Consider the following 72,089-nt stretch of genomic DNA (forward strand, 5'->3'; position numbering starts at 1 on the left):
AAAATAAAACTGTAAATTGTACATCTAAGAGCTAAAATTAGATACCTACTCTCTCCCCCACCTTCTCCTACCTTCATTTCTTATTTTTAAATCTTTCCAAGTGGAGTCTTGAGAATGTTATTAACATAATAAATAGATCTTGCTAAAATCACCGTCAATGCACCCAAATATATCACTATTTGTCTGATAAACAACCTATCACATTTTCACATTAAAATTAATTTAAAGATGTTTAAATAAAGCTCTCATTGATTAAATAGGTATTTATTTTCTTATAGTACAGTTTTTGGTTTTTAGGTTTATTAATAAACATAGTAAGCAAAAGTAGAAACAAATATACATTATGATCTTTTCAGGTATCAAAATGGTTATATTCTCTAGATTTTGTTTTGTCTGTGATTGAGTGGGTTGAAAAACAATAATATCACAGGTTTGGCAAGTGACTATAAATTATTGAATGCTGTAAATATTTGGGTTATGTTTCTAAGTCATGGACTTCTTTTATCCTTAAAATTAGGAATAGGAGCTCCTTCTTGAGACAAAACAATATATATGATTTTCCTTTCAAACTACTATCACTGTGGTTGATATCAAAATGTGAGACTGTGGGTATGGTTTATAAGTGAAGGACTGTTGTAGAAATTTAATTTAATGTTTCATAAATTAATTATATTAGAAAACATTATCATTATGCTTAACCATAACCACAAAATGAATATTTGGGAAAGTCAATGTTTTGTAAAGTTCAGTGTTCTTAATAAGTATTCCTTGGTCTAGAAAAACACATTTACCAGATTTCTTCATTTTATTTCCCTAGATTTTCTTGGAAATATTCTATGGTTTTGTCAACAGTCCATTGATCCGCAGTGAAGTCACCACATAGTGTTTACCATTCTTGTTCTAGAAGATGGCTCTAATTTCTCCCATCAACCATCACTTCTTCCACCCCTTTGACCAACACCTCAGGTTAAGGTGCTCATTCTGATTAACTAAATGTTTTCTTTTCTCTCCTGAAATAGCTTTCCCTTCACTGACATTTGGGAGGGCATTATACAGAGAATTCAAGAAGACGTGGGCAATGTTTAACACACAGCCTACCTCCATCCCCCACAACACAGCCTACTCTATATTATGCAATTTACTTTATTTATTTAAATTTTTTTATTTTACTGTAATACAAGTAGATATTAATAAAGAAAATATAAAAGCCATTCTATGAAAAAACAAATTTTCAGAAACAATGATTAGAGAATAACAATGATAAATACACTGTGCATCATGATCCAAAAAGAATGTATTTTCATTTGCTAATCTCTCAGCTCATTTCCTAATAATACTATACTTCTTTTTTTTTTTTTTGCTTAAAACATTTTAAGTATTAGCAAAGTATCTCGTGTTCTGTATAACTTTGAACAATTTCTCCCCATTTCACAATATATTTTATTCTTTTTGGCCCTTATTTTCACTTTCAGTTTCTAACACCAGAGAGACAATGTGATATTTTCATGTGTGTTCAATTTATTTCACTTAGGACTATGATCTCTAGGTGCATCCATTTACCTAGAAATGTCTCAAGCTTATCCTTTATGGCTGAATAGTACCTCATTATGTGGAAAAATGGAACACATTTTTTTATCCATTCATCTGTTGATAGGCATTTGAGTTGTTTCGTAGATGTAGCTATTACAAATTGTCCAGCTATAAACATGGGTGCACATAAATCATTGTGTATGATATTTTTAATTCTTTCAGAAGATACTCAAAAGAGTAACAGCTGGGTCAGATGGGACCTCTAATCCTAGTTTGTTGAGGAATCTCCACACTCATTTCCGTATTTCTTCAGTTTTTCACAATTTCTTCCTTGCTCTTCCAGCCCTGCACCTTCCCTAGGAGCAATCCCCAGCTAGGCCACAGGATGTTAAGAGATATGGCCCAGTTCCCCAACACCCCACCAACAACCAGCCAAGCCCAGAAGCAGAGCCTTCCAGCTGGCCTGTCGACTGGCCACAAATACAAAGCTGGCCTAGTCAGGATCAAACAGCCTCATTTAGACCAACAGAAAAGCCCATGTGACACAGAGACTTGTGAAAAATAATTAATTGATATTGTTTTAAAGATTTAAGTCTTGGAGTGGTTTGTTCCTCATAGTAGATAAGGATACAGCACATATTGCAGTCACTTAGATAGGAGCGGTGCTACTTCAGTGTGAAAATGGGGTGCTGTCTTCTGGGAGTGCCAAGGCAATCTCATGCACTTTTAACTGTAAAGACGGTCCTTAAAAGCAAAAAAATAGAAAGTTTGCCTCTGTGACAAATTTCAGCTTTGCAGTCTATTGCAATGGCATTGCCCATAACCATTTGTCATGCCATTTTATTTTTAAAGCTCAAATTAATTGTGAACATGAAACAAATCATAGTGTTAAGACATACATTAGAAACAAATTACAATCTCAAAATGGATAATTTACAGCATGGGAAATTAATTGAGTAAACCTAAAGTGCATAAAAATAATTGGAAAAACTGAGGAATGAATTGCCAAAGACAATGTTACTCAACTAAAGAGGAAAAGAATGCATATTGACCAAAAACCAGAGTCAAAACAATCAATAATCTTAATAAAACCACAAGATATAGGTGAAATGAAAATTTGGTGAGGGCTTTGTATTATTGCGATGGGTATATTACACAATAAATCAACTCTGTTCTTTAAGTAGCATCAAAATAGAAACTATAACATTGGAGTCAAAAAAATTTAAAGATTAAAAACTATGTTTTAGTAGGTATTACACATGAAAGTAGCTACATATATGTATGTACTTTAATATGTGTTTGATACATTATTTATTAGTCTATTCTATTCCTTCCAGATTACTTAAGCCTTTTATGAAATTTATATGTAAAATTTCAAAACATTATTTGTGATCTAGAAATAATAGGAGAATAAAACAAGCGATAATACAGTTTTTATACCAAATGAAATTTTATTCTGAAGTTTATATTTTAATACCTATTTTAAAAATGGGAGAGATTTGAATTCAATATTTGGAACAGATATTATGAGATATTGAAACGTGTGTGATAACCAAAGTATATGTTTCGAACAACCGTCTACATGTTAAAGCTTCCAGGTCACCAAATTTCCATTTTAGTGTTGTATATACAGTTTGTTGTGAATATCCTCAAAAAGAAGCTTCAGCAAGAATAAAACATCTTCAGCATCTTAATTTATAAACAGCCTTCAATTCTGTCTGAAATCAATACTATAAAATTTAAAGTGGATTCCTTCAGTTTGGCACTAAGTTTCTATGAATCCAACTTGTTTCCAAAGAATGAATTCATTCCCAGAGCCCCCTTTGTCAAGAAATGGAAGCTCTCCAGGGGAGTTATGTCAACAATTCATATTTCATCCATGTCTCCTCTGGAGTTGTCCTCAAAGCAGACCCTAATGCTGGAATTTATATTCAAATAGTCTGAGATTGATCTAGGAAGCAAAAGTGAATGAATGAGGAAAATGATCGTGAAAGGCTGGAAAACATTCCACACATATATACCAGGTCACTTTTTATCATAATTGGTAACTAGAAACCAAACATTCTGCAGACACTGTTAGGAACCTTAAAAATTATGGAGTCCAAAGCATTTTTAAAAGCATAAAATCTCATAGACTCCCTGGGCCTCCCTGGCAAAAACTTGGAGAACTCTAAGTAAAATATTACTTGAAGTCAATAGTTAAGGGATTGGAATGACTTGTCCAGACAATAGCATTTAAAAAGTGATTCATACATGCTAATAAACTATGTGTTCATTTATTCATTCACTTATGCTCAACCATTTCTAAGGCTGATTATATACTTCAGGACATTTATCAAACTGGTTTTTTTTGTTGTTGTTTTCTTTTTTGTTTGTTTGTTTGTTTGTTTGTTTGTTGAGTCAGGGTCTCACTCTGTAGTTAAGACTGACCTGGAACTCACTATGTAGCCCAGGCTGGTCTCAAACTCACAGTGATGCTCCTGCCTCAGCCTCCAGAGTTCTGAGATTACAGGCATGAGCCACCACGCCCGGCTATCAAACTCTTTGATGACCAACCCAAACTTATTATAGACTTGTTACCAGCAATTATCTTACACCTTAACAAAATATATATTAATGTGATTCTTGAATTTATGCTGCCATTCAAATATTGTTCAGTGTATATCTTTTTGTCTTTGAGTTGCTAAAAACTCTGATATTAAATCAATTTAGGGGAGAAAGGATAATCTATATACCTAAGCTGAGAGGCTCTGGATGTGCTTACATCTGTCTGCACGCCAAGAGCATGCTTGTTCTGTGAAAGGATTACCAAAGAGTGCAGTTAAGGGAACATCACAGGCAGAAGTGTACAGGTAGAGGATAATAATGGACTATAACTGATAGGAAAGATGAACAACCACAGGGAAAATAACATCTAGCAGAGACATATGACCCTCTCCTGCCATTTAACATTCTGTTCAGTGCCAACTTTGGCTGCTGCCTCCTGCCCCGTATCACTGCTGTCAAAACAGGAAATTTTGTCGTTTCAAGTGAATATTTTTTCCAATATGCAAAGGAATATACTGACAATATAAAGATTTCTAAACACGCAAAGAGCGATTCCTTTGTTTTAGAATCTGAAACAGGATTTGGTGAGGAAATGTGTAAATGTCCAGTGAACTTTATCTCTGAGATGATCCTAAACACCATATTTGATCATTCAGCTATCAAGTCAGCTGCGTTACGTCCTCCTTTACAAAATCAGTAAGTTAAACCTATTTAAATGATCTACTGAAACATTGTGGCGAGTAGTTGCCTCTGGAGAGACTGTTCATTTAACATAGGACTGTAAAACTTTAAAACCAATCTATGCCTCTCCCTGACATATATACCTTTAACACTCGTTTCTCTTTTCGGCTAAGGCTCTTTCTTCAATTTAATCCTCCTTCGGTCTTTTTTAGACAGAGTGCTAGGCCATCTTTTGCTGTTAAATCATGAAAAATGATAGAATATCTATCCTCTTTCAAGGGTCGTTGTCAAATTACACCCTCCAACAGGTAATACACCACTTGCCTCGGTAATTTCAACTATTTGTATGCATTTCAGGTTAGCCAGCTGCCCTTCCAAGCTGTAAATTGCCTATTTTGAGAGCATAATTTGATTTTTAATGTTTGTCTTAACAGCCTCATTTGTTTTGTCTTTTGATTTGTTTCACATTTTTGTAATTAATTTTAAGCTGACAAATGTCTCTCCTAAAAGGAAGGTGGAGAGTGAAAACCCTTTAGAGTTACATCAGTTTGATACCGATATAAATTTTTGTCTAGTACTATAGTCCTTAAGCAAACTTGTCAAGCTCCCTTTCTTTCCTTTGGAAAGGCATCGTCAGTTCTTCTACAGGAGATGTGCTACTCTGAATGTCAAACGTACATTGTACACTCCACTCCCACATTTAAAGCACATGAAAAACCAAAAGTGGCCCCAAGAGATACATTCAAAACACAAGCAATATTTTTCAAGGTATTGGTCTAAAACTAAAGACTAAAATGTGTTTTGGCATTATATAAATATATTTTCCTCAGATATCCTTTGGTACCTACTTTGATATTTACCCTACTGATAAAACTGTATGGAAAAAATAAATCTCTTATTCTTTGCCCTATCCAGTGCAAAATTTTGTTCCAGTTACTTGGAAGTCACAAACATTTCTGTTATCAAATCTGTGGCTTGGAATGTTCTCAGGGATATTCTGAGTTGATTTTATAGGGTCCTAGAAGTCTCTTCTATTTGTTTAATTTTGAGAAAGAACATAGCAAGTCAGAAAGGACCCAAAAGTTATACATGTGAAAGTACAGAAAGGAAATAGTAGTTGATAAAAAGGATGAATTAAGGAACTCTCAAGAGCAGAAGTTGGAAAGAAAATTACAGAATAAAGCTTTCCCTGTCTTGTGAAATACGTGAGGGAAAACTCTCCAAATCAGATAATTATTCCCTAATGGAACCAAATTGCCTGACATCGGAAATGTTTGATGCCTGCCCCATTTTTGTAAGAACCAGAGTATCTATTGCCTTTTAACCAGACGGAAGGTAAATGAAGATTTAAATTATTTATTTTTAAAAAAACAAAATATCAATTTAATGTGAAGAATACTTGAAAGAAAGATGCAGAATTCCATCCAGCTTGCATACGGAAAAATAGTATAAATCATAAAGAATGATGTCTAAATGTCATCAGTGTTCAAAGGTGGAACACGTTTTAGATTTCAAGTAGTACTTTGAAGTATTACACTTTACAGGTGGACTAGAAGAACAATTGAATGATTGATTCTCAGTCTAAAAAACATAATCCAATTCTTTGAATTGTTTGTGAGGTATTTAACATTTCAATTTATCAAATTCAATCATGGTAAAGAAAAAGTAGTTGTATTTGAGGAGTTGAGTAAATTTAAGATATTTTAAGATCTAGTTTTTATTTCCACAACTATTTGAGAAAACTGGAGTCAGTTATAGGACAATAATTTACAGAAATTTCATATATCTTTCCCCAAGTTTTCCAAAATGTTATATTTAAAAAAACTATAACACAATATCATAAACAGCATATCGATAGAGATATGATCAACATACAGACACTTGAATCATTGCAAGGACTCTTCATGTTGCCTTGCTATACGTACCTCCATTCGATTTCCACTCCACTCCAGCTGTAATCTCTGGTAACCATTAACTTGGTTTCTATTTTTATAATTTTATCACTTTAAGAATGTTATATGAAGGAATCATAAGGTGTGTGGCCTTTTGGGACTAGCTTTCTTCACTTTACATAACTCCTTGGAGGTTTATGCACGTCATGGTATATACCAACAGCAGGTTCTTTTTCCTCACTGAGTAGTATTCCAGGGAGTAGATATACCATGATTTGCTTAACCATTCAGCCTTTGAAGGAGTGCTCGATTGTTTTCAAATTTGCTCTTATGAATTGCTATTATAAACATTAATTATTATCAACAGGTTATATATAAATCTAAGTTTAAATTTTTCAGCAATAAATGTCTACTAGTGCAACTGCTAGATTTTAAAGTACAATAATTTTAGTTTTTAAAGAAACTACCAAAAAACAAAAAAAACAAATGAAACTACCAAACCATTGTCTAGAGTGGTTGTATGTATTACATTTACTATATTCATGCAATGATTTATTATATTTGTTTTATATATAATTATTACAGTTATATAGCTTGAATTTGTGTACTGATGCATTCCACCTTACTCTTTCAAAATTGTTACAGCTACTTATCATATAAATTTACTTTATCATGTAAATTTTAGAATAATATTATCTGTAAGTCAGAATGATCTAGTTTTCTGCATGGTTGCTAGTGTTCAATAGTGTTAAAATTTTTACTTGAGACTTTGTGTGCATGTATGTGTGTGTCCGTGTGTGTGTGTGTGTGTGTGTGTGTGTTTCTGTGTGTCTGTGTGTGGTGCTGGGGATTGAACCTAGATCCTTCACTCTAAGCTACTCCCAGGTTAATTTTTTATTTTTTTATTTTGTGACCAGGTCTCATTACATCAGTTAGTTATCCAGGCTGAGCTCACACTTGCAGTTATTCTGTCTCCATCTCCTAGAGTGCTGGGATTACAGTTGTGCTATCATGGGAAATATGAAATACTATTATCTCCCACCCTGTTAAATGTATGATACTCCAAGTTCTTGTTCTCTAGAAATTGAAGAATGAGTCCTAGGAATGAGAGAAGTTAAAAGTAGGATGATATTTATTGATAGGAAAGCTCCTGAGGGGCAGGAGGGGTCCCTAGTGAGTAGCCCAGGACCCCACTTTACAAAGAAAGTTTATAGGGTGAAACCCACATGGGTACAACATGGGTCACAGCCATGAACATCCAGTAAGGTTATAAGTGTAGTCACTTAGGTAATGACTAAGTCCAACTGACTGGTCCACTTGAGAAGCAAGTCACATAGCAAGTGTGGGTAGAAAGAGCAAGGATTCTCCTAAGAGGCGGTGGGGTCCAGAGGTCTCTGGTCACCCCCAGGGTGGTCAATGCCTATCCATACTTCACTAAGCCCAGTTTTTTTAAGAAGCATGTGGATCTGGTCGTCTTGTCTTCATCTTGAGGCCTGGTTTTCAGCAAACTTGCAATTTCAGTGTGTTTCACCTTTGTCGTGGCCCTCTCGAGGATCCAGGCCTATTTGACCACCTGTAATATTTTTATCTCGCTCATCTATCTATAGTAGTGTGACTCCTGGCTTGAGAAGTTTTAAGAGGCAAGTAAGGATATCTGCTTGTGTTATAAATTTGCATTCCCCTAATAGCTAATGATGTTGCATATATTTTATGGGCTTATTTTTCAACAGTATATTTCCTTCAGGGAAATATTTGTTGTTTATAATACACTTGGTTTATGGTATTTGGGTATAGCAGTGCAAATGGGCTAAGACACATGGTAAACTTGTAAGAATGTTTTCAAAGACTGAATAATTGTTACTTTCACTTTACCCTCTACTTTGTTTACATTAATTCTATTTACATTGATGTAGATATTTGACGTGATTCACTTCAGATGCGCTGATTTATTTTTTGCCTCAGTAATGGAAGAGGTAGTGTGCCCTAAGGGGACCATGGGAGACAAGTCCAGTGTGATGAGAACTTTTCCTCCTGCTTTTTTAACCTTGATTTACTGTAACCCTTAGAGCAAATGGGCCTGAAAACAACAACTAAACTAACAAAACTAACAGACACTACAACAAAAATTTCTGCCTGCCTTATAAATATTGCCTGACAATTCTCAGGTGGTCCCTGTTAAGAGAATAGCATAGGTAGTTCTCTTAGATGATGAATGCTTGTAAAACAGCATCTTGATTCTTAGAAAAAGAAACACTTCTCATCCAAAGTATGTCATTGATATAAGCATACTTTGTGAATTTATGCAGCATGGGATGAGTAACTTAAGAAAGTCATTCATGTTGATAAAAAGACATCTTAACCAGGGAAAAGGGAAAATCACTGGCCTGGTCCATAAAGCTAATGCTTATCTATAATATATAAAAATATTTAAGCATGTCTTACAAGGTATGGTCTCCCTCGATGTGTTTAATTCTCCTACTGATGTCAGTCCGAATCCCCTGCTCCTGCTACATCATCTCTACATCTTCACTATAAATTCTCATTCCTAACTGAAGCAGCTGAGTACATGCTCAAATAGCCAGCTCTCCATTTCTCCCTTTCACATTCATTCCTACCTACTCTGCCATCAAGGGAGCACAATGCTTGTCTTGAGAGTGGTGTTTGTCCCTAATGTCCTTGTAACAAACAGTTCCTGGAAAGTGATAGTGGGGAAATGTTTGTGAAATTGAACTAAATTGGTGTCCACAGAAGATCTGAGAGGATATCAAGAGTGTGTCAAAAGGACTAACTTGAGCAAAATAAACTAACCTTCTCTCATGCCAAAATCTGTTTCTTCGTTTTAGTTTTTTCTCCTTACCAAAATGTTTAGAGAAACAACTCAGATGTCTACAAATAATTACATATCTGCAAAATTTTGAAATCTTTTATTAGAAGAGAAATTAAGCAAAAGCACAAAACAGGCAGAATTTTCAAACACGCTACTCTAAAATCTGTGCTATTTCGACACATATATATTTAGTAAATCATTAAATTCCAGTATTTTAAGCAGCAAGAAAGTATATCATGATTAAAAGCAGCAATCCTTTAAAGGATGAGATGCTCCAATTTAGGGCTCATTTATTAGCCAAAGTATATCAGAGTCTTTACCATATGATCTTGTGGGTTTGCAGTGTCTGGATGTTATGAAAGCATGAAAATAGTGCAGTGTAAATTTTTGCTGTAGTCAGAATTTCCTATGGGTGAGAAGAAAATTCATTTTTGGTCCAAATGGTTTCATTTTCACTCTTTGACTTTGTGTTTGGAAAATATTTTAACTCTTTTTACCAGTGATTGGAGTATACTTATCACTAACATTGTACTGAATTAATCATGTCTCGGGGAAAAATGAATTGTATATCCAATTGTCCTGAGAATTTCATACATATTTCACTGTGTGTGTGTGTGTGTGTGTGTGTGTGTGTGTGTGTGTGTGGCTATAATGTGAGAAATCCCATCTATATCAGCTTATTTTTAAATAGGAACACCAAAGTACCTGTTTCTGGTTGAAATTTTGGATTTCTGAGAACATGATTTCCCTTCAGACTAACCAACACAGAGCTGCCTGACATCATGTCCTGACTCCTGAGTCTTTTCCCACCTCATTCACCTGACAACTTTCTCCACAACAGACATCTTATCAGACGTGACTGATTGCTGTAATCTGTACTCTGGGCAGCCATTAAGCAAATTACCTGAATCATTGCAAGGATTAGTCTCATTAACACATGATTAGCATCAAATTAAAATAATGAGTGTTTAACTTCTGATGTCTTCCAGTTGTTTGAACAGCTTGATCAGCCACACCAGGCTGGCAGAGAGGTGGGGGTGTCAAAGAGCCTCAGAAAAGAAGTGAGGCTGCTCTCTGTGAGCCATAGTGCTGCTCACCAGTAGACTGAAGTGAGATTAGACTTGAATTATCTGGATGAAAGATTTCTTCCAAACAGCAAAGGTGGCAGGTCCAAACAGAAGAATCTCTCTCCTAGGCATCACAGTGCCAGCCAATCATCTAGAACAAAGCTTAACATACTAATGCTGCACCACCTCACACGTCCACATTCTCAATATGCCTTTCCATCAGGCATTTAAGAAGGCACAAAAAGTAGCTTTTTCTCCTTTCTTTTCCAAACTTCATCAAACTCAAGAATAAGAGCAATCAATTTCTGAAATTGTGGTACACTGAAGATCTGAACACAGATCCTCCATACTTCCCATATATTTTCCTTGAAAATCATGACTAACCAGTTACTCAGACTAGAAAACAATGAAGAGGATCACCTACATGTAGACGCTAAACTCACATCGAAGATTTGATGGTGGACCCCAGAGCAAAATCACTTTTGTTCGACCTATAGAAGATATGGTTTTGAGTAGGCAGACAACTTAGACTAGCTCTTCAACTCCAAACCAATGGCAAATTGCTTGTCAGGTAGAAGATAAAGACAATCACACACTGACATGGTCATTAGGCTTCCTGACTAAACAACAAAATCAAATAAGCAACATGCTCCTGTGATAAATCCCTCTATCATCCCCCAGGAGGTGTAAGATATTATGAAAGAAACAAACTAAGGCCAGAAGAAATTGTGAAAATACAAATTCCAATTGCTAATTTTTATGAACATATGCAGTTCAGTGTTGTAGAAAGAGGAAAAAATTATTCCTCTACCAATATTAGGTTTTCTATCTATATCTATAAATTAGACTGGCTAAAGACATATTGACAAGACAATGGAGGGGTTGAAGGGAAGGGAATGGGGAAAAAATAAGAACCAGGATAGATTATGCAAACATACAAATTTCCAATGATGAATGTCATTACATTGTATACCTATATTGTGTACCAATAAAATTAATTTTTAAAAAAAGACAAATTGACAAGAGAAAAACTATTAGAACTTTCCTCTATGTCCTTTGTTCAAAATAATCCATGCCCAAAAAGGCATATTTTGGAGTGGCAGATTCTAAGTAAACTTTCATTTTCAGTTACCTAGGGATAACAAATGACCATGGTAATATGCCATAGCCACAGGAAGTTATCTTCAGATATACCAGATTCAGAAGCAATGTCATTCAAATTTCTCTGTTAAAAATGATTTGAATAATTAAGCTAATAAAAAATAAATAACTCAGGAAATAGAGTTATACTTTAAAATTTCAAACATAGTACATATAAGTATATGCTATCAGACTAATTATAAACTGGATCTAAAATATAAGAGCAAAACTACAATGTAAGAGATGAATACAAACATGAAATCATGCTAAAAATATAATCTGAGCTGAGGAATATAAATAACATTAGTTATTGTTTAACCTGTTTATTGATGGTGGGAAAAAATTGATTCAACGAACTTTTAAATTTAAAATTTAGGAAACTTTACTTTCTGTATATTTACCAATCTGCTAAAAGAAAAAAAATAATTCATATAATCTATATAATAAGCAAAAAATCTGAGATAATTAAATAAAACAAAAACTTTTGACAAGATAAAAAGTAAGGATAAAACCATCAGGCCACAGCCCACCCACCCAAGCAGCCCCACGCACTGACCTAAGAGGGACTCAGGATCAGCACCCTGTACACAGTTGATGCCATCCCAGCTCTCAGGGTCTCCACAGCCTAGGGAAACCTAGTCGACATCTGACAGACCAACTAGATGAAAGAAGAGATCAACTCCCAGGAGGAAAATTTCACTTCAGGACTGAAGTATTACCCTCCCACCAGAACCAGGTGAGAATGGGCCTTGGGAAAGAGGCTTCAAGAGGGTGGGAACTAAACAGAGATCTCCTGGGATTTTCTGGAGGCAGGGCATCAGACCAGGAAGATCAGGGTGTCTGAATTCTGTTGTGAGAGGCAAGATTGCCAAGGTACAATCACCATAAGGGGGCCAGACAGAAGAAGAAGGCGTTTAGACTGGTGTTGTGCTTGAGCTCAGGTACTGTGCCTATGTCTAGAAGAAATTAGTAGTCTGAAGTATTGTATATCAATGCATGGTTTGCCTAATTTTTTTCAGAGTAAGGGCTATTTGTAAGTGGTTCCTAGGGTTTGTCAATATCCAGTGGACATTTGGTGACATTGTTGTCACTCACTTTGCTATAGTAGCCAAAGTAACATAGTAGTGGTTGACAATCAGCCTTTGTTCTATGTCAATATCTGCATTTTCTGGGAATTATAATTAAAAAATATAATATGAACAAGATAATAAGATACACATACACACAGAATCATGGGAAAGCAAGGCAACAGAAGACTCCAAGGTCTCCCAACTTTCCTTAGATAGATCAAGGGGGTTTAAATGCAGTGATGCCTTAATTGTTGAATGGCTCCAACCTTGAATATTCCCCTACTTGAAGAGCAAAGTTCAAAACAATCTCAGTGTTCATAACTTTGCTTGATAGTTGAGCTGAAAATCTGACTTGAAAAATAATCTGCATGGATGAGAATGAGTTATGTACCATATCTCAGCACAAAGGGCTAATACTTCAGTCTAAAAACCACTTTCACCTGGACTACATATGGTGCTTGTGCTATTACATTAAAATATTCATCATCATGCTCTTTTTGCACATTACTTGCGTATATTATCATAACTATGTCTCCAAAGAAAGTTCGTGATACCAGCAGTAAAGCTAAGAAGAAAACTGTGATAACCCTGATATAGTTAAAGAAAGAAATCATTATGAAATTTGCTAAAGTCCTGGAAAAATGAATTTATAATTGCAATTTTGGGGCTTTAGAACCAATTATTTGGTTTTCTGATATTTCTTATGGGAAAAAAACAATATGTTCAGTTCTGACTTTCTGGTATTTGAACATGAATTTGGAATAAATTGAGTTTGACAGCAAAGTTACCACTGTACAGAGGAAAGCAAATAACAAGTAGCAAAAGTCTACAAAAATGTATAGAAATAAAGAAACTAGATGAGTTCAAAGAAGAAATGAACCAAAATTTCACAGAGATATCACTCAAAATGCCCAGAGTTGGGCTAGGGATGTAGCTCAGTGGCATCGTGCCTGCCTCACAAACACGAGGTATTGAATTTGATCCCCAGTACTGAAAAAAAAAATGCCCAATGTTGATTTGGCAGAAATAAGTAAAATATTGGATGAGCTGAAAAAAAAAAGTTAAAAACATGAATGACAAATTCACCAAAGATATGGAACTCTTGAAAAGCTATTAGAAATACCTGAAATAAACATTGTAAAGAATTCATAAATTGAAGAAATGATCAATGTGAAGACAGAGTGTCTGAAATTGAGAACAAAATGGTAGACTATGAAGATGTACTCGAAACCATACACACACACACACACACATACACACACAAAACACTAAAATAAGAGAAGAAGAAAAGACCATCAGCAGCAATTAGATCACAGTAAGAAGACCAACCTAAGGTTAACTGGAGTTAGAAAGAGATAGATGATCGCACAGATGGGATTAGTAATATGTTTACAGAGATCATAGCAGAAAATTTCCAAAATGTAAGAAAAGAGTTCAACACACAAGTAAGATTCCAGAATATCAAACAACTGTGATGAAAAAAGATGTTCCCCAGGGTGTATCCTTATTAAAGTGCCAGATATGCAACAAAAAAATTTTTAAAAGCTGTCAGAGAAAAATGAAAAATCACATATAAATGTAAGAATCACAGCAGACTTCTGAACATAAACTTAAAAGGCCAGAAGAGCTTAGTTACAGTGATATATTTCAAGTACTAAGAGCAAACAACTTCCAACCCAGACTAGCATATCCAGAAAAGCTGTCTTTCAAAATAGGCAAAGAAATAAGAATATTTCATGAGAACAACCATGTCAAGAAATATGAATGCTAAAGTAGCTTCAGAAAATATTCAAGCATGTCCTAGAAAGGAATAATGAAACCAATAAAGCTAAAAACCTAGATGAAATGAAAACACCAAGCAAGGGTAATGAATAAAAAAGAATAATTGTCAGGAAAAGCAAAGCGATGATAATAAATATTCAACACATCTCAGTATTATCTCTCAGTGTTAATGGCCTTAACTCTCCAATTAAAAGACATAGGTTGGCAGACTGGATTAAAAACAGAATCCAACAATCTGTTGCATTCAAGAAAATCATCTAATTCAAAAATACACTCATAAACTAATAATGAAGGATGGAAAACAATATTTCATGCTCCAGGACCCAGAAAAAAATAGAGGTGGAAATTATAATCTCAGGCATGGTAAGCATTATGCTACAACTGATTAGAAAAACAAAGAAAGTCGCTACATAATAGTTAAGGGAACAAACCAACAAGAAGAAATACTGCTATAAATGAAAAAATGAGAATCAAGACTTGTCATGTACAGGTACAAGATCCCAACAATGAATGTAACTGTACTATATCCCTAAAATGTACCAATAAACTTAATTAAAGCTGAAAAAAACATTTATATACACAATAATGGAGCACCTATCCTCACAAAACAAATACCTCTAAATATAGATGATCAAATAAATACTAACACAATCATAGTGGGAGATCTTAACATCCCACTTCCATAAAGAGATGGATTAGCTAAACAAGAAATCAATAAAGAAATATCAGCGCTGAACCACACCCATGAAAATATAGACTTAATAGATGTCTACAGAGTATTCCTCCCTACTATCACAGAGTATATCTATTTTTCTGCACCACACAGTACTTTCTCCAAAATAGATCACATACTAGTCTACAAAGCCTGCTTAAATAAATATAAATAAATCAAATTAACCCAATGTGTACTACTAGACCACTGTGTAATGAAAATGGAAATCAATAACTGAAGAAATCATAGAAAATGTAGAAGCAGAAGCACATAGAGAATTAATAACATACTCGTAAACAACATGAGCACAGAAATCAAAGAACAAATTTTAAAATTTATGGAAGCTAATGACAATGCCTATACAACTCACTGGAACCTTGAGGACATTATAAAAGCAATCCTAGGGGGCCAGGAATTTAGCTCAGTGGTTTCACCAACTGCTTCACAAGGGCAAGGTCCACTGTTTGGTCCCTGGTACAAAAAAAAATAAAATAAAATAAAATAAAAGCAACCCTAAGAGGGAAGTTCATTGCAATCAATGGTCATAATGGTCATATTCAGAAAACAGAGTGACATTAAATAAATAAATGTGTGAGAAACCTTAAGATAACTGAGAAATGACAACAATCCAACAATCCATACCTAAACCAAAATTAAGGAAGGAAATCATAAAGATTCAAGTCCAAATCAATGAAATTGAGGTTAAAAAGACAATAAAAAGAATCAAAAAATCAAAGAGTGGTTCTTTGAAAGAGTAAACAAAATAGATATATCCTTAGCCAAACTTACCAAGAGAGGGACAAAAAAAGATTCACATCAGTGCAATTAGGAATTAAAAAGGGAAAATCACAACAGACACTGTTGAAATCCAGAAGATAGGTAGAAACTACTATGAAAAATTGTGTTCCAACAAACTGGAAAATTTTGAAGAAATAGACTGTTTCCTAGAATCATACAAATTACCAAAACTAACTCAAAAAGACACAAAAATAGTGAACAACACAATGACAAGAGATGAAATTAAGACAGTAAACAAGAATCTAAAAACTAAAAAAGCCCCAAACATGATGGACTTACTGCTGAATTCTATTAAATCTTTTTTTAAAATTTAAAAATAAAACTTCAAAGATTGGAAGGTAGCTCTGTGTGAAGAACTTGGGTTCAATCCTCAATACTGCAAGAGCAGAGCAGGGTGGAGAGAGAGAGAGACAGAGAGAGAGACAGAGAGAGAGAGAGGGAGAGAGAGAGAGAGAGAGAGAGACAGAGAGAGCAAAGGGAGGAAGGAAGGGATCGAGGGAGGAAGGAAGGGAGGGAAGGAGCCAAAATGCCAACTCCTTGCTTTTTTGTTTGTTTGTTTGTTTGTTTGTTTCTTTAATTATTGATGAGCGAACCATTTTCCTGTATCTGGTAACCAAACTTTTTTAGTTCTCTTATTGTTTGTTCATATCATTTGTTTATTACTTTGGGAGGGATTTTATTATTAAATTATTATAGGTCTTTTCATATTAAACATATCATATCTTTGTCTAAAAAAAGAACGTTATATCACCTATACTTCTCAAGATCTTCAAAGAAACTGAAAGAGAGAGAGTGCTATCACATTCATTTATGGAAGCCAGCACCACAATGATTCCAAATCCAGATAAAGACACAACATTCTCTTTGATGAACATAGATATGAAAATCTTCTAATTGCTGACAAGTTATTAATGAACAGAATGCAACACATCATCAAAAAGATTATATATCATGACCAAGTAAATTTCATCCCAGAGATACAAAGATCATTCAATATATGAACCTCAATTAGCATAACACATCACATAAGCAGAAACATAAGCAATACATATGATCACAACAATAGATGCAGAGAGGGCTTTTGATGGAATCCAATACCCATTCATAATAACCCTGAGGAAAATAGGTATAGGAGAATTATACATGAATTTAATAAAAGCTATTTATGACAAACCAACATCATATTAAATAAGTTAAACTAAAAAGCATTTCCTCTAAAATTAAGAACAAGACAAGGATACCCACTTCTACTCTATAGTAATCAAAACATTAGCCAGAGCAATCAGGCAAGAAAAGGAAATAAAATGGATACATACAGGAAAAGAAGAACTTAATTTATCATTATTTGCAGATGAAAGATATTCTACATAGAAGACACAAATAATTCCAACAAAATTATTAGAATTAATAACCAAATTTAGTAAAGTACAGGATACAAAATCAACACACAAAAATTAATAGCATTTCCAGATATGGTGGCACACTCCTGTGTTCACAGCATTCAGGAAGCAAAGGAATGAAGATCACTGTGAGTTTGAGGCCAGCTCTTGCTTCTTAGTGAGTTTAAGGCCAGCCAGAACTATAAATCAAGAACCTGTCTCAAACAAACAAACAAACAAACAAAAACAAAACAAAAAATAATAGCATTTGTGTACACCAATAATGAATGGGATGAAAATAAAACTATGAAAACAATACCATTCATGGTAGCATCAACAAAAATGAAATACTTAGGTATTAATCTAACAAGGACATGAAAGACCCCCTCCAAAGAAAATTACAGTATTCCAAAAAAGGTGATTAAAGAACACAAAATTAGCAAATGGAAAGATGTCCCTTGCTCCCATATATGCAGAATCATTGTCAAATGGCCATCCTCCCAAAATTGTAAGATAGATTCAATGCAATCCCAAGCAAAATACCAACAGCATTCTTCACAGATCTAGAGAAATCAATCTGAAAATTCATTTGGAACTGTAAAAGGACTCTGAATAGTAAAAGCAATCTTGGATAACAAGAACAAAATAAGAGGCATCATATTACCTGAATTCAAGCTGTATTTCAAAACAACAGTGATAAAAATATCATATTACTGGGAAAAAAACATGATACTGTGGATGAATAAAACAGAATAATTTGATATTTAATAAAGGAGCCAGAAGCATACATTGGTGAAAAGATAGTCTTTTCAACATTTGGTGCTAGGATAAATGGATATCTGTTCACAAAACAGATCCATATCTCTCACCATGTACTAAACCAAAATCAAAATAGGTAAAGATCTAAATATTAAAAAAGACACATTGATCCCACTAAATGCAAAATAGGAAAAACACTTCAAATCATACATATAGAAAAATATAACACCAAGAATCAATAAATGGGATGATCAAATTAAAAATCTTGTGCATTGCAAAGGAATCAATTAGTATAATGAAAAGACAGCTTACAAAATAAGAAAGAAATTTGCCAGCAATTCATCAGAAAGAGGACTAATATCTAGACTATATTAAGAACTAAAAAAGAAGTTAGACCAGAAATAGACAAGTGAAATAAATAGACACTTCTCAGAGAAAGAAGTGCAAGTGGCCAGAAAATATATGAAAAAATGTTCAACGTCTGTGGCCATCAGAGAAATGCAAATTAAAACAATGCTCATATTCCGTCTTACACCAGAAAGAATGGCAATCATCAAGAAGTCAAAAAATAAGAACAAACAAAAACAAAAAAAAAATAAAAGTTGGCATGGCTATGATGAAAACTAGGATGACCATTATGGAAATCAGTATGGAGATTTCCCAAAGTACTAAAATTAGAAATTCCATATGATCCCAAGTATCCTCCTTCTAGGTATCTTCCCCAAAGAACTACAGACATCATACCACAGCAATATGTGCATAGCAATGTTTAGCAGCATAATTCATAATAGTTAAATCCTGGAAGCAGCCTGTATACCCACCAGTAACCAATTAGATAAATAAAATGTGGTATCTATGCATAATGGAATACTACTCGGCTATAAAGAGAACAAATTCACGATATTTCTAGTAAAATGGAAGCACCTGAAAAAAGATAATGTTGAGTGAAATAAATCAGACATGCAAGCTTAAATACTGTGTAGTATCTCTTCTATGAGTAAGCCAAAGTACAAAGAGCACAATAAAAGTTGGGTAGAAAGAGAAAAGGGAATAGATCTCTTGCAAATGAGGAGTCTTGGAAACCAAGGGTGAGAAGGAAGGGGTAGAGCAAGTGGAAATGAGTAGAATAAAGATATGCTGTGTAAGGGTCCTAATAACTTGAATAAATGCAAGCATTTTATATCATAAGCATGACATAAGACTAATAACATCAACAAAAATGAAAATGGAGAAAGGGAATTTATAAGAGGTGGGAGCAAGGCAGAAGTGAAGGGGAAGGGAATTAAAAGAAGAATCAAGCTGTATTTTGTCCACGTATGCACTCATTAAGATGATAGTAAGCTGCATATAAAGCAAATGTGCTCTAATGAAATTTTTTAAAAGAATAATACCATCAATCATCACAATTAGTGCTAAAAGATTTAGTGGTACAATTAAAACCCCAAACAAACAAATTTAAAGGTTATTTTCATGTTTTTATTTAATAAAGAAAAGCCAAATATGATAGGAAACTGGCAGGTAAACTTTGTGCAGAAAGAATGAACTTGGAGGGGAAGTAGAAACAAGAGTGAGTAAGATGACATAAAAATATGTAACAATTTCCCCAAGATGAATATAATTATTATATATCAAATATATATATCAATAAAATTTCAAAATGTAAAGCAAAAGTTAAGTGATACTGAAGTTGTAATAAAATTTTTCAATTGCAAAAAAAAAATCACAAATACAAAGGAAAACATAGATTGCCAATAATGCTATATAAAAAGAGTTAGGCCTGGTTACACATGGCTGTTATTCCAGCAGTATGGGAGGATGAACCAGGTGAGTTGCCAGTTCAAGTCCCTCTTGGGCAACTCAACAACCTAATGAGATCCTATCTCAAAACTTTAAAATTAAACAAAGGGCTGGACATGTAGCCCAGATCAAAGATCTTGATTTCAAAACCTACAGCAAAATGACAACAGCAATAATAATATAAATAAAATAAAATTCCAGATAAAAATTATCAAATAGGACAAAAATGAAAGTTGAACAATAAGGTAACAATATTTCAGAGCAAATTATGAAAATACGCTGTGTTTAGCAGAAATTATCAAACACATGATAAATGTTTTTATCACTGAAATTTTGAGAGTTAGGTGACTTGAATAAGCAATATTATATTCCAAAGGTAATTATACATATTGCAGATTATTTAATAAAGCTAGAAATTTAATAAATCAAGAAATTAATTTTAAAATACCAACAAAACTATCAAACCATTTTAAGATTAAAAAATGGCATACATTTAAAGAACTCTCACATTAAAAGGACACGTAATACAATTATCATGTGGAACAAACAATAAATAAAATTTAAAATATTAAATACACAAAAAAATATAAAACAAAGAGTAGTGCCTGAAAAGTAGATTAGACAGGATAGATAAAAGTTAGTAAACTTGGATAAAAATCAATAGGTGTTTTCATAAAAAAGGAAAAGATTGACAAACATTAATGGAGAGAAATCAAGTCCCTGTGAAACAGTTTCAAAGATATAATGCACAGATTAGTAGAATACCAAAAAGAGAAGAATGGAAAAATGAGCTACAGTTTTTCTGAGAAAATACTGGTAGTATTTTTTCATTTAGTGAAATGAATAAATGAACAGACTCAAGAAGCCCAAAAAATGCAATTAATAAGTTTTAAAGGGCTGGAGGTAGAGGTCAGTGGTAGAGAACATGAAGCAAGATACTAGGTTTGATTCCAGGCACTGCAAAAAAGAAAGGAAAAAATAGTTTTAAGAAAATTATGCCTAAATACCACAATTGGTGAAAACTAAAGAAAATCTTGAAGACAGATAAGCTTTTGTTCTATGCAGAGAATAATTTAAACCATTCTAAGCTTTTCCTCCATAAACAACAAATACCAGAAACAGGAGATAGTTGGTTGTGAAACTAAACAAAACAACAAACACAAAAACTACAATGAAGCCAGGCCTTCCAGCACTGTGGAAAGGTTAAAGCAGGAGGATCACAATCTCAAGCCCAGTGTGGGCTATTTAGCAACTTAGGGAGATCCTCTCTCAATAAAAAAAAATTAAAAAGGGCCCTGGGTTCAATCTACACACACACACACACACACACACACACACAAAATTTAGAATTCTATATGTAGCAAAAATATCCTTCAATAATTTAAATACTATAAAGTTATAAAAAAAAGATACAGAAAAGCATACTACAGTAAATTCTAAGAAGTTTTCAATTGAGGTGATACCAGAAGGAAATGAAATTACATCAGAAAGAAACCTGAATCTTTGAGAATAATTTAAGATCATCAGAATATATGAATACAAATGGAGATATAAAGGTTATTGAGGAATGTATGTGCTTAAAGCCCCTATATAGTTAAAGTATTTCTATATTTTATGTGAATTAACACAAAATATGCCTAAGGAGGTCATGAATATTTAAATATTTATATTGCAATCACTCAGGCAATTAATAGATATTCCAAAGAAAAATAGCTGAAAAGATAATAAGTTAAATGGAATACTGGAAAATATTCAAATACAGTATCCCAGTTAAAGCAAAAAAAAAGTTAAGAATAAGAAAGGAACAAAAAAATGACATAGAAAAGTAACAGCAGTATTCCAGTATTCTAAACTCAAAAGTAAATATACTAAATAACCACAATTAGCTTTAAAGGACTAAATATTTCAATTAAAAGACAAAAATGTTACAGTGGTTAAAACAGCAAAACAACCTTCTCTCTTCAAAGAATGGACTTTCAAATTAAGACACAGGTTTACTGAGTGCATGTAGGTGGGAAAATATATTACCTGGTAAGTATAAGAAAGCTGGTTATGTTAAGTTATACAAAAGTAACTTTAAACAAAAAAATTTCATGATAAAGACACACATTTTATGATGTAAAGGTTAATTCACTAAGAAGAAATAACAATCATAAATATCTATATAAATAATAAGAGAAAAACAAAATAAATTAAATAAAATGGAGTATTACTCAGCCATAAAGAACAAGAAAATAGATTCATTCATAGGAAAATGGATACATATTGAAGATACACTCCTAAGTGAAATAAATAAGTCACACATGTGTAAATACCAAATAGTTTCCCTGGTGTGAATAATCTGCAACAATGCATAAGATTCTAATAAGATTACCGGCATTTAGAAATGGGAAGAAAGGAGCTAAAGGTGTAGGGAAGGTGGGATGGGTAGGGGAAGAGTAAAAAGGGAAAAGAAAAAAATGTGAGAGAATGAAAAGATGAAAATAAAGTGTTTGTAGATGGGGAGGGGAGGAGGGGGTGAAGGGAGGGCAGAGGTAAGGGGAAAAAATGAGAATCAAGACTTGTCATGTAGAGGTACATGATTCCAACAATGAATGCAACTGTACTGTAATCCCTAAAATGTACCAATAAACTCAATTAAAGCTGAAAAAAAAAAAAGAAGAAAGTTTGGTAGACATGAACTAGACAAGTATGGGGAACTGCCTTACTGATTATGGTCATAGCAGGCTGTAAGCAGTGCAAGCTGTGAAGAGTTAACCTCTCAACTAGCTCATTTTAAGAAGTGAGTCTGACTGAAGTTTATGTCATTCATAGAAGTACCTCATAAGCACCACAATAGCATGAAGATTAGCATGACCTTCCTGCTAAGGCTGCAGCCATGACCAGAGAAATGGCCCATGAAGTTGTGGGGCTCAATATGAGATAACATAGAAGCTGAGGTCAGAGTAACTCTCACCCAAATTCTAGTCCTGTGACTAAAAGTTTCTAAACTACAAGGACAATGTTCATTACACCCTCATATTTTGTCTATTCTGTTCTTAATTTGAGAATGCTTTGTCTTTTCCTTTACAAGCCTTACTTGTATTAGTATCCATAGCAACTGCACAACAGTACATCCCCATTACTCCATTCTGATTACCAATAATAAGTGGCTTGGACTGGTCAGGGCCTTTGCTGGTTGCTCAGCACTGGCCATCCTGGCTCCCCACTTTTTTCTTTAATTCTGTCTTTGAGTCTTTCTTCAACCCCGTCTCATACACTGGACAGGAGACTGGAACCTACTGCAATGGTCTCCATTAGACAATTCCACAATTATAGTAAGTGTTATCTCCTCCTAGCAATTGGTAGAAATATAGCCCCCCACAAAGCATATAAGATTTAATGACTCTATTAACTATCTTGAGGTAAGTTTTACAAAACACAGTGCTCAACAACTCTAGAATACTCACTCTCTTTGAATGCACATTATTTAAAACTATATATATTTGAAAAATATAATACTATATTATATATGGAATATATAATAAATATATATGGTGTGCCTAAAAAGTCTCAGTTAATTTAAATGGATTGTAATCATACAACAGATTCACTGACCAAGAAATGAGGAAAATAAACACATTTCTAAATAACCAATGTTTAAGTTTAAACATAAATTTATAAGTTTAAAAGCCAAAGTTGAAAAAAGATCTCAAATCAGTGTCACATCTTACTAAACTAGGGGATCAAAAGCAAATTCAAACTAAGCAATTGCAAGAAATAACATAATAAATACTTGGTGGAAGAAAATGAATAGAACACGAAGAACAAGAGAAAAATGAAAGGCCCTGAAGGGTGCTTTTTCAAAATGTTAACAAATTTGACAAATCATTAACTAAACTAACAAAAAAAGACAAATGTCACTAAAATTAAAAATGAAACTATCATTAATGGCCTAACAGAAATAAAAACTTCAATGGAATACTATGAACAACTGTATGGCAACCTATTAAGTATCCTAGATGCAATGGGTACAACCTAGGGAGACATAAATTACTGAAGCTGATACAAGAAGAAATAGAACATGGCCCGGCATAGTGGCGCATGCCTATAATCCCAGCACTCGGGAGACTTGAGGCAGGAGGATCGCTGAGTTTGAGACCAGCCTGGACTACATGGTGAGTTCCAGGTCAGTCTCAAGTACATAGTGAGACCCGGTCTCAAAAAAACCAAAAAAAAAAAAAGGGTGGGGGAATAGAACAGTGAGTGAAGAGATCAAAATAGTAACCAAACATTTTTCCAGAGAAAAACCCAGCTCCCGAGGACATCATAGGTGAAGTCTATCAAATGTTTAAATTAATCTTGCACAAAGCCTCCAAACAAAATAGAAGGGAAGATTTTTCAACTAATTATCTGAGGTTAGTATTATCCAGATACCAAACCCCAAGATATCAGAAGAAACAATAAATCAGAAGGAGAGATTTCTGGAGGGACATTACATCTTTCAGAGCTCATGGAATAGGGTGCATCTTGGTTGTGGCAGTGCTTTTATAATATACATTATATCCTATCCTGTCATATCACAGTGCATTTATTAATATCAACTTTATAATATTATACACATGAATAGTGGCAGATTTTTACCTGTAAATTACCCTTCAACACAGTTTCTGAATAAACACGCACACTAAGATAATATTTCAAAACCACTAGAATGACTATTAAAAAATAATACCAGCCAGGTGTGGTGGCACATGACTGTAATCCCAGCACTCTGGAGGCTGAGGCAGGAGGATGCTGTGAGTACGAGACCAGCCTCAGCTACTCAGTGAGTTCGAGGTCAGTCTCAACTACATAGTGAGACCCTGTCAAAAAAAACCCCCAACTACTACTACTACTACTAATAATAATACCACCAATAAGAGTTATCAAAACATGGAGCAACCAAAATACTAACAGGCTATAATTAGGAATTAATTTTGAAAATGTATTGATCTTATGTACTATCGCTAAACATTAACATATCCTATGACTGAGGAACTTCATTTGTAAGCATGTGACAAATATTTGTGTACCAATACCTATCAAATAGGATTTCAATAATATTCAAGAAATGAAACTAATGCATGCATAAATCATGTATTTGTACAACTGAATATTTTCTAGTTATGAAAATAAACCACTATTTTTGGTCCCTGGTACCAAAAAAGGTAAAATAATATAAACCACTATACTCCACAATATTGGTAAATCTGAAAATATAATACTATAGCTATATTAAAGAAATAAGGCATTGAAAAGTACATACTGTAGAGTGGAACAAGGTACTGTGCCTAGATCAATGGGATGGACCCAGAAAAGTGTACTGGCATCTAAGGTTGTGTCTTATCCAGAGTCTAAAGAGAGCAATTCCTGTTCCATGGGACTCCAAGCACTGAAGAGATAGGAGAATAATTGGCTAGACACTTAAAATATGTGAGTCCTGCAGCATGTTAGAGCAGCAATTTTACATGCAGGTGCCAGAAAGCAAGAAAGCTTTGAAATAGCCCAGAATTTCTAGCTGGTTTACTGTTGAAGGTTTTTCCACGCAGTAATCCAGTACATGAAGACAAGGAGATGCGGCTGCTCTTTCAAATCCTCAAATCTCGCCAAAAGATTGCAAAGTACGCAAAGAAACAAAGAAACATGGGCAATTAAAAATAAATAAACTTCAGAAATGGATACTAAAACAAAGAGTAAAGCTATTCTTGAATAATTCTAGTTTATATTTCTTTATAGAAGAAAGCCACATAACCTTTATGTTTTTGGTGTTCTCTGGCTCTACTTCTTCAAAGAAGAAATAATCCCCTCCAGAGAGCTGGATGAATGTTAATTGTGTGACTACATGACTGGGGCAAGACCAGGCCAAGTATGAGAAGGGTGAAAACCTATATTTGTTATTATACCTTAGATTGACTTTTAGATAAAATTCATGATTTGGGTTTTTTTGAGACAGGGTCTCACTCTGTAGTTGCGACTGACCTGGAACTCACTATGTAGTCCAGGCTGGTCTCGAACTCACAGAGATCCTTTCTCCTCAGCCTTCTGAGTTCTGGAATTACAGGTGTGCACCACCACGCCAAGCATAAAATTTGTGATTTTAGGGGGGGGTTGCTTTCCTCCATGCTTGCCCTCCCTGGTATGAGTTGATTTCAATTTTTAAAAAATTTTTGGAAATATTTTAGGTAAATCACTTACTTTTTGGCAGAATCATAGCTGTAGGACACTTAGGAAGGATGTCCTCCAATTCCACTACAGTTTGGTTTTTTTTTTCAGCTTTAAGTGAGTTTATTGGTACATTTTAGGGATACAGTACAGTTACATTCATTGTTGGGATCTTGTAACTCTACATGACAAGCCTTGGTTCTCATTTTTTCCCCTTGTCAATCTGCTTGGGTTGAAAATCTACCTACCTTCTGATTTTAGATCTACCTTTTGATTTCAGATCAAGTTTTAAACCATGCAGATACAATGGCACCTTCAAATTAGGAGCTTCTTAACATAAGATTTTAAGTGAATCTCTAATGCATTTAAACAGTGATTTAGTCACCAAAATCTCGTTTAGAATAAACAATACTTTCAAGATGTATATGGTACAGTTCCCAGAAGCATATGAGGTAGACAATGGTTCAGAATTACCTATAGTTCCAATTTTAAAGAATTTACTTCTTCCTCAATACACTGTGTGTATTCGTTAGCTTCTTACCACTAGGACCAAACACCTGACATATATATGTGACTTGGAGAAAGGATTTACTTTGGTTCACAATTTCAGAGGTTTTAGTATATGGTCAGATGACTCACAGGCAGGAAGAGCATGATGAATGGACAAGGTGAAGGAAAGTAGCTAATCTTATGGCAACCAGAAGCAGAGATGCAGCAAGATAATCAGAAAAAGAAGAAGGAGTTGGAAACAAGAATGAACCCTTCCAAAGTGACCCACTTCTGAACATATGAGCCGTTGGGGGATATATCACACCATGACAGTGAGGAGAAAACATAAAATTCAAATGTATCCAAAATCATATGACAGGGCCATGTTCAACTCCTATTAAAAAATTACAAGCAACATAGATGTTGGCACTGACTCTGTAGTCTAAATGTCCTTCTACAAATTAAGGTGTTTGTATCAAAGATTGCAGTTTTTTAATTTTTTCCATAAAATTCATGTATGTTACCAAATAAATGGAAGGAATAAGAATTTAAAGAGGAAAAAAATTTATTGTATTCCATTGTTATATGTGTTTCAACAATGGAACACTAGGCATTGAAGAGTTAACTGTTATCTGTTGTAGAGAATAATTTATTTTTTCTTCAGTGAATTAAAATGAAGCTTAATTTATGCATATATGTTTTATAAAATCTCTTCAAATTAAAGTTTATATAAGTTAGCTAAGAAAATTATTTTATGTATTTTGCCTATGAGTTGTGAAAGATAAATATTCTATTTTTTTCAAAGGAGAAAGACACAAGGGCAATCTGATGAGAATAAATTACATGTAATATTACTTCTTATGTCTCACTTCTCCCTCTGTATTTGAGGGCACAATATTCAACTGATCATAAAGTAAGATTTAAATCTTCTATTAGGCTAACATTGACAATCATCCTACTTTTTACTCAGAAGCAATTCTAATTTGACTTAAGATTTACAGAAATTATGTGACTAAATTGATGGTTTGTGAATCCCCTAACATCAGAAAAAGTAGCAAAGCTCTCTTTCTAATACAATAAAAGGTGATCAAATCCAATTTGTTTTATGAACAAAATTGTAGTCCCATGGGCACATATAGGCAAATTACTTAAATAGCCACAACAATGTGCTAATAGCATAATTTAACTACTCACCAAAAAAGAACCTGAAAATCATAAGTGAAAGATTTTTAGGCATTACAGTTTGCTCTTCTATTAATTTCCATATGTACATATAAAGCAAATTTAACTGTCAGGCTATAAGTAGAATGATTCAAAAGTAGCTAAAAATAAACTAATAAATGGGCAAACCTCCCCTTCATCCTAAAAAAGGAATGGCTGAGTGGATTTTATGTGACTAGTATTATGCTAGTTTCTAGGTTTGAAATATAATCAAGAATCGAGCCTTTATGTACAGAATCACATAGAATGTGCTTAAAAGAAAGTATTAAATTTTGAAAATATTTTGCTTAGGTGTAGGGATCCAATAAACTTCTCAAATAAGTAGATGTCAATTCAAAATTTTTGAAGATGAGTTATAGCCTAGTAACAAAGTAATGAAAAAAATTTTAGATAGAAATACTTTTAACCTGAAAAGTATAACACTGGATTTCACAAACCTATCCCTTACTTTCCCACTGAAAAATAATTTAGTGTAATAGTATCTGGCTGTGCATCTCAATACCTTTGCCAAGGGATACAGAAAACAACCTTTGTGTTTAACCACTTGATATGATGAAAGGCAAAATATGTGCACCTATACAAAAGTGTCAGATTGAGATTTACACCCACATTATGCTCTACCTAACAGATTTTGTGTATGTTTCTCTGAGCATCACAGAGACTATAATATACTCACACCACTCAAGGATTTGTTAACAATTTTTCTTTTGATTTTTCTGGTACAAGTAGTGCAGTTCAGTACAATGGCACATGAAAAAAAGATTTGCTAGTTTTCAAGGAGGTCAAAGGTGAATCATCAGGTTACTCAAGCTTGGATGATGAAGATGATCCAATATGGTAAAATGCATGTTTTCATAACAGAAGAGTGGTGTGGGTGGATGATGATGATAATGATGATGATGATGATGACGACTTTGAATTGGCTATGAAAGCCAACATTCCTGTGACAGTGAAATGGAAAAAGAATTGACTGATACAGACACAGGGAATGCAGACCTCCTTGATTCAGATGATGAAGAAAACAGAAATGTGAATACATATTTGACTGGTTGAAACATTGCAAAACGGTCACCCCACCATGGAATTATTCAATGTTAGAACCTAGTCCAAAAATATAGGAAGGGTCTTGGCAGGGGTGAAATGTATTGAATAGAATGCCAGCACTGCCGCTGAATGTTAGAAAATACCACAAGATCCTGCGAAGTACACAAAGGCTGAAAGACAAGTAAAACATTCTGTATGCTCCAATAGCCATATTCAAATATTTATTTATATTAATAAATGAACTGATGAACTAGCTGAACTGAGAGCATTCATTAACTGCTGTAATTAGCAGGGATTTCTCACGGTAATCACAGGAATGTAAAAGACTTAGGGAAAAGCAATAGGCCAAATATTTCATAAAAATGTATGCCCCTTTAGATGTGAAGACTTAATATGCTTTCAATTTAAAAACATATCATGTAACTTAGCCATCAGATCTTTATTCATATAGTAATAAACTAAATGATGTTGTGAACAGACTCATTGCTCCCATCTCTCAAATTAATTGTTATGTGACATTCAACAACTGGTTGACCAGTTTCCAACTGATGTTACATTTACTAATACAGCACAAGTTGACCAGTGTGGAAACTACACAAAAGTAAAGCAAAAATTCCAAATGAAATGTTGAAATTTCAAGAGAGAATTATATAACACAATCCTTGGATTTCAGAGAGATTTACATTGGCCTTGTATATGGCAAAGAAAAAAAATGACACTACTGATGTCTAACATTACACCATGGTGGAAATACTCATTAGGAAACCCTGATAAAACAGAACCTGAAATGGAAACATTCTACAACAAAACCAAAGGCAGAGTAATTATTATTGGTGAGTTATGCAGCATCAGTGATTTTACTTGAAACACAAACATTGGCCAATGACTGTGTTTTACTTGATCCTAAACATGTGTAGCACAAATAGTTTGATAGTTTAAAAAGAAAATACCTAGGGTAAAATACTATGGAGAAATTAAGTTAACGTGTTGAGGATAAGATGTAATTATCATCATTATCAGGATTAGAAATATAGTTTAACTAGAGTCATCATTGAAAAATTTAAAAACTAATCTAATGACACACTTGACCCAAAGGAAAAAGAAAAGCAAGAGAAACAGGAAGAACTCTGAGTCAGCATTTTTGTATGAAATTTCATATTTTCTCAAGCCTATATGCAAAAAGATTATGTAATATCAACATAAGTCATTTAGAATTATTTATAATTGGTGGCTACATATAACTGCATCTCTGTAAAGGCTGAAAAATTCCTCTGTTGAATAATCCAATTGTTGATTATGTCTTATTCTCACTATCAAAATAAGCTTATTTTATAACACCCAATTTGGTAGACAGCATGATAATGAATAATTGCAAACAACTGATAACTAGTGCTTTTGAAATAAAAGGGAAGGATGGCAAAATTTACTTAGATATTGAATTACTGTGCATTTACAATGTGTGACACCATGTGGTTAAAATTACATTTAAATTTCAAAATAAATCTGTATAGTCACCCAATTTTATAAGGTTTCTCCTTATAATAACTGTAGCCTTCATTCCTTGTAATTTTGTTTAATTTTGCTTTAATTTCAAGAACCAAATTTATCGGTTAAGTAATGATCTGGGGTGAAAGAACAATTGCATGAATATAGTGATACATGTGTATGTACGTATCTTAGATAAAGTAAGTATAGTAAATTAGAATTTGTTTTTGTTTTTTTGGTACCACAGATTGAACTCGGGTCTTTGCACTTGCAAGGCAGGTCACCAAACCCCTGAGCTAAATCCCCAGCCCAGAAAGAGATTATGAATAAAAGTTAAACTGACTTTATAGTTAAATCATTAGTGAAAAGGGACAACTATTTTTTAAAGTCACAATTATTTTAATAAAAGTGAAAAGTCTCTCCTGTCTCATGGAATTAATTAATTTAGCTTACAAAACAGCAAGTGTCACATCAGAAAGGGACATAGGCATTTAACCATGGATGCCTGCATGGCAAACAATAAACCACAATAAACAGAGGGAAGTGTTCAATGTGGTGCTGCCAGTATAAATATTCATAGGATGAAAGATACTAAAACCAGAGCACTAAACTCTTGCCACCACTTAAGTCTTTATATGTCTTCATTGCCTGAAAATTCACCCGCTGAAACATTCAGACACTGTCTGAAAAAGAAATGTGGTTTTGTCATGTCCACCCTCTGTCTTACCCATCACAACATATATTATCACATCATTTGCTTTATCAGTTCTTTGTCTTCTCTTCATTGTCTCATTTGAATACAAATGTCATATATTATGTGCCTATATTAAATTTCAACCTAAAAAAAAACAACTTAGTATATATTGGACCAGCAAGTAAATGAGACCTCTATGCTAGAGTTAAAGAGAGATGTGATGTCATTACACAAATTGCAATCCAGAGTTACTTATGGATAGGGCTTGTTTATTATTATTATCATTAGTCCTGATTTACTGACTCTGTAAAAGCATTCTAACACATTTATCACCCATAGGGAAGTGCCCTTGCTGATTAGAAAATAGCGGAAATATTGTATAAAGCTCATTCCACCAAATATTTAAAAGTATATATAAAATTTTATCTGTTCTGAAGAATTCTACAGAGTGTGGGATGAGGCTAACAGAATTGATATAAGGCTTGCTCACATGGAATCTTATATAAGTCAGACCCATACAAAAATCAAGATATAAGAAAAAAAATATTCCTCCTCTAAAAAAAATGGAATAGAACTGCACACATTTGCACCCATGTGTGCACACACACACACACACACACACACATAAAAACAGAAACTTTTGTGCATAGGAGGAAGAGAATTATTGATGGCTATGCTTATATTTTAAATCTAGGGACTGATTAAAAAATGTTGTATTAGAATTTATATATGAAAAATATAAAAGAACCCTAGGTGAAATGTGATGCCATAATGTGATGTAACTCTTTAACTACCACTAAAATAACTGGGCAATCTCAAAGAAAATTGATATAGACACGTTACTCTACCTAGTCTCTTAAGAGTAATATTATCCTTATGTGTATAAAACAGATACCTCTTCCACTAGGAATCACTTTTAACTGGTGATTAGTAACAAAGACAGTGGAATGAAAAATCTGAAGCTCCTGTTACAAACATACTCACTGAAGGGACTGAGGCAAGCAGGTATATAAAAGTTAAGATTTAAGCAGGACTTTAAGGATAATTTAGTCCACGCTCCTCATTTTAATAAGCGAAGACCCAAGAAGTTATTTAGTCCAAAGTTAGATGTTCAATGAATTTAAATTAATCAGGAAACACAGGAGCTAATAAAAGCCTTTGGTAATTTAGTATTAATTTCCAATGAATGTCTTCTTTATTCGAAATATTTCAACCTACACAAAAGTTCCTTCACTACCTTACCACCATATTCTTAAATACAAGAAACAGTAAATCAATTGTAATGAGGTACAAATGATCACAAATCATAAAGTAAGACTATAATTCCAGAATCAAGCCTCAATCCAGCTTAGTAGAATACATATGGGTCTGCTGAAAACATTTGACAATATGAACACATTTGTAGTATTTCATTTTATTTAGCCTAGAATTTTCCTAGCTCTGGCTCTCATTAAAGAAGGCATGTAGAGGGGCATCTGGAGAGTTCAATTCAAAAATGAAAAATATAATTCTCTTTGTCCACTAATTCGGTTTTCAGTGTTAGATCAAAGGAAGTTCCAATTATGAGTGTAAGGAGAATTCAGTAAATAACTACACTGCAGAATTTTTTTATTCTTTTTTAACACAAACTTCTCTATTAGCATAGAGGAAAGCATGGTCTTATCCCTTTGTTTTATACAATTTTATTTACCAGGCTTGCCAGGCTGCAGTAATGATTCCAGAAGCTGTATGAAAGACACCAAATTATTCCACAAAGGAATGGAACAATCATATGCTTTTTCCTTCTCATGCTTCTCCTTGCTGAAAGACACAAGACTTTCTCATTCAGACTTCCATGCCTTATTTTTTTGGAATTTCCCCTTTTCACCACTTGCATCTTCCACCTATTCCCAAGATTTGAAATACATCAGAATTTGACTGAAAATTGCCTCAATCTTCAGAGATGTATTTACACCATTAGGAAGTGATGCGCTTCAGTACAGAATCAAACATTGACTGATGAAATGTTTATCTAAATAATTACATTATACAAATGTATGTGCTTCCCCACAGCTGAAGCTCTTAGTGCAAGCTTGGAGAGAGCAAGAAGCTTGCTGCACGTTTGCTTGTAAGAAAAGTCAGGAAACACTCCGCAAAATTAATTTTAAGAGGTAGAAAGAAATGTTAGTTTCTGGCATTTGGCACTCCCGTATAATTTTACATGATTGAGCCCAGATGTTAAATAATCATAGTCTAAGTGTTAGGTTTGACTATCACCTGGACTGGTCATACACTCTATTTGCATTTTATGAAACACCTCTCAAGCTAAATGTTATTTTTTAATAATATTATTTAAAATTGATTGGAACAACACTTATTCCTGCAAAACCTGTAGAGTTCAGTGTGCTTTATTAATCACGGTAATGATTCTTTTAAAAATAGACAAAAGGGGAAACGATCTAAATCCTCATTGAAAGATGAATGGACAAATAAAATATGGTGTATACACACTGTGGAAAATTATCCAGTCTTAGAAAGAAATAAGATTCTGACCTGGGCTGCAATATGGATGAACATTGAAGACACCATACCAAGAAAAAAAAACACACTAGGCTCTACAGACAACTATTATATAGTTCCACTTCTAGGAGTTCTAGAATAGACAAACACATAGAGGTTGAAAATAGAATAGTGGTTGCCAGAAGATGAAGTAGAAGAGGGTATGTGAATAGTGTTTAATGGACATAAATTTTCAGTTTGGGGAGATGAGAAAATTCTTGTGATAAATGGTGATGATAGTTGCATGATAATATGAATGAATTTAACACCATTAAACTATACAGTTCAAAATGGTTAAAATAGTAATTGTAAGCTATGCATATTTCACCACATTAAAAGAATATTTATTGATTTGAAATGTTTTGTATTTTATAATTCGCTGATTCACATAACAGCCACAGTTAATGAACCTTTTAGCAAGATAGATATTATAAATTATTTGTGTTTTACAGATGAGGGAAATGAGATATATTGTAATAACCTGCATAAAACTTTAAGGGACATCAGAAACAAGATTCCAACATAGTTTTCAGATCCTTGATTTCTTCCGAGCATAAGAAACTGTGTCATAAATAATCTCATAAAGTTGAGGTTGGTCAGGTAACCAACCTATTTTTTCCCTGATTCCTCTTTCCATTAGGCCACAGTGTGTAATGACCAATTTCTTATACTTCATGCATTACCTCAAAGGTAGGATCCCTTCAAACCCACCCCACCACACTCAGTCCTTTGTTTTAATTCATTCACATTGACCGGGGATTTACCTCAGTGGCACCGCGCCTGCCTGGCAAGCACAAGGTCCTGAGTTCAAACCCCAATAACCACCCCTAGAAAAAAGAAAGAAAGAGAGAGAGAGAGATAAAGAAAGAAAGAAAGAAAGAAAGAAAGAAAGAAAGAAAGAAAGAAAGAAAGAAAGAAAGAAAAAGAAAGAAAAAAAAGAAAAGGTTTCTTAATTCATTCACATCTATTCTTTCAACAGAACTAATCCGGCTCTTTCCTAATCTTAAACTCAACCTAGTCTATGTTCCTCAAGCCTAATTGCTTTAGTCTCCTTCTGCCTGGACTAATCTAGCAAACTGGCTTCAATTAGGAATGATAAATAAAATAATAATATAGTTATTCATTCCAAAAAATGTCTTTTTCTTCCAAGACTTGCAAAAATTTGATCTAAAGAGTCAATTGGCCTGGGCATTTCCTATGTCAAGCCAATCTTCTCAAGGTGAGATGTTTTGAGCAAACAGCTGGCACCACCCTTCAGTTGAGTGACTCCATCCTACTAGATGTTAGGCCCAAAGTGAAGTTTACATACTGATACCTTCTTGGCCTTTGGTGATCTTCTTATTTCATTCGTTTTCTACTGAGAACCCATAATAACAAAGGAGACCAGTGCAGAATAAGGCATTCAAGAATCCTACAATCATAAGAGAGTACACATATGCATTAGAAATAAAATGAGAATTATGTCTAAGAAAGATGGATATAACTTATCACCAGTCATCAGAAAGGAGATGGATGATTGTTATATTATAAATCCAATAAGACTTTATAGAGTGATTCTCAGCAGTCTTATCCTGTAATCTCAAAATCATTTTCAGCTTATCTATAGCTAAACAAAGTAGTTTATATTAAAAATATATGTTTTTGCAAAATGAAATAATTTTTATTTTTAAAAATATATTTATTTTTTAAAGATGTATTAAAATTCAGAAAGAATATTTTATTTCATTTTTGCAGTTTCAGATATTAATTAAATAATTTATAGAAAACATATATATAACTATATTAAATTAAAATAGTAAATAAGGCAATGCCCTCTACTCATATATAACTTGCTTCCACATTTTTCAGTGAACAAAGAATACATGCATAGTTCTATGTCTATGTACATATAGATAATAGAGAATACAAATATATATTCATGAATGCATGAGCTATTTAAGTCTGTATACATATATTTAAATATATGACCAAATATACAAGTGGAAGCCTACTGTATAAAGGATCTTTAAGTTTGTTTTATTTTTAACAATATGTTTTAAGATGCGCTTCTATTGAAACATAATTTACACTAGTTTTAGAGGTCTACATAGCATCGGTTGTCTTAATTTCATGATTTGTATAACCATGAACATTTAACTTGCTTTCAGTCATTGTCTAGATTTAAATTAATGTCACAATGAGTATTCCCATACACATAATTTTTTCATGTATATAAAATATCTGTAAGCCTAATTTCTAAAAATAGAAATGGTACATGAAATATGTGTATATCTAAAGGTATTTGTTAGGTATTGCTACATTGCTCCAAAGAGGTTGCACCCATTTATATTCTCAGTAAGAGTATCTGAGATTATAATTTCCTCACCCTGGGTCCCTTCCTCTTTATATTTGTTAGCTTGTTTATCTAACACATTTTAGATGGCGTTTCAGTAATGGCTGATTTTGTATTTCTTTAGTCAGAAGAATATGGAGATGTAAGAAATACATTACTGAGCCATTTATGTTTCCTTTTCTGTAAAATATCTGATCAAATGTTTACCTATTTGCTCCAAGAGATAGGAGCATCTAGTCAAGGCAAGAAATTCACTAGAATCCTAACAAGCACCTTGTTAGAAGCTATCTCAGCTTGATAATGTATAATGAAGAATTCTGTACTGTTTAAGAATTCCAGGACTACACTTGTGGAATTTTGCCTCTACACATATATTAACCTAGCGATGACAATTCTCAGCATCATACGTGGCTCCAGGAAGAAGAAGGAAGTCTATGAGGAAGAGGGGAAAAGACATTGAAGAAGAGATTAACGAAGGATGAAAAAATATGAAAGAAAAAGCATAAAATAAAAATAACAAAAGATGGGAGAGATAAGGAAAGATGCACGGAGAAGTACAGCAAGAAAGAAGAAGAGTCGATCTGTGTCTGATCCAATTTCTGTATCACAGGAATAGTGTTGTTAATAGCATGAAAAATGGTTCTATGTAGAGTTTTTCTGAATTTTGATTTTCAGGCTATGAGTTGAAATACTGTGTGTTAGTGTATAATCAGCAAATACACCTTCTCTTCTCAGGTTAACATCTGTAAGTTTATAGTTTCTGGGATGTGTAATTGTCACTTTATTTTTCTTTGGCATACTCTTTATTTAAATTACTATGTAGTCACAATTTGGACCTCTTAAGGTAACACATTATAATATTTTAATAGATTCTTTCTATGTCCTTCTATTCCAATTGCTATGTGTCAGGTCAAAAAACAGCTCATATGTATTCCAACTGAGAACAAAGAGTGTACTAGGAAAACTCTACTTCATTATTATAATTACTATGTTACTATAATTTCAGAATTAAAGAAAGATCTTGTTCACTTTTATGTACCTTACAAAGCTTATCAAGTTTCATAAAACTCTGATCATTTTAATTGTTCACCCTTTATTCAATGCTTTTTTTCTAATTACTGCATTTATTATTTCTGTTTTATTAAGTACTAAGACAGAAGCAGAAGCAGCATGAGGTCCATGCTTTATCCACCTGTGCTTTGCAAAAACCCATGACTATTCCAAGAACAATGCACCTCTGAAAGAACAAAATTAACTGCTTATTAATCTGTAGCTGTAAGACAGAAAATAATTAGTGGCCTTGGGAAAGTAAAGATAATAAATTAAAACAGAAAAATTAATTGGCAGAAAGGAGTTGAAGAATTTTGAAAGTATTTATTTTGCAGAAATCAAGCAAGAAATTCAATTATACCTTCACTGTCAGGGGCAGAAAATACACCAATTTTTTTTGTGATAAAGTTGGTAAGATTTAGAAAATATTAAGCTATTTGGAGACTTCATTGAAGTAGCTGAGAAATAATAATTATAATAAATACAACAAGGGGAGTTGGTTTGCACAGTAAAATATTTTGTTATTTAGTTATCTTTTCATTATTATCTAAGTGCTGCACTTTATAGATGAAAAAAAGAACCTGCTGCTAAGTTCATATATCATTTAGTTGATTTAGTTGACTGCTCTGACTCTTGAATTATAAATGTTTTGGGCATTAACTTAAAAAGCTAAATGTTTTTTCCTATCTTCTTTTCAAACCAACATCCATTGGCTGATTATCACCATTCTTTATACCACAGAAAAGTCACCTAGCATTGCTGCAGTCTATGAACTTGGTCAAGTAGGTTATTCCTCTGTTAGAGTAGTGTTGTTTTTTTTCATTGAATTTATTGGTACTTTTTAAGTATGCAGTACAATTACATATAATCATTGGGATCTTGTACCTTTACATGACACATCTTGTTTCTCATTTTTCCCCCATACCCTGTCCTCCCTTCACCCCCTTGCCGATCCTCTATTTACAAAAACCTTGTTTCCATTTTTTTCCTTGTCTCATTTTTTTCCCTTAGAGTAGATTTTAGTATTCAGTATCAAAACAAAATTGTATTATCACGAATTTAATTGAAATAGGAAACCCAAGAGAAACCTTTGAAGAATATTTGATAGTTTATTGGTTAACCAGCATCCTCCTTTTCTTTACTAAATATGTACTGTGTGTATACTATGGTCTGGATAATTGTTCTAAAGATCTATGTGTTTAAGTCTGGATCCCTAGGAGGTTCTATTAGGATGTGGGGGAACCTTTAAGAAAGGCCTAATGGAAGGTCTATAGGTGACTGGAACCATATCCTCAAAGGCTCTGTGGGTGATTTAGTAGCCTTTTTGCTCTCTTTTACTTCTGACCAAGATGTGAGTAGTTTTACTCCTCCACGGACACCCTACTGTGCTGTCTCTGCTACAGGTTCAGAAACAATGGGGCCAACCAGTCATGGTCTGAAATCTCCAAAATAAGAGATGAGCCAAAATAAGCCTTTTCTCTTTATAAATTGATTATCATGTACATATGTTATAGTGATGGAAAGCTGACTAAGGGAATATTTTTTACTTAATATCAAGTTTTTGTTAAAATTTCATAGAAAATTATCTTTAATAAATAAGCCCTCTTTTCTAAATATATGATTTCCTTTTCATATAAAGCTGTTAAGCTCTTACATTATTACAAAAATATGCATGATTGATGTGTTATCTTAAAGGAAACTCATGACTATAATGACATTTGAACTTCATAAAGCCTTATTTGGGACACCTAATTTACAAAATACTTGTCAAAATTTTAAACAACTAATTTAGAAATCTAGTATATATTTACTATTTGAGAGAGACACCCTTAGTATGAGGAAAGAAATAGGAGGAATAAAATTCAAGTTTTATTGTTATTGTTTGCTTATATCACTAAATTAATACATGGCCTTGGGAAAATCACTTTACTTATTCAGGTACTTCATGTGTAAAATATAGGAGTTACACAAATAATTGAGTTCCATGCACAGTTCTATAAAAAATGTTTCATACAAATTCACTTCTTGAAAATTCACAATCTGTAATAACATAGCAATGATCCAGAAAAGTCCTTCACAAAAGAGACCCACAGAATATTGCATAGCCCTGTGTTCCCACATTTATCTGGTCTATAATTCCCCTCAAGAAAAAAAAATTAATGTATCCCCAAAGTATTTCTTGATTTTAAAAAAGACAAGGGAATTATGAGTCTTTTTTAGCTCTAAAATTTTACAAGGCAGAAGTTATGTAACTGACACATTATACACTCAAATCCTGAAGTGTAACGCTGTAATTTTGAAAGTAGACTTAGGAATCAGTCATAATAATTGTGTACACAAAAATATATCAAAGTCAATTCTAATCATACACTTTCCATTTTGAGCATTCAAATTTGGATGTTTTCAGCATAATATGCTCATAGAATTGCACAGTGGGTGACCTAAACCAGGGCATAAACACATCTACTTAAAACCAGCATTTTTAAGAAATTATCAAATGCATTGTAGAATTCTGTTTTGCAAAGAAACGAAGCAGAGAAGTAGTAAAGTAAAATACTAACAAATAATAAAAATATTTCCTGTATGAAAAACCTTACCAAACATTTAAAATCTCAAATTCTTTCTTATATGCTTTCCTATAGTTTGCCCTCTGTGAGTGTGTTTGTTGCTGATACATGAATCAAAAAATCTCTATTAGACATTTATACTACTGGTTCTTAATTATAGAACACAGATTCCACTGAGAAGAGATCTCTGCATGTTAAAAGCTAATCAGATAATCTCAGAAAGTCCCTTCTGACTGTCGTGTAACACTTAATCATGCATTAACCATAAATTAAGCATTCAGCTTCTGCCAGTTTTAGAGTAGTTTGGAGGTACAGGCTTACTATTTACAATTTTGACCTGTTTCTAGGCAGTCCGTCCCATTCACAGAAAATGAAAGCTTAAATGAATGATATTTAAATGTAGGCTAATGTAATTTAAATTTGTCTTTCATTCACTGATAGCAAGTTTTTATACATTTGTATATAGCATCCCTCAGTGATTTTAACCTTCCTTTCAGATCTATCAAAAATCAGACCTACCTATCCATGCTCTAGTGTCCTTGGTGAGGCTAGAACACTCAACCATGCTTAAGTGATAATGCAAGAAAGGGCTTCATAAGGGAACCCTAGATCAAACTCTAAATCCACAGGCATCATCATGGTGGACTGTTTGGCTCCATGGAAGTACCACCGAGGGAGGAATAGTTAGCTTTCCTCATCCCCATAAACAGCCTCATGTTTAAGAACATAAAAGTAACCTAATTTTTATGACAGCTGCACAATCCAATAAATCATCTTATAAAGTTAGAGAAACTTTATGATATTTAAGCATGTGTGTCTGATTTATTTCACTGAATATTATGGTTTCATGAATCATCTGTTATCCCACAAATGAATGAATTGTATCCTTTTTATGGCAGAGTAGTACTCCATTTTATATAAATAAATACCACATTTTCTCTATCCTGTTCTATCCCTATTCTGTTTATGGATATACAGTCCTCTTGCAAGATTTAGTAAAGCTTCTATATAAAACCCAGTCGAGCTTCTACATAAAACTCAGTTCCAGAAGATAGCCTGTCAGTCTCTGAAAGGATATCCAGATAATCCATGGCCACATTCTTGACCCACAAACACTGTGAGAAAGTAAGTCTGTTGTTTTGAGCTGCTAAATTTTGGGGTGATTTATTACTACACAGTAATAGATAACTTATACATCATCTATTCCATATTGTCATATTGATAATGTTTCCTAGATTCTGTATAACTTGTCTAACTTTAGTGACTGCTTTTTCCTTCTTGAATTTTTGTTCTCCTTAATTTTCAGCTCTCCACTGCCTAGTTCTTTACATTTATCTTTTGTCATCTGAATTTCGTCCACTGGATTCTCTCCTGTCCACACTACACATGAAGAGAGCTTGAGAATTTGTCTGTTCCCTTCCTCTTTGGTGCTACATCTTCTCTTTTTAAATATCAGACTCCTGAGGTTTGAACTGAATTTTTCATTTTGAGTACGAGACTACTACACCTAATTTATCACTATACATCTCTACTATATGTACAAAATTAAGTGTATTATTAATCCTCCCCCAAAATATATTTTAATAGCCATATCTGACTAGTTAGTAAATGCTTGGCCCGTCCATCTCGTCTCTGGTTATGGGCCACATTACCTCTTGCTTGAATTTATTCTGTACTTTCTCACTAAAATTCTACTAATCTGTTTTCCTAATGTCTTTCTGGATAGAGATAAATCTGATCATGTTACAGCCCTGAATAAATTCGTCAATAACCTTTAGTAACAATAGATTTTTTTAAGTTCTCTGCATACACTTGAAATTTGTATGTTGCAGCTACACTTCCTTCCCCATTCTCTTGATGCCTTCAAACTATCTATTGTTGCCTCAACACAGTAATTCCTACTATATATTCTATTCCTCTCTTACACAATTGCTTGAAACCTCAACAATTTAACTTTACTATCCTTTCTTTTCAGTTTAGTTAAGTAGGTAAGGACCAATTTCTATAAACCAGGAATGAGGTTGAGCCCTAACAAAACTCTAATGATCTAATAGAGTATTTTAAAAATGTGAAACTCAGTGGCAGCACTATGCCCAGAGTTCTGAATAAGGGCCAATCAACCAGGTAGGAAATTCCAGAAAAACCTTCTGAAGGACGCGGTATTACTTAAAAGTAAGACATTAAGCAGGATGATTTAAATACTAAAAGCAGTTGATTTTAAACTTAAAAGTTGGAAAAAAATCTGAGTTGTCCCTGTAGCTTCAGCAACTAGTATGATTTGGGTCATTTAATGGATGCTCAACATTTTTTTTTTAATTTAAAGTCAGCTTCACTGAGTATTTCTTGAAATTTAAAGTCGGTTTTATTGAATATTTGCTTTTTAGTTAAAGTGGGGTCATTTTTATTTAAAGTCGATTTTTATTTAAAGCGAGGTTTGGTTTTATATGAAGTTGCTTATAGTCAGCTATTACATTTACCTGTGTAATTTAGCTATACAATTCTATGAATTTAGTAGTTGCTTCTTGATTAAATTTATTTTGCAATCATATTCCATGTCTAATTTCTTAGATAATATTCTATTCATCTGAGTAAGTCCCAACTACACATATAATTCCTTATATTATAAGGGTTCAATAATATTTAATAAATGAATAAACTCATCAAAATTTTCCTAATTTTTCATGAGGAGATAAATATTAAAATTTCAATATCTGAAGGAAAATAATGTATAGCAATACTAGTGTACTGGCAATTTATTATGAACAAACAAAAATAATTTTCATATGTCCCAGGATCTATATCAGAAAAAAACTTAATCAAGATTTAAATCTTTGATATTTACAATTTTACGCTGTAATGTATTTGTGGCTGCTTTAGAACCAAAACATCTTTCACCTTCTGCTAACTACAATTTTAGAAGTTATTCACATGTAGGCAATTACCTGTGCCACAAATCACCTACAAAAATTGAGCCTGGGTTTTTGCCAATCACTATGCCAATTAATTACCCCACAAAGACTTACTGGCGCTGAATCAAGTGAGACTCATTGATATGCAGGGTCACTCATCAGAAAGACGGGCAAGAACATTAAGATCTGTAGACCAAGGAAAGTTGGTGGGAAAAGAAAAGATATTCCTTAATGTTTTTTGGATTCTCACACATTCCTAAGAACTCTAGTCCCACTTGAATAATCAGAACTGGCACACAGACTCATCCTGCAGATGGACCAGGCCAACATCATCTGAAAGGAAAGCAAAGACCGTAGCTGCCACGCAGGTGTTTGGTACTGGGTTTGCCCTCAACAGAAGGTAGCATTGGGTGATGCTAGTTGAAGGAAAGAAATGAACTAATGACATAAATCATAATTTTTTCAGAGTGATATGTGTGTCAAATTCCCATTTGAGATGAATGAACCCTGGGAACCATTGTACTTTGGGGTTTATCATTCCTTAATCTGTAATCCATTTTTGTTATGATACAAGTTTTGAGGAAAAGTGGTATAGCACTTTGCTTCTATCTTGTGTGTTCTTTTGTAGGAGAAAATTAAAGTGAAGCCTTGTATTTTTTCCTGTCACAGTATCAGATTCTCGCAGAACAGTATTGTTCACTCACACTGTACTTGACATGAACACACATTTTTATCAGAGCCTCTGTTTCTACCCTCTTGATATTTTGAAAGGTGCATTGTAGAGAACAGGCAAAGGGGGCATTACTAGAACCTCTGCATCAGGTCCTAGGCTTCTGAGATCCAGGACAGCACAAGGTGAATTAACATATTAGACAAAAAAGATAGAAAAAAACAAGACTTAGAGAAGAAGCTGAGCTTTCAGGCCTGATCCATGCTGCTCTGGGCAGCAAAGACCAGACACACCACACACACACACACACACACACACACACACACACACACACCTGCCAGCTTGCCACTTCTTTATTCAGTACATCAAGAGAAACAAATGTAACAGATGACTCGGCAGAGAGTTCAATACATCAGGAGAGTGACAAATGTAAAATTGACATGGAGGGCAGCAGTGTCAACAGCAGCGAAGATCCAAGAACAATGAGGAACTATGCAGAGGGAGATTCTGTTCCTCCCAGGAACACCTCTTCAGCTGGTGTATTCTTGTCCTGGAGCATCACAGCATCACCAGACCATTGAGGTCTAGCTGTGACCAGAACCAAAAAAGAGTTATGTTTCGACATGTGGTGGGTGGCTTGCAGGTATGAAAACTAGGCCCTGATCATGACTTAATTGTGAAATGGTTTTTCCCCAAAATAGTGTAGAATTGCTCCCAGCAGCAGCATCATAATACAGTCCCTGGAACCCAGAAAGAATGTAATACCGCTGGCCTTTAACTCTAAGTGACTCTAAAATGAAAACTAGAGATAATAGTTAAATAGGTACAAGTGTATGAAAAGCTCATTAAAATGAGGACTACATGCATAGAAATGAAATATAAGAATGCATTCTGCAGCTTCGTTCTGATAAGAAAAAAAATAACATTTTCTATTATTAGTAACTAACTTATCCCAAGTAAAGTAATTTTTAGGTTAGAGGATAGATTCTTCCAGTAGAGCCTATCTTAAATCTTTGTACAAGAAGAGATATTGGGTCTCAGTTTTTTCACAGTAGTTGATGCATAACAGATTCTGGATAGATGTGGAAGCACGAATATTGTAAGTGTATTCCAGTAATCAGTTTTCTGTCACTATGACAAAACACCTGAAATCAATCAACTTATTAGGAACAAACATATTTTGGCTTATCGTTTCAGAGGTTTCAATCTATGGTTGTTTGGCCTCATTCTGGGGGGTGCCTATGGCAAGGTCCATGGCAAGGCAGAATATCATCATAAAAAGAATGCAGCAGCGTAAAGCTTCACACCTCACACAGAGAGGGCAGGATTGGCAGTTGCAAGAGCCCTTCAAGGGCACATACCCAATGACTTTACTTCCTTCCACTAAGCTCCACCTCCTAACAGTGTGACAGGCTGGTATGCCAGCCTCTAACTCATGGGACTTGGGGGACATTTTGAGATCTAAATCAGCGGGGGGCAAATCTATGGCATTTGGGTTAATGTGTTTTAATACAAAATATGTTAATATAGAGTTGTGTCTTCTAAACTGAAACCTCAGTATTCATATTTAAAATTTAATATAATTCTATACTCAATGGTAACTGAGATCCCTTATCTTTTCCGCACCTTGCTGCAGGAATGTATGACTTTTTGTTTCTTCTATCAATTCCTTGAGTGAATAAAAGTATTACCTATTCTACAGGAAGCACATAGTAGGTGGAGTTCATGCAAGCATATAAATGCATACACGATGATACATATTAGCATTGTAAAGGGCAGAATTATCAGGCATTTAGGGCCAGAAGGCCCTCCAGATTAATTCTTTCACTTACGAGAACAAGGGCCAAAACAAGCCACCTGGGAAAGTAAGAATCTAAAGGCTTGCCAGAATGAGGATAAGAAAAATCAGAGGCTCCTATAGCAAAGTACACAGAACTAAAATGCTCTAAATATTATAGGGCAGAACAATAAGGAAAATCACAAATTCAAGTGTATCAGCACTCGATTTGAGGCACTGGTAAGAAATACCTTGAAAGTTTAGTCCTACAGATTTAGTTTTTTCTGAAGGAAAGAAAGTGGTTAACTTTAACTATAAAGTGGAAGACATAGCCCCGGAGTGGGCAGAGCCAGGGACTATAATGTCAGCTCCATTCAAAGCAGGAATAGAAAGAACGGAGAAGAAAACACTGGCTGAGTTAAAGAAAAAAGAAAAGGTAGCCTAAAATCAGATAAATACCCTCTTCAAGGTGAGTCGACTGCCCCAATGTGGCTACCAGGAGGCCCTATGGCATTCTGTTTCATACATCAGTCCATCTTATTTCATAATGTTTCCCCAATAAAGATCCCACCTTTTTATTATTCTCGAAAAACTTGAAAGTCACATTTCAATGAGAATTTCTTCATGACTAAGGACAACTACACTCCTCTATCATAAATAGAAATGTGCATTTGGGCGAAATGGGACTGAGAATTTATTTGATGGCTGTTCTTGAAATTGTTACAGTCTTTTCATGTAGTCTGAGAAAGATATATTGAAGCTATAAGCTCTGACACTAGGGTGATTAGCAGCCATTACAGGCTGTTTTGGAGCATTCATAGGAGATCTTATTTCACACAAAACAATCTGCAAAGAAAATCACTTATAAGGATGATCTATTACTTAACAGCTCATCACCTGGAAAAAACCTCATTCTGACATATTCATTTAATGATTTATTTAAAAGTTGGCCAGGCCTTTTAAAGCCTATTTCTTTTGTATTTTAAAATATCAAAATACTATTAGGATGTTTTAAAAAAATACTATTAGGAGAAACAGGCTCCATAAAATATCTGACTTTGAAATTAAATAACTGGAGTTTCTACTGTAGGAAAATAAAGTCAGCAAAATTTAGCAACAAATGAGCAAATTTCACCTCTATGTCTTTTTTGTGCTGTACAGTCAACTGGGCAAAAAGATATTACTATTGGAAATAGCAACAGACCAGTTGTATAAAATGAGTTCAGAGAATAAACAATTATAGCAAAATAAAATGTCAATGATTGATTTCAAAGTATTTTTAAAGGAAAATGATTTTAAAAAAATTCTAGGGGCTGGGGATTTAGCTCAGCGGTTTGGTGGCCTTCCTTGCAAGTGCAAGGACCCAAGTTCAATCCCCGGTATCCCCCCCCAAAAAAAAAAACTCCAAATATTAAAAAAAAATTCTAGAACTGCACTACTAGTAACACAATAGTACCCTTCTTATTGCTCACTTCTTCCTTCCATTTTTTCTTTCACCTTTATAGTCAATCAGCTCTTGACAGGACTCTTCAGTGATTATAATAGAATAACAATTTTGGATAGAAGTTAAGAATTAACCTGTAGAGTAGAATAACTGAAGTTTTAGTCTACCTGCATAACTTAACAGCTCAGTCACTTTGGGAAAGTCACTTAATACTTCCAAATTTAAGTTTGGTGTGAAGACTAAACAATGTTAGTATATTTAATCATCTAATGTCTTAGCTATAATAATAATTATCATTATTAGGGACAGTGGACTGGGAACAAAATAAGGAGTAGTTTGTATTTGTCTTTCCCACTTGCTAAATACATATACAAGCAAAAAAAAAACACACTGACAGTTCAAATCAAGTACATCAATGCAATGAAATGCTGGAGCAAAGAAAGTTTGCTTTGATGGATATGGTGAATCTCAGAGACGCTATTACATTTCATGTACACATCTATACTGTTCATTGCCTTGAGCCCATAGCACCTAATTCTTGCTCTTGGGTTTTTTGTTAATACTAAAAGCTTTAAAAGTTACAAGTTTTAATCAGATTTTTTTCAGTGCAACTACAGACAGGAAGAAATTAGTATCTAGCGCAGTAAAATTTGTATCTGATGGAGTATCTAGTGATGGATAGGGGATGGAAGCAAAATGAACCTTCCCCTCTTTCTCTCATTAAATAAACTACACATGGATTCAAGACATTTATGGCCTCCCTGAAGAGATGCTTTGAGACCAAGCAGTCAGCTTGTCATGAAATTACAACGGTCTTGGAACACTTATTTGAATGTATTTTCCCCTTCCTACTTTATTCCCTTATTTTCTCACCACCTCTTCCCTGAAGTTGCACTGGTCAATAAAAAAATGCTACAACAGAGTTTTGGATAAAGGGTTTATTGGAAAACTAAACTAAAACACTGGAGAACAAGAAAGGTCCTAGAAGGAGATTCTCAGAATAACATTTTGAATTTGAAGGGTCCATCAGCCTGAAACATTGATGAACCTTATGGCTGGTACTAAGTGGGGTGGTGACACCCCTTGGTGGTGATGATGACCAATGACTGGTGGTTGATAGGGATAAAGTGCTGACAGTAATTGAGGATGTGAGATATGTAATTGCCACTGTACTTAGATAGGTGTGGTGAATGTTATAGCAGTGTGAAAATGTCAAGCATCAACACCCCTACCAGAAGCTTGTGGGAAAGTATACATGATGACCCTAGTTCCTTTGTCTTGGTTAGAATACATTTAAGGCATAGATGGAACAGTTTATAGGGGATTATCTATGGAATTGAACTCCAGATGGGTTATGGCCTTAATAATTTACCTTTAATCCTGCACTTTTCCTTTCCTAATGATGTAACCTGTACTTCTTGATGGAACACTTGTACTCAGCCCTGGTTTGGTGATGTATTTCTGGGAGAATCCAAACTAAAACAATCATTTTGGGGAAAATAATGATTATTAGGAATATAGTATATAGGCTGACTACACTTGATGGCACTGATGCCAGAAAAATAAATTGTATAAATAATTAACTGTCAATTAAGGTATATAGGGAAAGCCTGAGGGCATTGATGGCAGATTGTCTTTTCTAAGCTGAAGTTGACAGGGTGATACCATCGAACAGAGGTCCCTAAAATCATCAGCTTTTAATTAGCATAACATTAATACAGAAACACAGTTTCTCAGTGGGCTTCTGCAACTGCATGGAATAGTAGCACAAAGCACACAGGGGAAGACTTATCCAGGTGTCTTTTGGATAATTTCAAAATCTGCCAGTTTCAAATGGGGTTGAAAGCAAGACGGGGTCTTGTAGTACCCTTTACTCAGCCCATGTCAGGTTACATATTGAACCATGCCACAGGAACCTATGATGTGTAAGGATGTTAATGAGATCCCTGGCAAGTCATGTTAGGAAAACTGTCCTGTAAACATTAACAGTCCCAGACAATGACCATGAGGTCTGTGGCTATACGGTCTTCCTTTCAAAGACTTTCTGATTAGATTTAGCTGTGTTACTTGATAAACTGCAGATTAAAATTATTGCACCCCGATGTCAGTGCAATAAGAAATAGAAATGAAAATAATTGTGCTTGAGTTTGTTTTTAATTTTTTCCAAAAATGTTTCTTGAACAATTTCATGTTACTTCCAGTATAAGGAAAAATAAAGAGTGATACACAATGCTAAAGAAGAAGGAAAAGGACGCAGTGGTCTACATGTTATAAATTAGGAACTGGGGTTGCCTTGTGAAATTCAAGTCATGGCTCCATAGCATGACTTGGACAAACACAGGCATTTCTCTGCCAATGAGGACTCCTGCTCTGCATTCTCTTCTTAGAATCTCCTGTTCCAAGACAAGAGAACGAGTAGCAGCAGCAGGTGTTGGGTCTGAGATGGGAAAGCTAGAGTAATAATCATGGTTCATGCCACTGAGGTCACATATATCCCAGGAGGTGGTTTTTCTAAACCACCAAGTGTCACAGAGGTCCATAAAAGCAAGGGTCACAATTATAAACACATTGTTAGTCCAAAGAAAAGAGAATTGTGCAGGATTATTTACATGCTCAACTCTGGGAAAGCAATTTAATTTTCAGTGCCAGCTCTGTTCACTCCAGGGTTATTAAAGAATAGTAAAGGAGATACTGAAGATATTCAGAAAACAAGAGTAGAAATGTGCTATTATCATCCACACTTTCTACAATAAAGGAATGCCTCATGTACTATCAGGTCTGAGGGATTTATCTGAATTCTTTATGTATGTATGTCTGGCTTCATTTTTACTCCTTTTTTCCTTCCTTTCCTTAACTTTCTTGTTTATTTCTCTCCCTCCTAATTCTTTCCATTAAATGAAAACAAAAGCATATCTGCCACCAATCTACTAATAAATATTTTATTGCCAATATGTTCTCTCTCCACTGATAACATGCATTTTTAAGGGAGATAAGGAGAAGACAGAAATTAAAGCTAAAGACAAACAAAAAGTACATATTCTTTCTGCTGCTTCTTAACAATGTTGGAAAGTGAGGCTGGGGTTTAGCTCAGTGGTGCAGCTGCTTGCCTTGCAAGTAGAAGGTCCTGAGTTCAATCCCCAGTACCAAAAAAACAAAAAAAGAATGTCAGGAAGCCAAGGTATCCTTTCCTTTTCAAGGTCATTTCATATTTGTTGTCATTTGCTTGCAGCAAGATAGCCTCCTGCTCCCTGGTGCTTTCTTAAGTTTAAATTAGTTTTCAATAAAGAGCTCTTTACACCTTGCAGGGAGAAAGCAATGTTTTTAATACACTTGTAACTAATACCTCTGGTCCTTGGGGAGTTTCACAAGCCCTCAAAGGCAATAGTTCTCTACCTGGGAGCAAAGAAGCCATTACAGCTTGTACTGGAAGATTTAATAGGTGTCATAATTTATCATGTAAACCGAAAAGTGTTTCTTAATTAAGTGCGTACGTTAATGAATTTTTTAATTTGATCCCTGTAAGTACCTTGCTATACTAATTGCAATATTCTACACATTAGTCATCCGCTGTTGCCCTTGGCTGTTTTCTACCCTGAGAGGAAGAGAAAGAGAGCTTTTCATTTAAAGTTCATTTAACTCTTTCCACCCAACAAATTAGATTTAGTGTTGCTCACACTGGAGTGACATCTGTGATTGAATTTCACTGCGCGTGTCGGGTACTTGTTTGTGGGGAGCAGCTTAAATGCCTGATATTTTTCAAGTAATGAGAAGTGGGGGGTAACTGTCCAGAAACTGAGGCCCAACCCTTTACTAAAAGGGTACTTTCTTGGGTCTCCTGATTGAAGATATTTTAAGGGGTAAGATGGGGAGGGGGCCAGCTTTTCTTCTATTCTAAAAGAGTCCTATGCAGTGTGATTAATATAAGCCCAAATTTCCAAGATACTTCCCAAACTCAGAAGTAAGAAAAACCTAAAATGTAGACATATTTACTTGTCTGGATATTATATCTACAACAAATACACCATTATTTGTACTAAAAGTGCTTATGGTATATTATTAAGTCCCAAAGCACGTTATTATACATTATGATAAAATATTATTATAACTATGAAAAATGTTTTCGGGAGAAAAAAATTGGAAAATAATATGCTCAGTCATTATATTGATGGCCTTCTGGTGATATGGTTATGAGAAATTTTTTCACTTTCTTGCTCCTGTTTTTTCCACCTATAATAAAATGCTATGTTATCTAATTTTAGAAGTTATTCTTTTTTTAAAACACTGGCAAAATATTTTTATAAGATTTTTGCTTCAGGGCTGGGGATTTAGCTCAGTGGTGCCACTGCCTCCCTCACGAGCTCAAGGAACTGAGTTTGACACCCAGTACCAAAAAGAAAAAAAATAAAGGTTTTTGCTTCAGACTTTGTTTTAGTAAGACAGGCTCTTCATTTAACTATCTATGGAATCACTTTTTACATCTTCTACATGTTCAAATTTGCTCCGTAAATTTTTTTTAAAAATACCTTTCAGTTACAAAGTGTTACTCAAGGATAATTAGAAACAAACAAAATACTTCAATCATTGGCTTTTTTATTTCAGTGGACACATTGCATTGTTCAGAAATAACTGTACTATAATCAAATTGTATTTGTTTCCTTATAATTAGATACACAATGTTCTCTTTTGTGCTACCAGCAACAACCTAACCCTAATGAAATGGAGCTGCATGTTAAAATTTACACATTAAGAAAATAAAACATTTAACTAACATAGAGGAATGCTTTACTTTTACACATCTATATTCTATAAGCATTTCTATACACAAGATAACGAACTTATTTTGAATCTTATCTCTATCTATCAGTGGGATTTTTGAAAAGGGATTATACTTGAATCTCTGTCATTTTGAATGAGTAAAATTATTACAGAATGCCCAGGTAATTTGAATTTCAGTTAAGCAATGAATAATTTTTCATGTAAGTATATTGCTAGTGTTATTTGCTAAATCTGGAAATGCTACAAATAAAAGAATTAAGATGCATCAGAATCAAACAGAAAATTTTTGTTTGTTTGTTTATTTAATACACATATTCTACTCCAGAATTTTATTTGTCAGGGTTTGACATCAGTAATGGAAAAGTAAAAGATCCAAATCAGAGTGATTTTCCATAAAGACTGAAAAATTTAATATTTAGGAACTACTGTCATAGAGCAGTACTCCTCACATTTAACATACATAAGAGTCACTAAGGGATCTTTTAAAAATAGATTCTCATGTGAGGGTTGAGAGTCTGTATTTCTACTAAATTCCCAGGTTATGCAGATACTTCTGGTCCTTGAACCAAATTTCAAGTAGGAAGAGGATTCAGATGATGCCTGATATTTCTATGAGGTTTAAAATTTGATTTTGTGATTCCTTTATAAATACATCATTTCATTTTATTAAAACTTAACTTTCAAACATATTATGACAAATTTTCTGTTATCTATGACTTTCCCCGTTGATTGGAACTTAAGTAATTAAGTATGGTATCCTAGTGCAGACTTTCACTATAATTCTTGTCTTGACCAGATAGTAGAAATACAAGTTTATCAGAAACACCAGAACTACAATCATTTGCATTGATGAGAGCTGTTACTGTCCTATTTAATTACTGAGTCCCTACTATACATATAGTGAGAACTATTGTTGATCAGAAAGGAAAAGACATCTAAGAAACCTATGAATGTGTATATTTTTCTCTTTTTTCAATTCTTATTTACATGAGTACATATTTACAGTACATTATTCATGGGGATTGGTACATGTACTTAGTATATTTTCATGGGTATTTGTACATGTACTTAATATATTTTAATTCTCTTTGCAATCCACTTCTCCCTTTCCCTCTGTCTTCATTTCTTGATCCTGTTTCCATTTGTTATGAGCTTATTCAAAATGGAAGGTCAATCCATACTTCTGCCCTTCTAATCAAACCCAAGACTCTCTCCTATTATCTTTATGATCAACTTGCTTCCTCCTCAGGTCCTCAGTGTTAGCTACCTTGTCCTCTGGGACCTTCTTATCATCAAATAATTTATCAGCTCAGTGCACAATCTCAGTAACTTTTCCACAAAAAGCAGATATCACACCGTCATTCTCTTATGGTATTGCCATTCTCTATGATCTGAAATTCTCTTGTTCATGTATTATTTTTGGCAACTCACTATACAAGTACGTGACATTTGTGACTAGAATTAACCTTGTAGTATCACAGTAGACACTCTATAAAAACTTGAGAACTGGATGAGGTTTTTGTTTCATCTTAAACTCAATCAATTAAAATTTACATTTATGTAAGTAGAAGTAGAAATTTCAAAAAAGAAGGTCACAAGTCTTGTGAAATTTTTATTTACATAAGTGTATCTAGAAAATCTAGGGACTAATTGATTGTCTCATCTTGAGAATTTGGATATATATAATAGAATTTATATTAAAGTGGCCTTGCATATTCTTTATGCTCTTTTAAATACTTTATGTGGCAATTTAAAAAATATTTTTAGAAAAAGGGAGGACATTATAAGCCAACACAAAGGTAAAATTGTTTTTTCTTTATACTCAAACATGGTAGAACAAAAATAAAAATAGAAAGGCAAGTGTGCAAGAGATAGAGAACAATCCAATGTCACTGATAACTCTCATTTTTAGATAGTAAGAAGGAAAAAGCTTAAATAGTAATCTTAATAAATGCAGTAATGAAAAGCCTAGCCTAACCTGCATCTGGAAGTTTTTCAATATGGTACATCTGCTTTAAGTCATGGTTTTTAAGTCATATAATGAGTCACTCATGAGAATTTTTGGAAATGAAGGCTATAGTTTCATAAATAACTGACTAGACTAGCAGATCTCACCATTATCATTCAGGTTTGAATATGTTAAAGCTTGAATCCAAATTCATTTGCACTGTCTCTTAATCAGAACACACATCTCAAGTCCTCATCATCAAGCTCCAGAAGCTATTGGCCTAATTATTGACCAGGCCACCACCACTCACAAGCAAATCAGGCAGCACACTCTCGAAAGCTAAAACCTGCATTATTAGTGTCTTCCAACTGTGAGCTGAATACATTATTGATTCATTTTAGCTGGAGGTTCTCCTGACAAGCTTATGCATGCAATTAAGTGGATTACATGGAACATGTTAAACAGCCTAAGAAGTTCTCAGACTTGAAATGCTTTGAGAATTTGCACCAATTCACTCATCTCTCTCCCTCACAAGTAGGGCCTAGGAAATTAATAGCAACTTTACAACAACCTGTATTCAGTGGGAGAGAAACTCCAGGTGAGTGGCTGTTTCTTGCTTCAAGAAATTCAGTTTTGCTATAATCAAAAAGATTCCAAGTCCAATTATTCAGAAAGATTGTCATACAACACTCTCTATTGTACTAGTTTGGAAAAAAAAAACTAACTGCATAAACTAAATCCTTACTATACTCTTGATTTTATTTTAAAACACCATTTATACTATCTAGGCATTTGGTATTGCATATAATACTTCCTTGAAAAGCTATTTTCTCTTTGATTTCTAAATTCTTTAGTGAATGCTTTTACTCATTTCTGTAGAAATCCACACACTTATATATCAGTAGACTAATATAATAAGGCATAATGTGGAGCTTCTTAGCTGAGGATTATGACATGGCACAGTCAAAAGTATTATTACAAAGGCCCTGTTATTTTTACCTAAAAGCAAAGCATAAATAAAAGTGAAAGTAACAGTTTGATGCAAATTATTAAACACACACACACACACACACACACACAACACACATCACAGTAACAAAAGATCTCCAAAGTGCCATAAATATTATGGCCAAACCCAAGCATTATGTGAAGAAAGCCTCCTTGATGCCAATAATGAAGTCATAAGATGGTGAAAGACTTTAGAGTGGTCCAAATAAGGATAGAAAAATTTTCAGCCTCCTTAGGAACAGTGATAGTGTCTAAGAAAAATAAGACTTTGATGTCCCCCAGCCTTTGTTTTTATTAAATGTAGCACATGACAGTAAAGAAGCAATTTTGAATATAATGAAGAACAACAACCTTAGTCTGATTTTTTGGCATTGTTGTTGTTGTTGGACTGGGTTTTGCTACGCAGTTCAGGCTGGCCTTGAACAACTCACTATGTAGTCATCAAGGCTGGCCTCAAACTCATGGCAATCCTCCTACCTCATAAGTGCTGATGAAAGAGAAAGCAAAGAACTATAGCTGACTTCAAGCTCCCTAGAGAAAAGGACGCCCCAAGCACACATGTAACTTGCTTCTCATTTTTAAAATTCTAAGTGAAATGATTTAACATGGGATGAAGAATACAATCTAGCAGAATGACAAATAATAGTGGGTGTCAAATCTGTCCAACTCCAATATCCAAGGTCTACTGCTTGGGAATAATTGTACAGGACTGAGGGAGAGACTCTTAACTACAGCTCGAAAGTTTAATTTTCTCACTAGAGTATACTCGCTTCTCTTCTACAAGACCACAAAAGGAATAAATACACTATCAATGAATAACAGCTCCTTTGATGTTCTGAATAATAAAGTATTAAAAAATGTGGAATGATCATAGAGTCTCTTCTTACATCTGCAAAATACAGTTGGTATTCCTTTAAATATCTTCAAAATCTTGTGTGGATATAATTTTTGTGGATTACATGGATATTAAAATCTCAGTATGGATTTTTATATGGATCTAGTCTTGGAGAATCTGAATCAATGAAAAAAGTGAAGAACAAATATGCTTTTCTTTTAATTACTTTTGCATAAAAATCTGATTGAATGGATATTGCTATTTACAGCATTTAAAATTTTGGTTTTTATTTTGTTTTGTTTTTTGAGACAGAGTCTTGCTAGGTAATCCAAGCTGGACTTGAACTCACTGCATTCCTCTTGCCTCAGCCTCCCAAGTGCTGAGATTAGAGTTGTGCACCACCATGCTAGGCTCAATATTACTTAAAAGAAAAGAAAATAAGATGAATTCTACTTAAAATTGAAAACAGCAGCTAGGAACTAGAAGTTTAAGCTTATATCACTCCATCACTAATAGTAAACTTTATTAGAGTGAGGAATACGTTAATCTTATTTACCACTCGATTTTCTAAGGGAAATTCTGATATCAAATAAGATTCAAGCAAATAATTTTTGATAGTTTACAGTCCTATTATATAGTTGTAAGTGAAAAGAGTTATAGACTAAAATTTTTCTTTTGAAAACTATGATTTCTCATTAAAGGAGGCTACTGAAAATATTTTGACACAATAACTGGTCTTTTCTAAGAATATTTGCAAGTCATAGTAGTAAGCTAAAAGCATGCCTTTAATAGAAAAATGGATGACGTATTGGTAAAGAAATTTCTAAAGTTACAGCTAAGTTAAATATGCCTACTCTCACTTAAAAAGAAAAACAGAAATCAGTGTTATCATATAACTATTAAATGCTAGAATTGAAAAAAAATACATTCATAAAGGCTTCTCTTTTCACCCCAGTAAGAATCCATTTAAATTACACTAGGAATGTGCATCTATTATATCTAAATTGACAGACTTAAACAGACTTGTTTGAATCTTTTTCCCTTCTTAAATGACCTTGACTCTAATTGTAATAGTCTTAACTATTATACAGTCTTCTTCATTTCTTTAACTATAACCAGTATAATTTTTTTCAATATATGTTTTGGCAATATAAGAAAATCAAGTTTTAATTCAAAGTTTTTGGATTATTCAGAGATCTCCAACAGAACCAGTAAGATATATACATATATGGAAAGATATTAGGTATAAGCAATTATCTCCTGTGATTATGAAGCCAATTCTCAAGATCTGCAGAGTTGACTAGCTGGAGACCTAGGAGAACCAATGGAACAATCCCAGTCCAAAAATGCTGTACTTCCAATGAAAAAAACTGGTGACTCAAGACCAAGGAGGAGCTGATGTTTCAGTTCAACAAAGAAGGCAGGAAAATCCAAGGTCCCAGTTGACAGGCAGTTAGTCTAGAAAAGTCCAATGTTTTTGCTCTCTCCAGATCTCCCAATGATTGCATGGGATCCAATCATTCTAGGGAGAGCAATTTGCTTTATTCATTGTATTGATTCCAATGTCAACCTTACACAGAACCGCCCTCAGGGTTACATCCAAAATAATGTTTGACTAATAGTCTGGGCACTCACTGGACCAGTCCAGTTGACACAAAAAATTAGCCTTCACAGTTTACTTCAAATAAAATTGTTCTGATTTTATTATTGTAAAAAATATATATCTTTAAATGGAATAAAATGTTCCATGCATATTTTATCATGAAATTTTAAATATCATAATAATATAAGTAAAATATATAGGCAGGAGTAAGTTGTCTTGAGAATATTTGGTATCATGGGAATTTGTCTTATGTGCTTTGCAAAAATTATTCAAATAAACCCAAGAATGTAGTAATTTGCAAAATTACAACAAAAGGTACCTACTAAGATTTAACAGTTCATTTTATTAAGATGAAAATGTTTTACTTGCTACAATATGAATACCTAACATGCAACATAGGTAAATATCTTACCATATCATTTTCTGTCCTTTATTTTTCATAGCCGAAAACTCAGTGATCTCATTTGAGCCTGTGCTATTCTGCTCTTTTGTTTTCATTATCCCCCTCTACATTATAGCAACTATAACTAAAGTCCTTCAAGTATATACCAATACACTTCCACACCTCCCACATAAGACAGGTACTTCTAACATATTGCTCACACAATACTTGTTCGTTCCTAATGTCTGATGGAAATTATGTGTAATCTCCAAAACCTGCGGGAAAATGGCAATGAAAAATCCAGTTATATTTAGTTTTCATGTGCCAGAATTCCTCTTCTTCTCTAGAACTTTAAAATGAAACTAACAATTAATTATATTTGCCATAGGGCCAACAAAATCCCAGATTAGAAGTTGATACCTATAAGTGAATGCCACTGTAGTCTGGTTACCTGGAACTCTCTGTTTCCCCCATTTGGAAATGAACATTTCTCTTTGCTTGTGGTAATAATATTGAAATACAATATTACTTCAGACCTTGGTGGCCATTGATGATCTTCTTTATAATTCTCAACTTCTGCATTATAATTTTGAGCCATGGGTAGTACTAATCGTTCTCCACTACCAAGAATTGAGACTTGCTCGAGCTCCCATTCACCTTAGTAATTATCACTGTCAGAGTTCATATTTTTCCTTTCTCCTATCTTCTCTTACTAGGGGGTAGAAGACAGTTACCTGTGCTGTTCCTATTAACTTGTGTTTCCCTGAAGTTCTCCATTGTGATGATCTGATAAATTGTTCCTGTCCCTGATTATGATTCAGTTACATTCATGCTATGAAGCCACAAATGTACCCACACACAGACAGACCTTGCACAGTCCTTTCTCTTTCCATTGTCAACCTGATTACTACACTATTAGTGGAGGAAAAGGAAGAGAAAACCTACAACCAGACATAATAACTTTACTAGCAAGCTTGGGTTTGAAAATACAGGTTTTTTATTCATCGGTTTTTCTTTTTTTTTTTTAAATTAATCAGAAGAAAGAACAAGGAATCAATTATGCAAAGACCAAAAGTAACCCAATATACACTAAATAGATAAATATTTAAACAGATTGCTCCACTTCTCAACAACGTACAACAGTGTCTCCTTTAATTCTAAGAGCCAATTCCCCCCTGTGGATTCCAGGGACCCGAAGTCTCTGAACGGTGATTAGTGGATTCCGTGCAGCCCTGGGCCTGACTCCAATCATGTTCTCCTTGAAAATTGCTGAACCTTGATGCAGCGGCACAACACAGAGCAGGACTTGTCACTGGGGCTTGGTCCTCATTACAGCCCGGAGACTTCAGGAGATTGTTTCCGTGGCTGGAACATCTTCCTTGTGGGTGGCTAATTAGTGTTTCCCCAGGGATTCTGCTCTGTGAATACTTAAGGGTAATCATCACCAGCTAACTACATGGGGAGTGTATCTAAGCAATTTTACCAAGTCAACTGACAACAGCTTGAAGTAATATTAGCCCTGTTACATGAAGACAAGTGCTCTCCACCCAATGAAGTCGGAGACTGGCACCACTCAATAAATCACCGCGGCATCCTTGAAAGCTGAGCATCAGTTCTGAGCCATTAATTTCAGCGAGGTCTTTTGACAGGATGTTTTGAGAGCATGAAAGCATTCATTGAAAGCATGTCTTCTTGAGCTAAATCATAAAGAGCAAATTCTTCCAAGTTACCAACCTGGCAACCCATTTAAGTCCTACGATTATCAAATAAATCTCAACATTTTTTTCATCAGCCTCTTATCACTCAGGACATAGAGAATAACTTTCCTTTAAACAAGAATGTAATATAGATGCCTCACTAGCCTCCACTGTCATAGCACTACCTGTAGTTTCCAAAACAGGTCTCTGAACTCTTCCATAGAATGAGATTAGGATGAAATTTCTCTCTGTTGGCCAAATACCAACTAATGGTACCAAAATCACCACCGGATGATAAAATAAACTCATCAAAAAAACCTGAAACTGAAATGTAGAATGAATTTATGAAATCTATGTTCAGATTGTGTTAAGGAGAACAGTATTATAAGAGCAACGTCCCATCATAATCTCACTGTGGGCAGCATTTTTTATTCCACAAATGTATGTCTTACTTTCAGCAGGCACTCTACTAGGTACTAGATTATAAAATATTCAGGGAACAGCAGTAAAGATTTGTTAATCCAGGGAGTCAATAATCCAATATTCTCTATAAACTATTTCTCATTTCATGAAACTTATGAAGAGAGTAGTCCATGTGTGTATACTATAAAATGAATTAGATTTTTGATGAAGTAATGAATGCTGCATTTTAAATTGTCTAATAGTAGAATAAATCTCAACTTTAGTGCCATACTTTATAATGTATACATCTAACACAATAAAGTAAGGCCAAGACTAAGGTGGGGTGAGTGACTGTTTAAAGCTAAAGAATATACAATAATTTAGCAGTGAAAGAAGAATGCCTTTGCAGTATTACCAAAGAGCTAAGATGAGTAAATGGCCTTGATGAATTTGAAATAATGTAGGTATCAAAAAGTTAACTTTGTGGGATCCTGCTCATATTAAGTCTGTAAAATTCTTCTATATATTCATCCAAAAGTCATTTTTAGAAAACTCTTCTTTCTTACCTTCTCTTCAAGTTAAATGTAGTTCCAAAACATATTCCATTTTTCTATAATAATTTTCTATAATTTAAATTGGTAAACAAAGTTTAAGTACAATAGTTTTGCTATTCTAATAAAGTGGGTTTAAAATTGCTCTATGACCTGTTATTGTTTCTCAGAGCATTTTTCCTTTTCAGAAGGGATGATAGCCTGAAATTGGCCATTCAAGATGTCAAACAAGAAACTTTGAACACAAAAGTTCATTGCTTTATGGTAAGTGCTCTTGCAATATCTTCCTGCTTTTTCTTTAAATAAATTATAGAGTAAGGTAAATGTAAATTTAGAAATTAATACTCACATGCCCCCCCCAATTCCTTGGGCATTTGAGTGTTGAGACGCTTTTAACGCATTTGCTTGGGTTCTCATGACCTCTGAATGCCCTCCAATCTCCACATAAATGCATTGAGGTTACAGCATATCTGAAAGTGAACACAAGTGAAAGTTCCTTCATTTGATGCTTTACTTCACCAACATGCTTCATAAAGTGGCAAATATTCTTCAGAAATACATCTAGTGACTTGTACAATAATCTTGACAACATTCAAAGTGATGCAGTGATATACATGCCCAGATATATATAATAATTTGCTTCTCTTTTTAATGTTCTAATTCCATTAAATTTTCCACTGATTTGATGATACCATGTTGAACTAGATCCTTCACTTCAGGCAGACAAATTTATGCAGATAAATTGGCTGAAGATGCATTTTATAACTTTGTGTAAAATGGACTGAGATATGTGATTACAAAATCAGTAAAACTCCAAAATATAAAATTAATTGATTTTTAAGTGACACCTATTATTGCAGGATTGGTTGTTTCATTACATATTACTAGATGTGCTGAGGATACACTGATCTCATTAGAAACATGTCTTACAACATTTTCTCCTTTATTATTCAAAATATTTAATTTAGAAATTGAATACTTTGCAGGAAAAATATGAATTTATAAGTAGAAAATTTTCCTTCCTTTCTTTTTTGTGCTGATATCCAGAAATTTGCCTTTAATCAAAAATAAAATAGACTTGGCTGCACTCTTACCAGAAATTGTTGTTTTACAAGAAATAAACTATTTTCAACTGTGAATTTCACATAAATTTAATTTTTCATTTTGTTTTAAGTGAACAGATGATAATTTAGTAGCAGATTTATCCCCCAAATGCAATGATTTTAAATATATTTCACCTCTTTCAGGCTTTTGAATTTTCTAGAGTTTTTATTCCAATTATAAGTTCCTTATGCTTTTATTTATTCTTCTGTATAATTGAATTTTTGTTTGAAGCACATATGTCTCACTGTTCCTTAGACAGTCCCAGATTATACCTATCATCCAGGCAACCATCCAGGTGAGCATTTTCCTCTGAATTTTACACTTTTAAAAATAAGTGTTGTCAAAAAAATGAAAGCATTGTCAGCAGAGTGTGGGGCATGTGTCTGTAATCCCAGCACTCTAGCAGGCTGAGGCAGGAAGATCACAAGTTCGAGTCCATCTTGGGAAAATTAATGACTTGGTAAGATGCTATCTCAAAACTTAAAAGAAAAGGAGGGAGGGCCTGGAATGTGGCTGAGTGTGAAGGCACTGGATTCAATCATTGATACAACCAAAAAAAATTATTTTCATTAACAGATGTATAGGATAAGCAGGATGAGTTCTGCCACTACTCTATTTTTTCTTTCATTTTTCTCATTTTTTCCTAGTAGCTTGCAAGAAGCACATGTGGCAACATTATATTAAATCTAAAAAATATTCAAAGATAACCAATCTGCCTCTTTTGAATATTTCCTCTATATCATATAGTAACCAGGTATCTTTTAAAGGACAACATACTGAGAATTCATGGACTGGAGTTTAACTGAAAGTCCCATAGCTAGAGACAGTTTACTCCTTCTAGTCTGACTAATAGTGGGGAAGATATCTGTGATGGCTGCAGCAGATATCCACATGTGGTCCTTGTGGCAACACCACAGCCTAGAAACCACGGGAACCCATCAGATCACCAGGAGTTGGGGTGAGAAGAAATGTACAAGTCGGTTGTGTATGGAAATAGCTTGTAACTACAATGTATGTAGGAAATAGATAATTAGGAAGTCTGTTGTTCACTGTATAGAGTAGTTCTGATGAATAGTCACTAAAAAAATTATTCAAATTTAAGATAACTAAAACTAAATAAAGTTAAAAATATTCATTTCTTCAATCACACTAATCCCAGTTCAAGTGCATAACAGTGACATCTGGCAAAGGGATGCAGGGTTGGACTACATGAATAAAGAATATTTCCATCATTGCCCGAATTTCTATCCCACAAAGCTGATATAAGGAGTGGTATGTAACACTCAACATCCAGCCACTTACATATATAACAAATATTAACAGAACTGAGAGAGAAAACAGGTGGCAGTATAAGAATAGTAGAGGAGTTTAATGCCTCACTTTCAACAGGCATATCAATATGAATAGATCATCAGACATGTCAATAAACAGTGGGCCTAATATAAGCACAACAGACCTAGCAAACATAAAAAGTCCCCAAACTGATTAATCTCTTGAAGAAGTTAATAGGAAGAAAAAGATAAGTTGATTAAAACCATATAAAAGAACCTGAATAGTCATTTCCCAAAAGAAGACATACAAACAGCCAAAGGTAAATGGGAAAATGCTCTGGATAATCACTAATTATCCAGAAAACGCAAACTACAATCACAATGAGATGTGATCTCATGTCTGTTAAAATGGCCATTATTAAAAAGGCAAGGATAACAAGAGTTACTGAGGATATGTACAAAAGGAGACTTTGTAGACTGTTAATGGAATATCCGTAGGGCATTATGGAAAACAGAATGGAGATTTGTCAAAAATTAAAATGATCCATCAAGGCCATTACTGGACATGTATCCAAAGGATATGAAGTCAGTAGGTTGAAGAGATCTCAACTTCTATGTTTACTTAGAATTATTTATAATAACTAAGGTATTTTGAATCTACCTATGTGTCTATTGATGGGTGAACAGATGAAGAAAATGTATTATATAATACACACAAGAATACTAATCAGTCGTAAGAAAGAAATCCCGTCATTTACAATGTTACTGGCCTAGAAGACATTATGTTGAGTGTAATAAGCCAGGCCTAGGAAGACACACATGTAGAATTTTTAAAAGTTCAACACATGGAAGCAAAGAGTAAATTGGTAATTACCAAATACACTAGGTTTGGGGGATTGGGGAGATATTAAAGAATATAAAATTTAAGTTAGGTAGTAGGAATAAGTTCAAGACCTATATTATATACTGAGTAGTGGCTACAGATAATAACAATACACTGTATACTTAAATTGCTAAAGGAATAGATTTTAAGTGTTCTCACTACAAAGATCAATGGAAATGTAAGATGATACATATGGTAATTAATTTGATTTACTTACTTCATAATATATACATAGATTAAAACCTGGTGTTTTACATCATTCATATATATATTTTTGGTTGCTAATTTAAAAATAAATATAGCTTGGTTTATAACAATTTTTGAACTTATGAATAAGCATAAAGTAGACTTATTTTATACCTCTTAAACAAATACCTTAGAGTGGAGTTGCACTGCACAGGGTAGATGTTCTGTACTATCTGTCTCACCATTAGGGTAACAAGGCTGACCCTATTCCCAAATTTTTTAAATTAATTAATTAATTTTTGGCACTTTTAAGGTATACAATATAATGACATTTATCATTGGAAATTTGCACCTTTACATAATTCATCTTGGTTCTTAATTTTTCCCCATTCCCTTGCCTTCCCTTAAACCCTCTACCCCTCCCTATCTACAAAGACTTTGTTTCCATTTTTTCTTTTTCTCATGTTAATTCTTTTCCCCTACCCATCCCTTTGCCCTTCCCCTTTGCATCTTTTCTTTCTATTTTACATTATCTATCATACCTCTTAGTCCTTATTTACACTATCAGTTTCTCACACTAGAGAAACTATTCAGTATTTACATATTTGTGTCCTATTTATTTCACTTGAGTATTGCTTCAATATGCATCCATTTAGCTATAAATATCTCTAATTTCTCATTCTTTATGGCTGAGTAGTACTCCATTTTATTAAAAAACCCACATTTTGTTTACCCAGTCTCCTGTTGATGGGCAATTGGGCTGCTTCAAAGAGTTAGCTATCATGAATTGTGCTGCTCTGAACATGGGTGCACATATATCACTGTATGATTCTTTTAATTCTTTGGGGAAGATACCCAGCAAGGGAATGGCTGGGTCAAATGGGACTTCTAATCCTAGTTGTTTAAGGTATCTCCACATTGATTTCCACAGTAGTTGCACCAGTCTGCACTCTCTCCTACAATGGAGAAGGGTTCCTTTCTCTCCACAGTCCCACCGGTATTTCTTATTGGTTGATTTCATGATAGCAGCCATTCTCTCTGGGGTGAGGTAGAATTTCAATGCTGTTTTCATTTGCATCTCTTGAATGAACAATGATGTTAAACATTTTTCATATGTTTATTTGCTATTTCTATTTCTTTGTCTGAGAAATGTCTGTTCATTTCAGGTGCCCTTTTAAATTTGGGAGGTCTGATTTTTTTTAAGTTCTTTATATATTCTAGATAGTTATCTTTTGTCTGAGGAAGAGCTGGTGAAAAGTGTTTTCCATGTTGTGGGTTGTCTCTTCACACTGTTGGTTGTTTCTCTTGTTGTGCAGACGCTTTTAATAAGAAGAGATCCCACTTGTTGATTGTGCTAGTTCATGGGCAAGTGAGTTTTGTTCATAAAATTTTTTTCTACCAATGTCTTTAAGAGTTCTACCTAACTTCTCTTCCAGCCATTTTAGTGTTTCTATTTTAATATTTAGATATTTAATCCAATTTGATTTTAGTTCAGTGCATGGTGAGAGGTATAGGTCTAGTTTTAATCTTTGGCAAGTTGAAACCCAGTTTTCTCAGCACCATTTATTGAAAAGGCTATCTTTCCTCTAGTAAGGGTGTTTGGCTTATTAAAGATGAGGTGGCTGGATGTGTCTGGAGTTGTTTCTGCATCTTCTAATCTGTTCCACGAATCTTCAGGTCTGTTTCTTTGCCAGTACCATGCTGTTTTTATCACAGTAGCTTTGTAGTATAGTTTCAAGTTGGAGATTGTGATACCCCCTACCTTGTCTTTATTGCCTAGAATTGCTTTTGCTATTCTAAGGTTTCTTCTTGTTCTAAATGAATTTTGGGATTGTTTTCTCAAAGTCTGTGGAGTATTCTGCCAGGATTTCAATTGGGAATGCATCAAATTTATATAGCACTTTTGGTAGTATGGCCCATTTTCACTATGTTGTTTCTTCCTACCCAGGAGCAAGGGATGCCCTTCCACTTTCTGATATCCTCTTCAATCTCTTTCTTCAGAGTGTTGTAGTTTTCAGAGTAGTGGCATTTGATTTTTTGTTTGTTTGTTTGTTAGATGGATTCCTAGGTATTTCAATTTTTTAGATGCCATTGTGTCTATTCCCAACTTTTAAGTGCTGCTATTCTCCAAACATGATGCAATAACTCATTGCAACTGTGCATATCTTTAAAGTCTAATGACATGAAACACTTTTTGTGCTTTTATTGTGAAGTATTTACAAGTCTTCTTAGTTCTTTTAGTTCAGTGGTCCAAATTTTATTCTCACATTGGAGAGATTCTTTATAGATCCTGAACAAAATATTTTTCATGTTCATTGTCTTACTGACATATTTTGATGAACAGGAGTTTTTAATTGTTATGAAGTTGAGACTAATGATATTTTTCTTTCAGGTTTATGCTCTTTTAATTTTCAGGAAACACTGCCTACCTTGAGCTTGTGAACAAAATACTCTATGCTTTCTTCTAATAGCTTTATGATTTGGCATATTCCATTTAATTCTATAATTCATTTCAAACTTGTGTATGTAAGAAATGATTTAGGGGTTTTCTATACAGACATCTGATTGTTTCAGCAGCATTTTAAAAAAGACTTTTATTTCCCAATTGAAACTGTCCTGCATTTCTTCATAAATTAACTGATTTCATATGCGTGCTTCTACTTTGAGGCCCTATTCTTTTCCAGTGATTTATATGTATGTATTCCAAATCCCTACTGTGTTCATTTAGCATTATATTAAAGTTTTAAACTAGGTAATGTAAGTCTTCTTTGTTAATTTGGAAAACTGACTATTCCATGTACTTAGCATCTTCACATAAGTTTTAGAAGTAGCTTGTTTAGTCCTTCAAAATAAGCTGCAGGAGTTTGTATATCCATTTAGCTTAAAAACAATAAAAAACCACCTAAACTGCAAATGTGGTACATTTATCCATTTATTTGGAAGTCAATAGTGACTACTGAACAATGTATATTACTACACACTGCCCTCTACTTTTTCTTCATGAGAGGATATAAACCTTTGAGGCAAGAAGTAGTCCATATTTCACAATTAGCACATAATCCTGGGTAAAAGGATTGACCCTCAAGCTTTACCACTCACTAGCCATATATCACTTGACAAATTATTCTCTTCTCCTGTGTTGCAGTTTTGAAATTTGTAAAATGGAGATAACAAAACCTTATAAAATTGTTTGAGGATTGAATGAGATAATTCCTGAGAGGATCTTAAAATAAGGCCTGGCAGAGAGGGTGCCCACAGTAAATGTAGCTGTTAGTCTTACTTATGTTTTTATTCTTATCTTTGGCTGACTTACCTAATCTTTCACATAGCTCATAGAAGTGGTGACAACTAAATCATCATACAGATGTTTATCTACTGAATCATAAAAATTGTCAGTGATGTCCCTTGCAGCACTGCAGCAATAACACCACCTTTAGATCTTTTTCAGGAAGTCTAACATTCTTCAAGGTGACTAAGTAACTGCTTTCAAAGGCTATTTAAATACTTCATATTTAAGTAGGTGAAGATTAATATTTTAGAAAACAGTTTATACTCTCCTACTCTTCAATCATTGTTTAAAAGATCCTTCTTTGGATAACTAAATGTAACAAAGCCAGGCATTCTGCTAGAGACTTAGCATCAGCACCAGCTAGCTAATAAATATATGCTCTTGAAGTCCTGTAGCCCCATCAAGTCCCAACTGGGATAAAATAATAGCTATTCTAATAAAGAGTAACATCAGATACAAAAACATTGTGAAGAAATGACAAATATCTGAAAAGTTGCCAAAAACAAAAATCCTGCCTTGAGTAAAGAGGAACCATTGAATTTGTAAACACTGAAGTTGTCAACATTACTCCATACTGCTTTGTAAATTGTAAAATGCCTGTGATGAAGTTGTGCCAATAGCAAGCATTTCAAAGTAACAGTTTACATTGTGTCTCTCCATGCATTGACTGTATTTATGGTATCATGCAAGTAAGTATCCCAGAAATACCAGTGGGCTAGATTTTCCCAGCTGTACATCTCTCTCTGTGAACATAGCTTATATTTCCTTCCTGTAGAGGTACTTCAAAGAGAACATTATAGAAAAAATGACTATCCAAGAGTGCTGAATGACAGAATACCTGCTAATTTTGATGAAATGGAGGAATTTCCAGAAGGATCCATTACATTTTTCAGGAAAAACAAGAAAAATTAAAATCTCTCTCTCAAAAATGACAGAATTAAAACATTTACTTGTTTTGTAGAAGTATAAGGTCCTTTCAGTCAGATTCATTTAATGAAGTAATTACAAACAAGGTATGAGGCTAACATATCTTTCCCTGTGGCTTTTAAACTTTTAATGTTCTTAGGAGAAAAAAGATTGAGATAAGTGTCTGAAATCTTACTGTTGGTGCCATTCTGCAGTGTGGACTTGGCCAAGTCAATAGAACTTCTCTAAATCTCTAACAAATTCATTTCTGCAATGAGAAAAACAATGCTCCCAAACTAGCATTTTCACAGGTAATCATGAGTTTAAGCTAAAAAGTGCAGGTATGTGAAAAGTAAGAAATGCAGATACAGAATACAATGCACAGATGGAAGCAGGTCCCTCGCCTAGACCAGCGCCAGATATGTAGTGAGAACTCAGTAACTATTTCTCCAGTCGATGACTGCCTTTCTGCTAAATGACTTACAGCTAAAATTTGAGAAAAGTGGAGTGAAATTATTTCCATATTCTGCTCTCTGATATTTTCACAAAGTCAATGAAACAATTATTCAAATAATGTGGATCTAAAAGTTAAGTATCATTCAAAAAAGGAGTTTTCTGTCTTTGGTTCAATTTTTCCCATAGTTTTAACTTAAATAAATACTAAGCCATCCACTTGACTTTTTCAGTGGTAGAAGATCAACACAACTAAGATCCAAACAATAAGAAATTGGATCAGATAAAATAAGGGCAGAATGTGTCTCTCCATAAAGGGGCAAAAGGCAGATGACTGAGTAGATTTACCAATGTTCCAGGAAATTAGGATGTCCACTGAGCAGGTGGTGATGATTTCGTCTTAGGCTCAGCTAGATCTGATCACCTGAGCAGACAGCAGCAGTTGGATAAAGATGAAAAATGGTAGCCAGATATTTGGCTAAGAAATAAATTTCTGTAAGAACTGAGAACAAAATAGAAGCCAAGAGAATGAAGAAGTACAATATGCAGCAAGTGACTAAGTGAGGCCCAATATAACAAATCACTCTCAGGAAATAGGAACAAAATTCACACTGAGCTGACCCAGGCTGGCCAGCATGCACCTGCCACAGCCACACAGGGTGTCTTTCAGTGCAGTCCAGTGTCAACTTCTGAGCCTAGGAGAAGAGAAAACTACAGAAGAGAGTTACTCAGCTAGCCTAAAGCAAAGATGGTAAGTCATGGGCCATGACATAGTCTTTTCCAAATGATTTCCAAGAGATTTTATATAAAAGATTGTCTCCTATCATTGTAGGAAGATGAGAGAGGAACAAGAAAATAATGATGAGTTTCTTCTCAAATATTGGAGGCCATACTTGCTTCAGCAGAATATATTTTAAATATTGGAGGAAAAGTAAAAAATAAATGTCTTCTATTGGATAATTTAAAATTTTTCTTTCATTCATTTTTTTAAGTTCATTCTGACGAATAAGTAAGTTTACTAGAAGTTAGTAATAACACCTAGATTTTCAGACATTCTTTTGCACAAGTTATTCAATAGCAAGTTAAATGACTATACCACAGAGAGTTAGTATTATTCACTCATCTAGTGAACATTTACTAAATATCTTTAGAGAGGCACTGTGTGATTAAGAACATGAACTCAGGAATTAGATAGTCTGTATATCAAGATCCACTACTTTCTAAACTTTATGACCTTGAACAAATGTAACTATGTCTTAGTTCTCTATTCTGTAAGATGAGGGTGGCAACTGTAAATGCCTCAATAAAATATTGTGGGGAATAATATATATAAGGACTTAGAATAGTACCAGGCACACAGTAAGCATTTTACCTGTTGGTTATCATTATCGTTATGTGTCTAAAATATACTCAAGGAATATTTATTCTCTTTGACCTAGATGTCACAGGCAGTATTCTCTAAAAGCAAATGTTGACACAGTGTTCGGTGTGGCCAATATTTACGAGGACTACATAGATGGAAAGAATGAGAAGAAAATGGGACTGGATAGAAGTTAAAATTCAGTCTAGGACCAACAAAGCCTTGGCTAACCCACTAAGAAGCTCAAAGGTCACACAGAACTGAAACTTATCTAACTGCAAGCTGGCCTTTGTGCTCCAATCATATGTCCATTGGCCACATTTGGCTTAGGGATGACCATAGCAGCTGTCCTGCCTGCCCTAAAGAGGACACAGTCAGGAGAGAAGGAAGTGTTCAAAGTGGGCTCAGTTCTGGACAAACAAGGAATTTCAGAGTCACTGCAACAGAAAAAGAGGGGCACAGGCCCCTGCTGGCCTGATGGATTACCCACACTCAGGAAGAAGCACCGCCAGATGAAGGCCAGAAGTAGCCAAGCCTGAGCATTTGGGGCCTTCGAGAGGTGCAGCTCTCCTCCACCCCTGAGGAGGTGCTGTGTGGGCAACAGGTCAGTTGGTTCAACTTTTTGTTTGTTTGTTTTTTGGTTTTGGTTTTGTTTTTTTGAGACAGGGTCTCACTATATAGTTGACTGACCTGGAACTCACTATGTAGCCCAGGCTGGTCTTGAATTCACAGCTATCCTTCTGCCTCAGCCTCCTGAGTGCTGGGATTACAGGCGCGCACCGCCATGTCCAGCTATTCAACTCTTAAATTCTTCACCATGTCTTTCTAACATGTCTTTGTAGACGTGATATAAGGTGGTGTTTCCAAAGCACTATCTAACCAATAAAACAGTATCGAGATGTTAGTAGCTGTTATAATGTCATGCATAGATAAAAACAACTCTTAACATCTCCTAACTGGGGTTAAGAGAAGAGTAAATTCCTTGGTTGTTTTTGTTTTTGTTTTTGTTGAGACAGGGTCTTCCTATGTACTACAATTCAGGCTTCCTTAAACTCATTACGTGGCCCAGGCTGGCTTTGAACTCGAGGGAGGGAGGAGATGAGTAAAATCATTTTATAGTCCTTCAGATTTCAAAAGTGAAAAAGATATTGAGAATCCAAAATGTGGACTTCATGGAACAGTTAGAGTTTTAGGCAGAAGGAAGGTGAGGAATGAAAACATGAACACGGGAAATTACTGTCTGTTCAACAAATAGGGAGTAGTCCAGACTTCTCGGGTTGGAGATATTTTTCTCAGGCTCCTGTGACTTATGTATGGCTGGAAAGGTGGTCTGAGCAGATATTGGGTGGGTGAATCCAGGAAGCTCTGTATGTACATGGAGAGTGGTTGAATTTTAATTGCAGAAATATTACCAAGGGGTAACTAAATTACATCAGGTTATATTATCAGTTTCTGATTTTATGCATGAACATGTGCATCAAAACACAGTTAATTATTGTAAACATTACTCTAAACTTCTTCGATGCTTTGCACAAGAATCTTTTGCCATATTTATATTTTCTCTTCCTTTTTCCGTTTTCTGCTTTGTGAAGATATAAGGCCTAGGTTCAGTTCAGAATCTACTAAAAATTTGTGTACTTAGAAAATTATTTCAAAAAAAAGAAAGTTATTTCAAAAATCTGAATCTCAATTGCCTCTTTCACAAAATGAAGATAATCATGCTCATGTTACATATGTCATCAAGCTATATTATAATTGCTAAAATTCTTCATTCATTTGGGCACCATTTCTACTGCCAGTCATCCTTGCTTTCTCATTCTGTCACTTTCCTACCTCCTTGCTGAAAATGGCATACATTTATTTGTTTTCTTATTGTTCTCAAATTCCTGGAGAAAAATGTAAAGATGAAAACACAACCATTTAGAAACAAATTCTGGACAAAAGACTGTGGAGTTGAAGGCAAAGAAATTCAGTCAGAGATACAATTGGTCAAACATTGTGAGGTCATGAGCTGTATTTGCACTCAAATTTTACTTGTAATATGATTACAAATCATGCCTCTTCAATCAAATTAATAAAATGTCAAAATATTTCACTTAGTACTTTGAGTATCTGGCAAAACAGTCATTATGGGAGTAATTTTTATCTCACATAAACTCTTTCAATATTTTACCTTTACTGCTGTTCTGTATTTAATTTCTAACTTCTACCAGCTTATTAAAAAGTTTAGTCTCTGTCATATTGCTCTTGCTTGACCATATTCCCTTGAAAGGAAGGTTTTCAGATTACTGATCCTTGTAAATGCCAACACTTAGCACTTTACCTTGTATGTAACACTTAAATAAAGATTCGGTGCTGAATAAATTATTGGGTAATTCTTTGCACAATAAGTGAACAAGTCAATGTATAAATGTTAACTCTTTTCCAGAAACCATGCTATGGAATTTTAACATAATGGAAGCCACAGTGATTAAAATAGAAGGAAAAAAGAGACTATGGGAGACTAATCTGGACTGGGGGGACCCATTAAAGGGGAAGGTACTTCAGCTGACGCTAAATGAGGACGTACTTGTTGAGGTAAATGGCTAGGAAAAGGATGGAGGCAGGCTGAGGAGACAACATCCAGGAGAGAGAGCTTGAAAATTTTTCTGTACATGGAATCCAGTGTTACAAAGACAATAAAGTGTGACTTTAGAGTAGCAGGGCATGTTGCTAGAAAAGGAGACTGACCCCAGCTTAAATGAGTTATGTGGCAGGTGAAGAAGTTAGTTTCCCATATGGTGAGTTGGTGAGAAACCTTTGAAGAGTTTAAGGCAGTGTAATCAAAGGATTGACCTGAGTCAAGCTAGCTGTCCTCTGGAATTCAGATTGCCAGAGGAAGTGACTACAGATAGAGAAGCCTCCAGGTAGAGGCTACTACTGTAATGTAACTTGGAGATGGTGAAGGTTAAACCAAGGCAAAGGGGGATTTTAGTCCATCAATCTGCACACAGGAAAATACTGTGAGATATTTGTGAGTGAAACCGGCCAGGCTTGGAGCTCAACTGTATT

General features: G+C 34.2%; 1 long non-coding RNA gene across 1 annotated transcript; it reads right to left on the bottom strand.

Annotated features, from left to right (window-relative positions):
• Positions 1-2,225: 2,225 nt before the first annotated feature.
• On the bottom strand, positions 2,226-36,220 carry LOC104865134. Its single transcript, XR_781074.1, has 3 exons — positions 36,175-36,220; positions 34,951-35,046; positions 2,226-2,274 (listed from the first exon to the last, which is right to left on the bottom strand). It is a non-coding gene; the product is annotated as an uncharacterized LOC104865134 (long non-coding RNA).
• Between the last annotated feature and the right edge of the window lie 35,869 nt (positions 36,221-72,089).

Source organism: Fukomys damarensis, unplaced genomic scaffold (assembly GCF_012274545.1).
Source record: "Fukomys damarensis isolate Sample0158 unplaced genomic scaffold, DMR_v1.0_HiC HiC_scaffold_32, whole genome shotgun sequence".
In the NCBI taxonomy this organism is placed as follows: Eukaryota; Metazoa; Chordata; class Mammalia; order Rodentia; family Bathyergidae; genus Fukomys; species Fukomys damarensis.